Raw genomic sequence first — 72,089 nt, 5'->3', positions numbered from 1 at the left:
GTATTGTAACTCGATGTGATGTGTACTCTGCGTGAATGTACGAGGTATTGTAATTCAATGTGCTGTGTGGTCTGTGTGACTGCATGCGGTATTGTAACTTGATATGCTGTGTGCTCTGTGTGAGTGTACGTGGTATTGTATCTCGATGTGCTGTGTGCGGTGTGTGACTGTACATGGTATTGTAACTCGGTGTCCTCTGTGTGACTGTACATGGTATTGTAACTCGATGTGCTGTGTACTCTGTGTGACTGTACGAGGTATTGTATCACGATGTGCTGTGTGGTCTGTGTGACTGTACGAGTTATTGTAAAGTGATGTGCTGTGTACTCTGTGTGACTGCACGTAGTATTGTAACTCGATGTGCTGTGTGTGACTGTATGTGGTATTGTAACTCGATGTGCTGTGTGGTCTGTGTGGCTGAATGTGGTATTGTAATTCGATGGGCTGTGTGCTCTGTGTGACAGTACGAGGTATTGTGACTCGATGTGCAGTGTGCTCTGTGTGACTGTACGTGGTATTGTAACTCGATGTGCTGTGCGCTCTGTGTGACTGTACGAGGTATTGTAACTCAATGTGCTGTGTGGTATGTGTGACTGTAGGAGGCATTGTAACTCAATGTGCTGTGTGCTCTGTGTGACAGTACATGGTATTGTAACTCGGTGTCCTCTGTGTGACTGTACGAGTTAGTGTAACACGATGTGCTGTGTGGTCTGTGTGACTGTACGAGTTATTGTAACGTGATGTGCTGTGTACTCTGTGTGACTGCACGTGGTATTGTAACTCGATGTGCTGTGTACTCTGTGTGACTGTACGAGGTATTGTAACACCATGTGCTGTGTGGTCTCTGTGACTGTACGAGTTATTGTAACGTGATGTGCTGTGTACTCTGTGTGACTGTATGTGGTATTGTAACTCAATGTGCTGTGTGGTCTGTGTGACTGTACGAGGTATTGTAACTCGACGTGCTGTGTGGTCTGTGTGACTGTAGGAGGCAATGTAACTCGATGTGCTGTATGCGGTGTGTGACTGTACATGGCATTGTAACTCGGTGTCCTCTGTGTGACTGTACATGGTATTGTAACTCGATGTGATGTGTACTCTGCGTGAATGTACGAGGTATTGTAATTCAATGTGCTGTGTGGTCTGTGTGACTGTATGCGGTATTGTAACTTGATATGCTGTGTGCTCTGTGTGAGTGTACGTGGTATTGTATCTCGATGTGCTGTGTGCTCTGTGTGACTGTAGGAGGCAATGTAACTCAATGTGCTGTGTGCGGTGTGTGACTGTACATGGTATTGTAACTCGGTGTCCTCTGTGTGACTGTACATGGTATTGTAACTCGATGTGCTGTGTACTCTGTGTGACTGTACGAGGTATTGTAACACGATGTGCTGTGTGGTCTGTGAGACTGTACGAGTTATTGTAAAGTGATGTGCTGTGTACTCTGTGTGACTGCACGTAGTATTGTAACTCGATGTGCTGTGTGGTCTGTGTGGCTGAATGTGGTATTGTAATTCGATGGGCTGTGTGCTCTGTGTGACTGTACGAGGTATTGTGACTCGATGTGCAGTGTGCTCTGTGTGACTGTACGTGGTATTGTAACTCGATGTGCTGTGCGCTCTGTGTGACTGTACGAGGTATTGTAACTCAATGTGCTGTGTGGTATGTGTGACTGTAGGAGGCATTGTAACTCAATGTGCTGTGTGCTCTGTGGGACAGTACATGGTATTGTAACTCGGTGTCCTCTGTGTGACTGTACGAGTTAGTGTAACACGATGTGCTGTGTGGTCTGTGTGACTGTACGAGTTATTGTAACGTGATGTGCTGTGTACTCTGTGTGACTGCACGTGGTATTGTAACTCGATGTGCTGTGTACTCTGTGTGACTGTACGAGGTATTGTAACACGATGTGCTGTGTGGTCTCTGTGACTGTACGAGTTATTGTAACGTGATGTGCTGTGTACTCTGTGTGACTGTATGTGGTATTGTAACTCGATGTGCTGTGTGTGACTGTATGTGGTATTGTAACTCGATGTGCTGTGTGGTCTGTGTGACTGAACGTGGTATTGTAAGTCGATGTGCTGTGTACTCTGTTTGACTGAACGAGGTATTGAAACTCGATGTGCTGTGTGGTCTGTGTGACTGTATGTGGTCTTGTAACTCGATGTGCTGTGTGCTCTGTGAGACTGTATGTGGTATTGTAACACGATATGCTCTGTGTGAATGTATGTGGTATTGTAACTCGATGTTCTCTGTGTGACTGTATGTGGTATTGTATTTCGATGTGCTGAGTGCTCTGTGTGACTGCACGAGGTATAGTAACTCATGCTGTGTGCTCTGTGTGACTGTAAGTGGTATTGTAACTCGATGTGCTGTGTGCTCTGCGTGATTGTTTGTGGTATTGTAACGTGATGTGATCTGTGTGACGGTAAATGGTATTGTAACTCGACGTGCTGTGTGGTCTGTGTGACTGTAGGAGGCATTGTAACTCGATGTGCTGTGTGCTCTGTGTGACTGTTCGTGGTATTGTAACTCAATGTGCTGTGTGGTCTGTGTGACTGTACGAGGTATTGTAAGTCGATGTGCTGTGTACTCTGTTTGACTGAACGAGGTATTGAAACTCGATGTGCTGTGTGGTCTGTGTGACTGTATGTGGTCTTGTAACTCGATGTGCTGTGTGCTCTGTGAGACTGTATGTGGTATTGTAACACGATATGCTCTGTGTGAATGTATGTGGTATTGTAACTCGATGTGCTCTGTGTGACTGTATGTGGTATTGTATTTCGATGTGCTGAGTGCTCTGTGTGACTGTACGAGGTATAGTAACTCATGCTGTATGCTCTGTGTGACTGTAAGTGGTATTGTAACTCGATGTGCTGTGTGCTCTGCGTGATTGTTTGTGGTATTGTAACGTGATGTGATCTGTGTGACGGTAAATGGTATTGTAACTCGACGTGCTGTGTGGTCTGTGTGACTGTAGGAGGCATTGTAACTCGATGTGCTGTGTGCTCTGTGTGACTGTTCGTAGTATTGTAACACAATGTGCTGTGTGGTCTGTGTGACTGTACGAGGTATTTTAAGTCGATGTGCTGTGTGCTCTGTGTGACTGTAGGAGGCATTGTAACTCGACGTGCTGTGTGGTCTGTGTGACTGTAGGAGGCATTGTGACTCGATGTGCTGTGTGCTCTGTGTGACTGTTCGTAGTATTGTAACTCAATGTGCTGTGTGGTCTGTGTGACTGTACGAGGTATTGTAACTCGACGTGCTGTGTGGTCTGTGTGACTGTAGGAGGCAATGTAACTCGATGTGCTGTATGCGGTGTGTGACTGTACATGGCATTGTAACTCGGTGTCCTCTGTGTGACTGTACATGGTATTGTAACTCGATGTGATGTGTACTCTGCGTGAATGTACGAGGTATTGTAATTCAATGTGCTGTGTGGTCTGTGTGACTGTATGTGGTATTGTAACTTGATATGCTGTGTGCTCTGTGTGAGTGTACGTGGTATTGTAACTCGATGTGCTGTGTGCGGTGTGTGACTGTACATGGTATTGTAACTCGGTGTCCTCTGTGTGACTGTACATGGTATTGTAACTCGATGTGCTGTGTACTCTGTGTGACTGTACGAGGTATTGTATCACGATGTGCTGTGTGGTCTCTGTGACTGTATGGGGTATTGTAACGTGATGTATTCTGTGTGACTGTACGTGGTATTGTAACACGATGTGCTGTGTGGTCTGTGTGACTGTACGAGTTATTGTAACGTGATGTGCTGTGTACTCTGTGTGACTGCACGTAGTATTGTAACTCGATGTGCCGTGTGTGACTGTATGTGGTATTGTAACGTGATGTATTCTGTGTGACTGTACGTGGTATTGTAACACGATGTGCTGTGTGGTCTGTGTGACTGTACGAGTTATTGTAACGTGATGTGCTGTGTACTCTGTGTGACTGCACGTAGTATTGTAACTCGATGTGCCGTGTGTGACTGTATGTGGTATTGTAACTCGATGTGCTGTGTGGTCTGTGTGGCTGAATGTGGTATTGTAATTCGATGGGCTGTGTGCTCTGTGTGACTGAACGAGGTATTGTGACTCGATGTGCAGTGTGCTCTGTGTGACTGTACGTGGTATTGTAACTCGATGTGCTGTGCGCTCTGTGTGACTGTACGAGGTATTGTAACTCAATGTGCTGTGTGGTATGTGTGACTGTAGGAGGCATTGTAACTCAATTTGCTGTGTGCTCTGTGTGACAGTACATGGTATTGTAACTCGCTGTCCTCTGTGTGACTGTACGAGTTAGTGTAACACGATGTGCTGTGTGGTCTGTGTGACTGTACGAGTTATTGTAACGTGATGTGCTGTGTACTCTGTGTGACTGCACGTGGTATTGTAACTCGATGTGCTGTGTACTCTGTGTGACTGTACGAGGTATTGTATCACGATGTGCTGTGTGGTCTGTGTGACTGTACGAGTTATTGTAACGTGATGTGCTGTGTACTCTGTGTGACTGCACGTGGTATTGTAACTCGATGTGCTGTGTGTGACTGTATGTGGTATTGTAACTCGATGTGCTGTGTGGTCTGTGTGGCTGAATGTGGTATTGTAATTCGATGGGCTGTGTGCTCTGTGTGACTGTACGAGGTATTGTGACTCGATGTGCAGTGTGCTCTGTGTGACTGTACGTGGTATTGTAACTCGATGTGCTGTGCGCTCTGTGTGACTGTACGAGGTATTGTAACTCAATGTGCTGTGTGGTATGTGTGGCTGAATGTGGTATTGTAATTCGAGGTGCTGTGTGCTCTGTGTGACTGAACGAGGTATTGTAACTCGATGTGCAGTGTGCTCTGTGTGACTGTAGGAGGCATTGTAACTCGATGTGCTGTGTGCTCTGTGTGACTATACGTTGTATTGTATCTTGATGTGCTGTGTTGTTTGTGTGACTGTAAGAGGTATTGAAATGTGATGTGCTGTGTACTCTGTGTGACTGTATTTGATACTGTAATTCAATGTGCTGTGTACTCTGTATGACTGTACGAGGTATTGTGACTTGATGTGCTCTGTGCTCGGTGTGACTGTACGTGGTGTTGTAACTCGATGTGCTGTGTGGTCTGTGTGACTGTACGAGGTATTGTAACTCAATGTGCTGTGTGGTCTGTGTGACTGTAGGAGGCATTGTAACTCGATGTGCTGTGTGCTCTGTGTGACAGTACATGGTATTGTAACTCGGTGTCCTCTGTGTGACTGTACATGGTATTGTAACTCAATGTGCTGTGTGCTCTGTGTGACTGTACGTGGTATTGTAACTCAATGTGCTGTGTGGTCTGTGTGACTGTACGAGGTATTGTAAGTCGATGTGCTGTGTGCTCTGTGTGACTGTAGGAGGTATTGTAGCTCGGTGAACTCTGTTTGTCTGTATGAGGTACAGTAACAAGATGTGCTGTGTGCTCTGTGTGACTATACGTTGTATTGTATCTTGATGTGCTGTGTTGTTTGTGTGACCATATGAGGTATTGAAATGTGATGTGCTGTGTACTCTGTGTGTGTATTTGATACTGTAATTCGATGTGCTGTGTACTCTATGTGACTGTACGAGGTATTGTGAGTCGATGTGCTGTGTGCTCTGTGTGACTGTACGTGGTATTGTAACTCGATGTGCTGTGTGGTCTGTGTGACTGTACGAGGTATTGTAACTCAATGTTCTGTGTGGTCTGTGTGACTGTAGGAGGCATTGTAACTCGATGTGCTGTGTGCTCTGTGTGACAGTACATGGTATTGTAACCCGGTGTCCTCTGTGTGACTGTACATGGTATTGTAACTCGATGTGCTGTGTACTCTGTGTGACTGTACGAGGTATTGTTACACGATGTGCTGTGTGGTCTCTGTGACTGTACGAGTTATTGTAATGTGATGTGCTGTGCACTCTGTGTGACTGCACGTGTTATTGTAACTCGATGTGCTGTGTGTGACTGTATGTGGTATTGTAACTCGATGTGCTGTGTGGTCTGTGTGGCTGAATGTGGTATTGTAATTCGATGGGCTGTGTGCTCTGTGTGACTGTATGAGGTATTGTGACTCAATGTGCAGTGTGCTCTGTGTGACTGTACGTGGTATTGTAACTCGATGTGCTGTGTGGTCTGTGTGACTGTACGAGGTATTGTAACTCAATGTGCTGTGTGGTCTGTGTGACTGTAGGAGGCATTGTAACTCAATGTGCTGTGTGCTCTGTGTGACAGTACATGGTATTGTAACTCGGTGTCCTCTGTGTGACTGTACGTGGTATTGTAACTCGATGTGCTGTGTACTCTGTGTGACTGTACGAGGTATTGTAACACGATGTGCTGTGTGGTCTCTGTGACTGTACGAGTTATTGTAACGTGATGTGCTGTGTACTCTGTGTGACTGCACGTGGTATTGTAACTCGATGTGCTGTGTGTGACTGTATGTGGTATTGTAACTTGATGTGCTGTGTGGTCTGTGTGACTGAACGTGGTATTGTAAGTCGATGTGCTGTGTACTCTGTTTGACTGAACGAGGTATTGAAACTCGATGTGCTGTGTGGTCTGTGTGACTGTATGTGGTCTTGTAACTCGATGTGCTGTGTGCTCTGTGAGACTGTATGTGGTATTGTAACACGATATGCTCTGTGTGAATGTATGTGGTATTGTAACTCGATGTGCTCTGTGTGACTGTATGTGGTATTGTATTTCGATGTGCTGAGTGCTCTGTGTGACTGTACGAGGTATAGTAACTCATGCTGTGTGCTCTGTGTGACTGTAAGTGGTATTGTAACTCGATGTGCTGTGTGCTCTGCGTGATTGTTTGTGGTATTGTAACGTGATGTGATCTGTGTGACGGTAAATGGTATTGTAACTCGACGTGCTGTGTGGTCTGTGTGACTGTAGGAGGCATTGTAACTCGATGTGCTGTGTGCTCTGTGTGACTGTTCGTGGTATTGTAACTCAATGTGCTGTGTGGTCTGTGTGACTGTACGAGGTATTGTAAGTCGATGTGCTGTGTGCTCTGTGTGAGTGTAGGAGGCATTGTAACTCGATGTGCTGTGTGCTCTGTGTGACTATACGTTGTATTGTATCTTGATTTGCTGTGTTGTTTGTGTGACTGTATGAGGTATTGAAATATGATGTGCTGTGTACTCTGTGTGACTGTATTTGATACTGTAACTCGATGTGCTGTGTGGTCTGTGTGACTGTACGAGGTATTGTAACGTGATGTGCTGTGTACTCTGTGTGACTTTTCTTGGTATTGTTACGTGATGTGCTGCGTGGTCTGTGTGACTGTACGAGGTATTGTAATGTGATGTGCTCAGTGTGACTGTACATGATATTGTAATTCGATGTGCTGTGTGGTCTGTGTGACTCTACGAGGTATTGTAACATGATGTGCTGTGTGTTCTGTGTGACTCTACGTGGTACTGTAACGTGATGTGCTCTGTGTGACTGTACGTGGTACTGTATCGTGATGTGCTGTGTGGTCTGTGTGACTGTACGAGGTATTGTAACGTGATGTGCTCTGTGTGACTGTACGTGGTATTTTAATGTGATGTGCTGTGTGGTCTGTGTGACTGTACTAGGTATTGTAGCGTGATGTGCTCTGTGTGACTGTACGAGGTATTGTAACTCGATGTGCTGTGTGCTCTGTGTGACTATACGAGGTATTGTAACTCGATGTGCTGTGTGCTCTGTGTGACTATACGAGGTATTGTAACTCGATGTGCTGTGTGGTCTGTTTGACTTTACGAGGTATTGTAACGTGATGTGCTGTGTATTCTGTGTGACTTTACGAGGTTCTGTAACTTGATGTGCTGTGTATTCTGTGTGACGGTACTTGGTATTGTAACTCTATGTGCTGTGTGGTCTGTGTCAGTGTACGAAGTATTGTAATATGATGTGCTGTGTAGTCTGTGAGACTGTAGGTGGTATTGTACCTCGATGTGCTGTGTGGTCTGTGTGACAGAATGAGGTGTTGCAACCTGATGTGCTGTGTATTCTGTGTGACTGTACGTGGTATTGTAACACGATGTGTTGTGTACTCTGTGTGACTGTACGAGGTATTGTAACTTGATGTGCTGTGTATTCTGTGTGACTGTATGTGGTATTGTAACTCGATGTGCTGTGTGGTCTGTGTGACTGTATGGGGTATTGTAACGTGATGTATTCTGTGTGACTGTACGTGGTATTGTAACTCGATGTGCTGTGTGGTCTGTGTGGCTGTATGTGGTATTGTAACTCGATGTGCTGTGTACTCTGTGTGACTGTATGTTGTATTGTAACGTGATGTGCTGTGTGCTCTGTGTGAGTGTACGAGGTATTGTAACATGATGTGCTGTGTATTCTGTGTGACTGTACGTTGTATTGTAATGTGATCAGCTCTGTGTGACTGTACGTAGTATTGTAATGTGATGTGCTGTGTGGTCTGTGTGACTGTACGAGTTATTGAAACGTGATGTGCTCTGTGTGACTGTACACGGTATTGTTACTCGATGTGCTGTGTGGCCTGTGTGACTCTATGTGGTATTATAACGTGATGTGCTCTGTGTGACTGTACATGGTATAGTAACTCGATGCGCTGTGTGCTCTGTGTGACTGTACATGGTATTGTAACTCGATGTGCTGTGTACTCTGTGTGAATGTATGAGGTATTGTAACATGATGTGCTGTGTACTCTGTGTGACTGTACGAGGTATTGTAACTCGATGTGCTGTGTGGTCTGTGTGACTGTACGATGTATTGTAACGTGATGTGTTGTGTATTCTGTGTGACTGTATGTGGTATTGTAACTCGATGTGCTGTGTGGTCTGTGTGACTGTATGGGGTATTGTAACGTGATGTATTCTGTGTGACTGTACGTGGTATTGTAACTCGATGTGCTGTGTGGTCTGTGTGTCTGTATGTGGTATTGTAACTCGATGTGCTGTGTGGTCTGTGTGACAGAATGAGGTATTGTAACCTGATGTGCTGTGTACTCTGTGTGACTGTACGAGGTATTGTAACGTGATATGCTGTGTATTCTGTGTGACTGTATGTCGTATTGTAACGTGATGTGCTCTGTGTGACTGTACATGGAATTGTAACTCGATGTGCTGTGTGGTCTGTGTGACTGTAGGAGGCATTGTAACTCGATGTGCTGTGTGCTCTGTGTGACTGTTCGTGGTATTGTAACTCAATGTGCTGTGTGGTCTGTGTGACTGTACGAGGTATTGTAAGTCGATGTGCTGTGTGCTCTGTGTGACTGTAGGAGGCATTGTAACTCGATGTGCTGTGTGCTCTGTGTGACTATACGTTGTATTGTATCTTGATGTGCTGTGTTGTTTGTGTGACTGTATGAGGTATTGAAATGTGATGTGCTGTGTACTCTGTGTGACTGTATTTGAAACTGTAATTCGATGTGCTGTGTACTCTGTATGACTGTACGAGGTATTGTGACTTGATGTGCTCTGTGCTTGGTGTGACTGTACGTGGTGTTGTAACTCGATGTGCTGTGTGGTCTGTGTGACTGTACGAGGTATTGTAACGTGATGTGCTGTGTACTCTGTGTGACTTTTCTTGGTATTGTTACGTGATGTGCTGCGTGGTCTGTGTGACTGTACGAGGTATTGTAATGTGATGTGCTCAGTGTGACTGTACATGATATTGTAATTCGATGTGCTGTGTGGTCTGTGTGACTCTACGAGGTATTGTAACATGATGTGCTGTGTGTTCTGTGTGACTCTACGTGGTACTGTAACGTGATGTGCTCTGTGTGACTGTACGTGGTACTGTATCGTGATGTGCTGTGTGGTCTGTGTGACTGTACGAGGTATTGTAACGTGATGTGCTCTGTGTGACTGTACGTGGTATTTTAATGTGATGTGCTGTGTGGTCTGTGTGACTGTACTAGGTATTGTAGCGTGATGTGCTCTGTGTGACTGTACGAGGTATTGTAACGTGATGTGCTGTGTATTCTGTGTGACTTTACGAGGTTTTGTAACTTGATGTGCTGTGTATTCTGTGTGACGGTACTTGGTATTGTAACTCTATGTGCTGTGTGGTCTGTGTCAGTGTACGAAGTATTGTAATATGATGTGCTGTGTAGTCTGTGAGACTGTAGGTGGTATTGTACCTCGATGTGCTGTGTGGTCTGTGTGACAGAATGAGGTGTTGTAACCTGATGTGTTGTGTATTCTGTGTGACTGTACGTGGTATTGTAACACGATGTGTTGTGTACTCTGTGTGACTGTACGAGGTATTGTAACGTGATGTGCTGTGTATTCTGTGTGACTGTATGTGGTATTGTAACTCGATGTGCTGTGTGGTCTGTGTGACTGTATGGGGTATTGTAACGTGATGTATTCTGTGTGACTGTACGTGGTATTGTAACTCGAAGTGCTGTGTGGTCTGTTTGGCTGTATGTGGTATTGTAACTCGATGTGCTGTGTACTCTGTGTGACTGTATGTTGTATTGTAACGTGATGTGCTGTGTGCTCTGTGTGAGTGTACGAGGTATTGTAACATGATGTGCTGTGTATTCTGTGTGACTGTACGTTGTATTGTAATGTGATCAGCTCTGTGTGACTGTACGTAGTATTGTAATGTGATGTGCTGTGTGGTCTGTGTGACTGTACGAGTTATTGAAACGTGATGTGCTCTGTGTGACTGTACACGGTATTGTTACTCGATGTGCTGTGTGGCCTGTGTGACTCTATGTGGTATTATAACGTGATGTGCTCTGTGTGACTGTACATGGTATAGTAACTCGATGCGCTGTGTGCTCTGTGTGACTGTACATGGTATTGTAACTCGATGTGCTGTGTACTCTGTGTGAATGTATGAGGTATTGTAACATGATGTGCTGTGTACTCTGTGTGACTGTACGAGGTATTGTAACTCGATGTGCTGTGTGGTCTGTGTGACTGTACGATGTATTGTAACGTGATGTGTTGTGTATTCTGTGTGACTGTATGTGGTATTGTAACTCGATGTGCTGTGTGGTCTGTGTGACTGTATGGGGTATTGTAACGTGATGTATTCTGTGTGACTGTACGTGGTATTGTAACTCGATGTGCTGTGTGGTCTGTGTGTCTGTATGTGGTATTGTAACTCGATGTGCTGTGTGGTCTGTGTGACAGAATGAGGTATTGTAACCTGATGTGCTGTGTACTCTGTGTGACTGTACGAGGTATTGTAACGTGATATGCTGTGTATTCTGTGTGACTGTATGTCGTATTGTAACGTGATGTGCTCTGTGTGACTGTACATGGAATTGTAACTCGATGTGCTGTGTGGTCTGTGTGACTGTAGGAGGCATTGTAACTCGATGTGCTGTGTGCTCTGTGTGACTGTTCGTGGTATTGTAACTCAATGTGCTGTGTGGTCTGTGTGACTGTACGAGGTATTGTAAGTCGATGTGCTGTGTGCTCTGTGTGACTGTAGGAGGCATTGTAACTCGATGTGCTGTGTGCTCTGTGTGACTATACGTTGTATTGTATCTTGATGTGCTGTGTTGTTTGTGTGACTGTATGAGGTATTGAAATGTGATGTGCTGTGTACTCTGTGTGACTGTATTTGAAACTGTAATTCGATGTGCTGTGTACTCTGTATGACTGTACGAGGTATTGTGACTTGATGTGCTCTGTGCTTGGTGTGACTGTACGTGGTGTTGTAACTCGATGTGCTGTGTGGTCTGTGTGACTGTACGAGGTATTGTAACGTGATGTGCTGTGTACTCTGTGTGACTTTTCTTGGTATTGTTACGTGATGTGCTGCGTGGTCTGTGTGACTGTACGAGGTATTGTAATGTGATGTGCTCAGTGTGACTGTACATGATATTGTAATTCGATGTGCTGTGTGGTCTGTGTGACTCTACGAGGTATTGTAACATGATGTGCTGTGTGTTCTGTGTGACTCTACGTGGTACTGTAACGTGATGTGCTCTGTGTGACTGTACGTGGTACTGTATCGTGATGTGCTGTGTGGTCTGTGTGACTGTACGAGGTATTGTAACGTGATGTGCTCTGTGTGACTGTACGTGGTATTTTAATGTGATGTGCTGTGTGGTCTGTGTGACTGTACTAGGTATTGTAGCGTGATGTGCTCTGTGTGACTGTACGAGGTATTGTAACTCGATGTGCTGTGTGCTCTGTGTGACTATACGAGGTATTGTAACTCGATGTGCTGTGTGCTCTGTGTGACTATACGAGGTATTGTAACTCGATGTGCTGTGTGGTCTGTTTGACTTTACGAGGTATTGTAACGTGATGTGCTGTGTATTCTGTGTGACTTTACAAGGTTTTGTAACTTGATGTGCTGTGTATTCTGTGTGACGGTACGTGGTATTGTAACTCTATGTGCTGTGTGGTCTTTTTTAGTGTACGAAGTATTGTAATATGATGTGCTGTGTAGTCTGTGAGACTGTAGGTGGTATTGTAACTCGATGTGCTGTGTGGTCTGTGTGACAGAATGAGGTGTTGTAACCTGATGTGTTGTGTATTCTGTGTGACTGTACGTGGTATTGTAACTCGATGTGTTGTGTACTCTGTGTGACTGTACGAGGTATTGTAATGTGATGTGCTGTGTATTCTGTGTGACTGTATGTGGTATTGTAACTCGATGTGCTGTGTGGTCTGTGTGACTGTATGGGGTATTGTAACGCGATGTATTCTGTGTGACTGTACGTGGTATTGTAACTCGATGTGCTATGTGGTCTGTGTGGCTGTATGTGGTATTGTAACTCGATGTGCTGTGTACTCTGTGTGACTGTATGTTGTATTGTAACGTGATGTGCTGTGTGCTCTGTGTGAGTGTACGAGGTATTGTAACATGATGTGCTGTGTATTCTGTGTGACTGTACGTTGTATTGTAATGTGATCAGCTCTGTGTGACTGTACGTAGTATTGTAATGTGATGTGCTGTGTGGTCTGTGTGACTGTACGAGTTATTGTAACGTGATGTGCTGTGTATTCTGTGTGACTGTATGTGGTATTGTAACTCAATGTGCTGTGTGGTCTGTGTGACTGTATGGGGTATTGTAACGTGATGTATTCTGTGTGACTGTACGTGGTATTGTAACTCGATGTGCTGTGTGGTCTGTGTGGCTGTATGTGGTATTGTAACTCGATGTGCTGTGTGGTCTGTGTGACAGAATGAGGTATTGTAACCTGATGTGATGTGTACTCTGTGTGACTGTACGAGGTATTGTAACGTGATGTGCTGTGTATTCTGTGTGACTGTATGTCGTATTGTAACGTGATGTGCTCTGTGTGACTGTACATGGAATTGTAACTCGATGTGCTGTGTGGTCTGTGTGACTGTATGTGGTATTGTAACTCGATGTGCTGTGTGCTCTGTGAGACTGTATGTGGTATTGTAACACGATATGCTCTGTGTGAATGTATGTGGTATTGTAACTCGATGTGCTGTGTGGTCTGTGTGGCTGAATGTGGTATTGTAATTCGATGGGCTGTGTGCTCTGTGTGACTGTACGTGGTATTGTGACTCGATATGCAGTGTGCTCTGTGTGACTGTACGTGGTATTGTAACTCGATGTGCTGTGCGCTCTGTGTGACTGTACGAGGTATTGTGACACGATGTGCTGTGTGGTCTCTGTGACTGTACGAGTTATTGTAACGTGATGTGCTGTGTACTCTGTGTGACTGCACGTGGTATTGTAACTTGATGTGCTGTGTGTGACTGTATGTGGTATTGTAACTCGATGTGCTGTGTGGTCTGTGTGGCTGAATGTGGTATTGTAATTCGATGGGCTGTGTGCTCTGTGTGACTGTACGAGGTATTGTGACTCGATATGCAGTGTGCTCTGTGTGACTGTACGTGGTATTGTAACTCGATGTGCTGTGCGCTCTGTGTGACTGTACGAGGTATTGTAACTCGATGTGCTGTGTGGTCTGTGTGGCTGAATGTGGTATTGTAATTCGAGGTGCTGTGTGCTCTGTGTGACTGCACATGGTATTGTAACTCGATGTGCTGTGTACTCTGTGTGACTGTACGAGGTATTGTAACACGATGTGCTGTGTGGTCTGTGTGACTGTACGAGTTATTGTAACGTAATGTGCTGTGTACTCTGTGTGACTGCACGTGGTATTGTAACTCGATGTGCTGTGTGTGACTGTATGTGGTATTGTAACTTGATGTGCTTTGTGGTCTGTGTGACAGTACGTGGTATTGTAACTCGATGTGCTGTGTACTCTGTTTGACTGAACGAGGTTTTGTAACTCGATGTGCTGTGTGGTCTGTGTGACTGTATGTGGTATTGTAACACGATATGCTCTGTGTGAATGTATGTGGGATTGTAACTCGATGTGCTCTGTGTGACTGTATGTGGTATTGTATTTCGATGTGCTGAGTGCTCTGTGTGACTGTACGAGGTATAGTAACTCATGCTGTGTGCTCTGTGTGACTGTAAGTGGTATTGTAACTCGATGTGCTGTGTGCTCTGCGTGACTGTTTGTGGTATTGTAACGTGATGTGCTCTCTGTGACGGTAAATGGTATTGTAACTCGACGTGATGTGTGGTCTGTGTGACTGTAGGAGGCAATGTAACTCGATGTGCTGTGTGCGGTGTGTGACTGTACATGGCATTGTAACTCAGTGTCCTCTGTGTGACTGTACATGGTATTGTAACTCGATGTGATGTGTACTCTGCGTGACTGTACGAGGTATTGTAATTCAATGTGCTGTGTGGTCTGTGTGACTGTATGTGGTATTGTAACTTGATGTTCTGTGAGCTCTGTGTGAGTGTACGTGGTATTGTAACTCGATGTGCTGTGTGGTCTGTGTGACTGTAGGAGGCATTGTAACTCGATGTGCTGTGTGCTCTGTGTGACTGTTCGTGGTATTGTAACTCAATGTGCTGTGTGGTCTGTGTGACTGTACGAGGTATTGTAAGTCGATGTGCTGTGTGCTCTGTGTGAGTGTAGGAGGCATTGTAACACGATGTGCTGTGTGCTCTGTGTGACTATACGTTGTATTGTATCTTGATGTGCTGTGTTGTTTGTGTGACTGTACGAGGTATTGAAATGTGATGTGCTGTGTACTCTGTGTGACTGTATTTGATACTGTAATTCGATGTGCTGTGTACTCTGTATGACTGTACGAGGTATTGTGACTTGATGTGCTCTGTGCTTGGTGTGACTGTACGTGGTGTTGTAACTCGATGTGCTGTGTGGTCTGTGTGACTGTACGAGGTATTGTAACGTGATGTGCTGCGTGGTCTGTGTGACTGTACGAGGTATTGTAATGTGATGTGCTCAGTGTGACTGTACATGATATTGTAATTCGATGTGCTGTGTGTTCTGTGTGACTCTACGTGGTACTGTAACGTGATGTGCTCTGTGTGACTGTACGTGGTACTGTATCGTGATGTGCTGTGTGGTCTGTGTGACTGTACGAGGTATTGTAACGTGATGTGCTCCGTGTGACTGTACGTGGTATTTTAATGTGATGTGCTGTGTGGTCTGTGTGACTGTACTAGGTATTGTAGCGTGATGTGCTCTGTGTGACTGTACGAGGTATTGTAACTCGATGTGCTGTGTGCTCTGTGTGACTATACGAGGTATTGTAATTCGATGTGCTGTGTGCTCTGTGTGACTATACGAGGTATTGTAACTCGATGTGCTGTGTGGTCTGTTTGACTTTACGAGGTATTGTAACGTGATGTGCTGTGTATTCTGTGTGACTTTACGAGGTTTTGTAACTTGATGTGCTGTGTATTCTGTGTGACGGTACGTGGTATTGTAACTCTATGTGCTGTGTGGTCTGTGTCAGTGTACGAAGTATTGTAATATGATGTGCTGTGTAGTCTGTGAGACTGTAGGTGGTATTGTAACTCGATGTGCTGTGTGGTCTGTGTGACAGAATGAGGTGTTGTAACCTGATGTGTTGTGTATTCTGTGTGACTGTACGTGGTATTGTAACACGATGTGTTGTGTACTCTGTGTGACTGTACGAGGTATTGTAACGTGATGTGCTGTGTATTCTGTGTGACTGTATGTGGTATTGTAACTCGATGTGCTGTGTGGTCTGTGTGACTGTATGGGGTATTGTAACGCGATGTATTCTGTGTGACTGTTCGTGGTATTGTAACTCAATGTGCTGTGTGGTCTGTGTGACTGTACGAGGTATTGTAAGTCGATGTGCTGTGTGCTCTGTGTGACTGTAGGAGGCATTGTAACTCGATGTGCTGTGTGCTCTGTGTGACTATACGTTGTATTGTATCTTGATGTGCTGTGTTGTTTGTGTGACTGTATGAGGTATTGAAATGTGATGTGCTGTGGACTCTGTGTGACTGTATTTGATACTGTAATTCGATGTGCTGTGTACTCTGTATGACTGTACGAGGTATTGTGACTTGATGTGCTCTGTGCTTGGTGTGACTGTACGTGGTGTTGTAACTCGATGTGCTGTGTGGTCTGTGTGACTGTACAAGGTATTGTAACGTGATGTGCTGTGTACTCTGTGTGACTTTTCTTGGTATTGTTACGTGATGTGCTGCGTGGTCTGTGTGACTGTATGAGGTATTGTAATGTGATGTGCTCAGTGTGACTGTACATGATATTGTAATTCGATGTGCTGTGTGGTCTGTGTGACTCTACGAGGTATTGTAACATGATGTGCTGTGTGTTCTGTGTGACTCTACGTGGTACTGTAACATGATGTGCTCTGTGTGACTGTACGTGGTACTGTATCGTGATGTGCTGTGTGGTCTGTGTGACTGTACGAGGTATTGTAACGTGATGTGCTCTGTGTGACTGTACGTGGTATTTTAATGTGATGTGCTGTGTGGTCTGTGTGACTGTACTAGGTATTGTAGCGTGATGTGCTCTGTGTGACTGTACGAGGTATTGTAACTCGATGTGCTGTGTGCTCTGTGTGACTATACGAGGTATTGTAACTCGATGTGCTGTGTGGTCTGTTTGACTTTACGAGGTATTGTAACGTGATGTGCTGTGTATTCTGTGTGACTTTACGAGGTTTTGTAACTTGATGTGCTGTGTATTCTGTGTGACTGTATGTGGTATTGTAACTCGATGTGCTGTGTGGTCTGTGTGACTGTATGGGGTATTGTAACGTGATGTATTCTGTGTGACTGTACGTGGTATTGTAACTCGATGTGCTGTGTGGTCTGTGTGGCTCTATGTGGTATTGTAACTCGATGTGCTGTGTACTCTGTGTGACTGTATGTTGTATTGTAACGTGATGTGCTGTGTGCTCTGTGTGAGTGTACGAGGTATTGTAACATGATGTGCTGTGTATTCTGTGTGACTGTACGTTGTATTGTAATGTGATCAGCTCTGTGTGACTGTACGTAGTATTGTAATGTGATGTGCTGTGTGGTCTGTGTGACTGTACGAGTTATTATAACGTGATGTGCTCTGTGTGACTGTACATGGTATTGTTACTCGATGTGCTGTGTGGCCTCTGTGACTCTATGTGGTATTATAACGTGATGTGCTCTGTGTGACTGTACATGGTATAGTAACTCGATGTGCTGTGTACTCTGTGTGAATGTACGAAGTATTGTAACATGATGTGCTGTGTACTCTGTGTGACTGTACGAGGTATTGTAACTCGATGTGCTGTGTGGTCTGTGTGACTGTACGATGTATTGTAACGTGATGTGCTGTGTATTCTGTGTGACTGTATGTGGTATTGTAACGTGATGTGCTGTGTGCTCTGTGTGACTGTACATGGTATTGTAACTCGATGTGCTCTGTGTGACTGTACATGGTATTGTAACTCGATGTGCTGTGTACTCTGTGTGAATGTACGAGGTATTGTAACATGATGTGCTGTGTACTCTGTGTGACTGTACGAGGTATTGTAACTCGATGTGCTGTGTGGTCTGTGTGACTGTACGATGTATTGTAACGTGATGTGCTGTGTATTCTGTGTGACTGTATGTGGTATTGTAACTCGATGTGCTGTGTGGTCTGTGTGACTGTATGGGGTATTGTAACGTGATGTATTCTGTGTGACTGTACGTGGTATTGTAACTCGATGTGCTGTGTGGTCTGTGTGGCTGTATGTGGTATTGTAACTCGATGTGCTGTGTGGTCTGTGTGACAGAATGAGGTATTGTAACCTGATGTGCTGTGTACTCTGTGTGACTGTACGAGGTATTGTAACGTGATATGCTGTGTATTCTGTGTGACTGTATGTTGTATTGTAACATGATGTGCTCTGTGTGACTGTACATGGAATTGTAACTCGATGTGCTGTGTGTTCTGTGTGACTGTACATGGTATTGTAACTCGATGTGCTGTGTACTCTGTCTGACTGTTCGTGTTATTGTAACTCGATGTGCTGTGTGGTCTGTGTGACTGTACGAGGTATTGTAAGTCGATGTGCTGTTTGCTCTGTGTGAGTGTAGGAGGCATTGTAACTCGATGTGCTGTGTGCTCTGTGTGACTATACGAGGTATTGTAACTCGATGTTCTGTGTGGTCTGTGTGACTGTAGGATGCATTGTAACTCGATGTGCTGTGTGCTCTGTGTGACTGTTCGTGGTATTGTAACTCAATGTGCTGTGTGGTCTGTGTGACTGTACGAGGTATTGTAAGTCGATGTGCTGTGTGCTCTGTGTGACTGTAGGAGGCATTGTAACTCGATGTGCTGTGTGCTCTGTGTGACTATACGTTGTATTGTATCTTGATGTGCTGTGTTGTTTGTGTGACTGTAAGAGGTATTGAAATGTGATGTGCTGTGTACTCTGTGTGACTGTATTTGATACTGTAATTCGATGTGCTGTGTACTCTGTATGACTGTACGAGGTATTGTGACTTGATGTGCTCTGTGCTTGGTGTGACTGTACGTGGTGTTGTAACTCGATGTGCTGTGTGGTCTGTGTGACTGTACGAGGTATTGTAACGTGATGTGTTGTGTACTCTGTGTGACTTTTCTTGGTATTGTTACGTGATGTGCTGCGTGGTCTGTGTGACTGTACGAGGTATTGTAATGTGATGTGCTCAGTGTGACTGTACATGATATTGTAATTCGATGTGCTGTGTGGTCTGTGTGACTCTACGAGGTATTGTAACATGATGTGCTGTGGGTTCTGTGTGACTCTACGTGGTACTGTATTGTGATGTGCTCTGTGTGACTGTACGTGGTACTGTATCGTGATGTGCTGTGTGGTCTGTGTGACTGTACGAGGTATTGTAACGTGATGTGCTCTGTGTGACTGTACGTGGTATTTTAATGTGATGTGCTGTGTGGTCTGTGTGACTGTACTAGGTATTGTAGCGTGATGTGCTCTGTGTGACTGTACGAGGTATTGTAACTCGATGTGCTGTGTGCTCTGTGTGACTATACGAGGTATTGTAACTCGATGTGCTGTGTGCTCTGTGTGACTATACGAGGTATTGTAACTCGATGTGCTGTGTGGTCTGTTTGACTTTACGAGGTATTGTAACGTGATGTGCTGTGTATTCTGTGTGACTTTACGAGGTTTTGTAACTTGATGTGCTGTGTATTCTGTGTGACAGTACGTGGTATTGTAACTCTATGTGCTGTGTGGTCTGTTTTAGTGTACGAAGTATTGTAATATGATGTGCTGTGTAGTCTGTGAGACTGTAGGTGGTATTGTAACTCGATGTGCTGTGTGGTCTGTGTGACAGAATGAGGTGTTGTAACCTGATGTGTTGTGTATTCTGTGTGACTGTACTAGGTATTGTAGCGTGATGTGCTCTGTGTGACTGTACGTGGTATTGTAACTCTATGTGCTGTGTGGTCTGTGTCAGTGTACGAAGTATTGTAATATGATGTGCTGTGTAGTCTGTGAGACTGTAGGTGGTATTGTAACTCGATGTGCTGTGTGGTCTGTGTGACTGTACGAGGTATTGTAACGTGATGTGCTGTGTATTCTGTGTGACTGTATGTGGTATTGTAACTCGATGTGCTGTGTGGTCTGTGTGACTGTATGGGGTATTGTAACGTGATGTATTCTGTGTGACTGTACATGGTATTGTAACTCGATGTGCTGTGTGGTCTGTGTGGCTGTATGTGGTATTGTAACTCGATGTGCTGTGTACTCTGTGTGACTGTATGTTGTATTGTAACGTGATGTGCTGTGTGCTCTGTGTGAGTGTACGAGGTATTGTAACATGATGTGCTGTGTATTCTGTGTGACTGTACGTTGTATTGTAATGTGATCAGCTCTGTGTGACTGTACGTAGTATTGTAATGTGATGTGCTGTGTGGTCTGTGTGACTGTACGTAGTATTGTAATGTGATGTGCTGTGTGCTCTGTGTGACTGTACGTAGTATTGTAATGTGATGTGCTGTGTGGTCTGTGTGACTGTACGAGTTATTATAACGTGATGTGCTCTGTGTGACTGTACATGGTATTGTTACTCGATGTGCTGTGTGGCCTGTGTGACTCTATGTGGTATTATAACGTGATGTGCTCTGTGTGACTGTACATGGTATAGTAACTCGATGTGCTGTGTGCTCTGTGTGACTGTACATGGTATTGTAACTCGATGTGCTGTGTGGTCTGTGTGGCTGTATGTGGTATTGTAACTCGATGTGCTGTGTGGTCTGTGTGACAGAATGAGGTATTGTAACCTGATGTGCTGTGTACTCTGTGTGACTGTACGAGGTATTGTAACGTGATGTTCTGTGTATTCTGTGTGACTGTATGTGGTATTGTAACTTGATGTGCTCTGTGTGACTGTACATGGTATTGTAACTCGATGTGCTGTGTACTCTGTCTGACTGTACTTGGTATTGTAACTCGATGTGCTGTGTGGTCTGTGTGACAGAATGAGGTATTGTAACCTGATGTGCTGTGTACTCTGTGTGACTGTACGAGGTATTGTAACGTGATGTGCTGTGTACTCTGTGTGACTTTTCGTGGTATTGTAACTCATTGTGCTGTGTACTCTGTGTGACTCTACGTGGTACTGTAACGTGTTGTGCTCTGTGTGACTGTACGTGGTACTGTAACGTGATGTGCTGTGTGGTCTGTGTGACTGTACGAGGTATTGTAACGTGATGTGCTCTGTGTGACTGTTCGTGGTATTGTAACGTGATGTGCTGTGTGGTCTGTGTGACTGTACTAGGTATTGTAGCGTGATGTGCTCTGTGTGACTGTACGAGGTATTGTAACATGATCTGCTGTGTACTCTGTGTGACTGTACATGGTATTGTAACTCGATGTGCTGTGTACTCTGTGTGACTCTACTTGGTACTGTAACGTGATGTGCTCTGTGTGACTGTACGTGGTACTGTAACGTGATGTGCTGTGTGGTCTGTGTGACTGTATGAGGTATTGTAACGTGATGTGCTCTGTGTGACTGTACTAGGTATTGTAGCGTGATGTGCTCTGTGTGACTGTACGAGGTATTGTAACGTGATCTGCTGTGTACTCTGTGTGACTGTAAGCAGTATTGTAATATGATGTTTTGTGTATTCTGTATGACTGTATGTGGTATTGTAACGTGATGTGCTCTGTGTGACTGTACATGGTATAGTAACTCGATGTGTTGTGTGCTCTGTGTGACTGTACATGGTATTGTAACTCGATGTGCTGTGTGGTCTGTGTGACAGAACGAGGTATTGTAATGTGATGTGCTCTGTGTGACTGTACGAGGTATTGTAACATGATGTGCTGTGTACTCTGTGTGACTGTACGAGGTATTGTAACTCGATGAGCTGTGTGGTCTGTGTAACTGTACGAGGTATTGTAACTTGATGTGCTCTGTGTGACTGTACATGATATTGGAACTCGATCTGTTGTGTACTCTGTGTGACTGTACGAGGTATTGTATGTGCTGTGTATTCTGTGTTACTGTACGTGGTATTGTAACGTGATGTGCTGTGTGGTCTGTGTGACTGTACGAGGTACTGTAACTTGATGTGCTGTCTAGTCTCTCTGACTGTACGAGGTATTGTTACGTGATGTGCTGTGCACTTTGTGTGACTGTACGTGGTTTTGTAACTCAATCTTCTGTGTACTCTGTGTGACTGTACGAGGTATTGTAACATGATGTGCTGTGTATTCTGTGTGACTGTATGCGGTATTGTAACGTGATGTGCTCTGTGTGACTGTACATGGTATTGTAACTCGATGAGCTGTGTACTCTGTGTGACTGTACAAGGTATTGTAACTCGATGAGCTGTGTGGTCTGTGTGACTGTACGAGGTATTGTAACGTGATGTGCCCTGTGTGACTGTACATGATATTGTAACTCGATGTGCTCTGTGTGACTGTACGCGGCATTGTAACGTGATGTGCTGTGTGGTCTGTGTGACTGTACGAGGTATTGTAACGTGATGTGCTTTGTGTGACTGTACATGGTATTATAACTCGATCTGCTGTGTGGTCTGTGTTACTGTACGAGGTATTGTAACTTGATGTGCTGTGTATTCTGTGTGACTGTATGTGGTATTGTAACATGATGTGCTCTGTGTGACTGTACGTGGTATTGTAGCATTATGTGCTCTGTGTGACTGTACGAGGTATTGTAACATGATGTGCTGTGTACTCTGTGACTGTAAGAAGTATTGTAACGTGATATGCTGTGTGTTCTGTGTGACTGTTCGTGGCATTGTAACTCGATGTGCTCTGTGTGACTGTACGAGGTATTGTAACGTGATGTGGTCTGTGTGAGTGTATGTGGTATTGTAACATGATGTGCTGTGTGGTCTGTGTGACTGTATGAGGTATTGTAATGTGATGTGCTGTGAGGTCTGTGTGACTGTACGAGGTACTGTAACTCAATGCGCTCTGTGTGACTGTACGAGGTATTGTAACGTGATGTGTTCTGTGTGACTGTACATGGTATTGTAACATGATGTGCTGTGTGATCTGTGTGACTGTACGAGGTATTGTAACTCAATGCGCTCTGTGTGACTGTACGAGGTATTGTAACGTGATGTGTTCTGTGTGACTGTACATGGTATTGTAACATGATGTGCTGTGTGGTCTTTGTGACTGTACGAGGTATTGTAATGTGATGTGCTCTGTGTGACTGTACGAGGTATTGTAACGTGATGTGCTCTGTGTGACTGTACGAGGTATTGTAATGTGATGTGCTCTGTGTGACTGTACGAGGTATTGTAACGTGATGTGCTCTGTGTGACTGTACGAGGTATTGTAATGTGATGTGCTCTGTGTGACTGTACGAGGTATTGTAACGTGATGTGTTCTGTGTGACTGTACATGGTATTGTAACATGATGTGCTGTGTGGTCTTTGTGACTGTACGAGGTATTGTAATGTGATGTGCTCTGTGTGACTGTACGAGGTATTGTAATGTGATGTGCTCTGTGTGCTGTTTGTGCCTTTTTGCAGTGCCTTGCACCTTGGCCCCAGAGGAACACTGGTTTGTTCAGCTGTTTACACGTGCATCTTTGATTAACAATTAATCTGCAACTTGAAGTTTGAATGAAATCCCAATGGTTCAAAATCTAGCTCAAATAGTTCAGTTTTTTGTTCTCCATTTAAACTGAAACGTGATTGGAAAAGTTATTATGCAACAATGCAATAATAAAGCAATGACTCTGTAGTCCCGCAGTCTCGGGAGCTGACTTGTGCTGGTGCACTGAATATCCAGATCAGAGAAATTGCCGCTCGAACAGTTCAGCAAGTCCTTGAATACTTTCCCATTCCACAGTTGCTGCCTGACCTGCTGAGTGTTTCCTTTCCAGCAGTTTCCTTTTTTAGCTTCAGAATTACTGGATTTGAAGGCTGTGAAAGGCACCACTGCCCTGAAGTATATGTTTAAAGTGGCCTCTTAAAACTTCGACTGAACCATGATCAAAAGATGCATAAAGCAAAACTAAACTGGGCTGGCATGTAGTGTAGTGGTTAGCACAACGCATTCGAGTACCAGTGATCCGGGTTCAATTTCCATCGGTGTCTGTATGTTCTCACTGTGACCACATGTGTTTCCTTCAGTGCTCTAGTTTCCTCCCACAACTGACCGATGGGTTAATTGATCATTGTAAATTGTCCATGATGAGATAGGGTCAAATCAGGATTGCTGGGTAGTTTAGCTCGAATGGCCAGAAAGACCTAATCCCCACAGTATCTCAATTAAAAAAATAACAGCTGCTAGGTCCTTTGATCTTGAATTTCAAGTCAAGTGAAGTGAAGTTTATTGTCATTTAACTACCTACATGAATATAACGTACAGTGGCAAGCAGAAGTTTGGGCACCCCAGTCAAAAGTTTTGTTACTGTGAATAGCTAAGCGAGTAAAAGATGACCTGATTTCCGAAAGGCAGAAGGTTAAAGATGACATATTTCTTTAATACTTTAAGCAAGATTACTTTTTTTATTTCCATCTTTTATAGTTTTGAAATAACAAAAAAGGAAAAGGGCCCGAAGCAAAAGTTTGGGCACCCTGCATGGTCAGTACTTAGTAACACCCCCTTTGGCAAGTATCACAGCTTGTAAACGCTTTCTGTAGCCAGCTAAGAGTCTTTCAATTCTTGTTTGGGGGATTTTCACCCATTCTTCCTCGCAAAAGGCTTCTAGTTCTGTGAGATTCTTGGGCTGTCTTGCATGCACTGCTCTTTTGAGGTCTATCCACAGATTTTCGATGATGTTTAGGTTGGGGGACTGTGAGGGCCATGGCAAAACCTTCAGCTTGTGCCTCTTGAGGTAGTCCATTGTGGAATTTGACATGTGTTTAGGATCATTATCCTGTTGTAGAAGCCATCCTCTTTTCATCTTCAGCTTTTTTTTTTTACAGACGGCGTGATGTTTGCTTCCAGAATTTACTGGTATTTAATTGAATTCATTCTTCCCTCTACCAGTGAAATGTTCCCCGTGCCACTGGCTGCAACACAAGCCCAAAGCATGATCGATCCACCCCTGTGTTTAGCAGTTGGAGAGGTGTTCTTTTCATGAAATTCTGCACCCTTTTTTCTCCAAACATACCTCTGCTCATTGCGGCCAAAAAGTTCTATTTTAACTTCATCAGTCCACAGGACTTGTATCCAAAATGCATCAGGCTTGTTTGGATGTTCCTGTGCAAACTTCTGATGCTGAATTTTGTGGTGAGGATGCAGGAAAGGTTTTCTTCTGATGACTCTTCCATGGCGGTCATATTTGTGCAGGTGTCACTGCACAGTAGAACAGTGCACCACCACTCCAGAGTCTCTAAGTCTTCCTGAAGGTCTTTTGTAGTCAAACTGGGGTTTTGATTTGCCGTTCTAGCAATCCTATGAGCAGTTCTGTTGGAAAGTTTTCTTGGTCTTCCAGACCTCAACTTGACCTCCGCTGTTCCTGTTAACTGCCGTTTCTTAATTACATTGCGAACTGAGGAAACGGCTACCTGAAAACGCTTTGCAATCTTCTTTTAGCCTTCTCTTGCTTTGTGGGCATAATTTATTTTAATTTTCAGAGTGCTGGGCAGCTGCTTAGAGGAGCCCATGGCTGCTGATTGTTGGGACAAGGTTGGAGGAGTCAGGGTATTTATAAAGCTTTGAAATTTGCATCACCTGGCCTTTCCTAATGATGATTGTGAACAAGCCATAGCCCTAACAAGCTAATTAAGGTCTGAGACCTTGGTAAAGGTTATCTGAGATCTCAAATCTCTTGGGGTGTCCATGGTGCTCCTTTCCTTTTTTTTACTCTAAAATTGTACAAAATAATACACTAATCTTGCTTAAAATGTTGAAAAGAATGTTTCATCTTTAGCTTTATGACTTTTGGAGATCAGTTCATCTTTTACTCGTTTAGCTATTCACAGTAACAGAAATTTTGACCAGGGGTGCCCAAACTTTTGCATGCCACTGTATATAACCATATGACGTATATAGAGGCAAGACAATTCTTCAAACCAGGGTGTAAAACACATAACACATGCTAACTTGTGAAGGTAAGGGTAAAATCTACAGATGAATCACGCATAAATAACAAACTAAAGTGCATTAACATTAAATATTATAAGGTATGGAACAGATTAACCAGTGATGATGCGGCTGGAGGTTCAGAAGCTTAATGGCCTGGGGGAAGAAACTGTTTCTCATCCTGACCGTCCTTGTTTTTATGCATCGTCGTCTCCTGCTTGATGGTAGAAAGTCAAAGAGAATACTGGGTGGACGGGTGGGATTATTAACAATACTAAGGGCCCTGTGTACACAGCGCTCCTGATAAATGTCCCGATGGACGGGTGGGATTATCAATAATACTAAGGGCCCTGTGTACACAGCGCTGCTGATAAATGTCCCGATGGACGGGTGGGATTATTAACAATACTAAGGGCCCTGTGTACACAGCGCTCCTGATAAATGTCCCGATGGACGGGTGGGATTATTAACAATACCAAGGGCCCTGTGTACACAGCGCTCCTGAGAAATGTCCTGATGGACGGGTGGGATTATTAACAATACCAAGGGCCCTGTGTACACAGCGCTCCTGAGAAATGTCCTGATGGACGGGTGGGATTATTAACAATACTAAGGGCCCTGTGTACACAGCGCTCCTGATAAATGTCCCGATGGACGGGTGGGATTATTAACAATACTAAGGGCCCTGTGTACACAGCGCTCCTGAGAAATGTCCCGATGGACTGGTGGAATTATTAACAATACTAAGGGCCCTGTGTACACAGCGCTCCTGATAAATGTCCCGATGGACTGGTGGGATTATTAACAATACTAAGGGCCCTGTGTACACAGCGCTCCTGATAAATGTCCCGATGGACGGGTGGGATTATTAACAATACTAAGGGCCCTGTGTACACAGCGCTCCTGATAAATGTCCCGATGGACGGGTGGGATTATTAACAATACTAAGGGCCCTGTGTACACAACGCTCCTGAGAAATGTCCCGATGGACGGGTGGGATTATTAACAATACTAAGGGCCCTGTGTACACAACGCTCCTGAGAAATGTCCCGATGGACGGGTGGGATTATTAACAATACTAAGGGCCCTGTGTACACAGCGCTCCTGAGAAATGTCCTGATGGACGGGTGGGATTATTAACAATACTAAGGGACCTGTGTACACAGCGCTCCTGATAAATGTCCTGATGGACTGGTGGAATTATTAACAATACTAAGGGCCCTGTGTACACAGCGCTCCTGATAAATGTCCTGATGGACGGGTGGGATTATTAACAATACTAAGGGCCCTGTGTACACAGCGCTCCTGATAAATGTCCCGATGGACGGGTGGGATTATTACCAATACTAAGGGCCCTGTGTACACAGCGCTCCTGAGAAATGTCCCGATGGACGGGTGGGATTATTAACAATACCAAGGGCCCTGTGTACACAGCGCTCCTGATAAATGTCCCGATGGACGGGTGGGATTATTACCAATACTAAGGGCCCTGTGTACACAGCGCTCCTGAGAAATGTCCCGATGGACGGGTGGGATTATTAACAATACCAAGGGCCCTGTGTACACAGCGCTCCTGAGAAATGTTCCGATGGACGGGTGGGATTATTACCAATACCAAGGGCCCTGTGTACACAGCGCTCCTGAGAAATGTCCCGATGGACGGGTGGGATTATTAACAATACTAAAGGCCCTGTGTACACAGTGCTCCTGATAAATGTCCCGATGGACGGGTGGGATTATTAACAATACTAAGGGCCCTGTGTACACAGCGCTTCTGAGAAATGTCCCGATGGACGGGTGGAATTATTAACAATACTAAGGGCCCTGTGTACACAGCGCTTCTGATAAATTTCCCCCAATGGATGGTAGGGAAACCCCTACGATCCTCTCAGCTGTTCTCACATCCTTTAGTAGGGACTTCTGGTCCGATGCTTGACTGCTCCCATATCAGATGGAGATGCAACTTGTCAAGATGCTCTCAATAATGCTCCTGTAAAACGCAGTTAAGATGGGGGGGGGGTGGGCGGTAGCAGCCTTGCTTGCCTCAATCTTTGTAGGAAGTGGAGGTGCTGCGGTGCCTTCTTGTTCAGGGAGGTTATATTAAGTGACCAAGTGAGGTCACCAGTGATGTGAATTCCCAGAACTTGGTGCACTTAACTCTCTCTACGGAGGAGCTGTGTATTCGCAGAAAGGGATGGTGTGTCTGCACCTTCCTGACGTCCACGATGCCCACAATAATTTCCTTCATCTTCTCCACATTCAGGCTTATGTTGTTCTTCTCACACCAATCCACTTCCTCTCTATACTCCGTCTCGTCATCGTCCTTGATAAGGCCAACCTCTGTGATATCATCCGCACACTGGAGAGACGGTTTGAGCTGGATCCTGCGACAGTCGTGCGTCCGCAGTGTGAACAGCAGTGGGCTGAGCACACAGCCTTGGGGAGCGCCAGTGCTCAGCGTAATGGGACGGGATGTTGCTGCTCACACGGACTGACTGTGGCCTTACCGTTAAGAAGACCAGTATCCAATTGCAGAGGGAGGTGTTGAGACTCATTGAGGACAGTTTCCCCACCTGTTGCTGGGGTACGATGGTGTTGAATGCCGAACTGAAGCCTATACACAGCAGTCTGGCCCATGAGACCCCATTTTCCAGGTGGGACTGGACAGAGTGGATTTCCTCTCTAAACTAGTTAACTGTCACCTCCTTTAAAGAACTCTCCTTAAGAACTTATGTTTTCTGCCCTGAAATCTCACAAGAGTGATCTAGTGTCAGATTTTGTTTGATGTTAACCATGTGGTGTTTAACTCATGTCAGTGGTGTTGTATTAACAGAATTTTTGACCACTGTAAATGCTGCAGAAACGGAGTGGAGTAGTCCACTAGATGGCGCCACAGTCATTCATTCTTTGCCTGGTTGCCTGTGACACCGAAGATGGGAGATTTTCAGTGAACTTGCAATGGAAAATGTGTGTCCGCAGTATAACTTATTTTCAATAAAAATTGAAACCTCTTTGAAAATCTTGAACATGATGCACTTTGATCAAAGGTAGTTTTTACCCCAGGCTGACTGTGGGAATGAAGGAGCCCAGAAACGTACACAAGCTAGCTCTGCAGTTTTGGGGTATTCGTCCATAGACACTCCAGTAGAAGCACACCTGAACATTTCTTGTAGACCTGCTTCTGCGCTGCTTAAAGTGAAGGTGTCAAGGAAGCTGAGTGCCCGGTCCCAGTGCTGCAAACCTGCTTTGGGTCATAAAGTCACACAGCATAGAAACACATCCTGCCACCCAACTTGCCAAGATGCCCATCTAAGCTGGTTGTATTTGCCCACATTTGGCCCATTGTTTTTCCTGTCCATGCACCCATCCAACTGTCGTTATTGTGCCTGCCTCAGCCACTTCCTGTGATACCACTCTCTGCCTGAACATGAATCCCACCTCTTGTTACTTTTCTTTGCATAATTTAGTAATTTTGTAATTTAGGGTTACTGTCTGAGGAATATCTGGCAGCTCTTTGGCTGTATTCTCTGGAGTTCAGGAGAATGAGGGGGTTTCTCATAGAAATATTCTGAATGTTAAAAGGCCTGAACAGATTAGAGATGGCAAAGTTATTTCCCATGGTAGGGGAGTCAAGGAAAAGAGGACACGACTTCAGGATTGAAGGATGTCCATTTAGAACAGAGATGCGGAGAAATTACTTTAGTCAGAGAGTGGTAAATCTGTGGGATTTGTTGCCACGAGAGGCTGTGGAGGCAAAGTCATTGGGTGTATTCAAGGCAGAGAAAGATAGGTTCTTGATTAGTTAGGGCATCAGAGGGTATGGGGAGAAGGCAGGGGAGTGGAGATGATTGGTAGAATTGGATCAGCCCATGATTGAATGGCAGAGCAGACTCGATGGGCCAAATGGCCAAATTCTGCTCCTATATCTTATGGTCTCATGGTAAGTTAGTGTCTTTTTGCTGTACTGCTGCTGCACAACAACAAATTTCTTGTCATGTATAAGACAGTGAAAACTCTGATTAAACCTATACCTTATAGCTTTTAGATGCTGCCTGGCCTGCTGTGTTCCACCAGCATTTTGCGTGTGTTGTTTGAATTTCCAGCATCTGCAGATTTCCTCGTGTTTGCCCTTCTAGCTTTTGATTGCCCTCCCCTGGGAAAAAAAATTGTGCATTCACCCTGTCTGTTCCCCTCACAATTTTATGCACATTTCTATCTCCTATTCTCCAAAGAATAAAGCTTGCCCAACCTCTCCCCATAGCTCAGGCAGCATTCTTGTCAATCTTTGCACCCTTACTAACGTCTTTCCTACAACGGAGTGACTTGTCCCTTCATGTAATGAAAATCCTTTTTCCATCTCCTCTCCTGCCCAAGGCTTCATGACGCCAAGTGGAACCACCCCTACCACCTGTCTGTCACGATGTCCCTGTCCTTCAGTTTGCAAAGGCCGGTCTGAATGCTACCCCCTTCCTGCAAACCACTGAACTGCCCAACCCCTCGGATTCATCAACTAAATCCAAACCCCAGTGACCATCAGCCCATGAACCAGAGAGCCATTCCACTCAACCAGTGACCTGCCCAACCCCTCGGACTCATCGACTAAATCCAAACCCCAGTGGCCATCAGCCCATGAACCAGAGAGCCGTTCCACTCAACCACTGACCTGCCCAACCCTTCGGACTCATCAACTAAATCCAAACCCCAGTGACCATCAGCCCATGAACCAGAGAGCCGTTCCACTCAACCACTGACCTGCCCAACCCCTCGGATTCATCGACTAAATCCAAACCCCAGTGGCCATCAGCCCATGAACCAGAGAGCCGTTCCACTCAACCACTGACCTGCCCAACCCCTCGGACTCATCGACTAAATCCAAACCCCAGTGGCCATCAGCCCATGAACCAGAGAGCCGTTCCACTCAGCCACTGACCTGCCCAACCCCTCGGACTCATCGACTAAATCCAAACCCCAGTGGCCATCAGCCCATGAACCAGAGAGCCGTTCCACTCAACCACTGACCTGCCCAACCCCTCGGACTCATCGACTAAATCCAAACCCCAGTGGCCATCAGCCCATGAACCAGAGAGCCGTTCCACTCAACCACTGACCTGCCCAACCCCTCGGACTCATCGACTAAATCCAAACCCCAGTGGCCATCAGCCCATGAACCAGAGAGCCGTTCCACTCAACCACTGACCTGCCCAACCCCTCGGACTCATCAACTAAATCCAAACCCCAGTGGCCATCAGCCCATGAACCAGAGAGCCGTTCCACTCAACCACTGACCTGCCCAACCCCTTGGACTCATCGACTAAATCCAAACCCCAGTGGCCATCAGCCCATGAACCAGAGAGCCGTTCCACTCAACCACTGACCTTCGGCACAGGTGGTCCACTGACTTTCAAGTGACAAGCTCTCTGAACAACATTTAACAGCCAAGCTCATCAAAATGGTTAGCATTCAAACTCTAGGCAAAGGAGCCTTGATTTAATTTTTTGAGTATCTTCTATTGCTCTAACTGTGATCTTGTGTGAGCAGTCTGTGTTGATAGCAACATCTCTGGCTCCAGCGTGCTGAGAATCAGCAGCGTCCCCCACGCCCCCCCGAGCCCAGTCCGCTGCTGTTCACATGGCTGATGCATGACTGTACCGCTAGATCCAGCTCTAACCGCATCATTCAGTTCGCTGATGACGTAACAGTGGTCGGTTCATCAGCAACAATGATGAGATGACATACTGAGAGGCAGATGAGTGGCTTGTGGGCTGGTGTGGACACAGCAACTTGAGTCTCAACGTGGGCAAGACCAAATTGTGAACTTCAGGAAGTTGCAGGCTGACCTCTCCCTATTGCACATCAATGGCCCCTCCCTGGAGAGAGTCTGGAGCACCGAATGCACATCATCTGGTCTCTCAACACCTCCGCAGCTGCACCCCCATTTCCAGGAGAGATTGAGGTGAGCGAGGCTCCCCGTCACCGTTCAAACCTGATTCTACTGAAGCACCAGCAAGAGTCCTGACCGGCTGTATCACCTTCCTGTGTGGGAATTGACTGACTGTAAGATCCTACAATGGATTGTGAGGGCTGCTGAGAGAATCTCCCCCTAACCTCAAACCTGTACCCCCTCCCCACATCCAGAACCTATACCAGAAATGCTGCCTTCACAGAGCCCTCAGCATTGTCAAGGAACCCTCCCATCTGTCCCACCATCTCTTTGACTTCCTACAGTTGAGCAGAAGATACTGCAGTATAAGAACAAGGACTGTTAGGCTGTGTAACAGCTTCATCCCCCCCGGCTATGAACACCCTGCTACCACCCAGTACACATTATTTATGACAGTGCCAGTAGCATTTCACTGTTGCATATTTAGCTGTATGTTGTACATTCACTTAATGTCAACTTGCACTTCTACAGAATATAATTTTTATTTTATGGGTTGTGTGTGATCTATGCACTGGGTTTTGCACCAGTGGCCCCAGAGGAAAGTTGTTTCATTTACTTATATCCGTGTGTACAGTTGAATGACCATAAACTTGAACTTGAACTTGAAGTTCTGTTGCTCTGGATTCAGTACTGTCAAATGATTGCAAATGGCAAGCACCATCATGGTCCTACAATCAGAGACACTCAAGAGACCGCAGATACTAGAACTTGAAGCAGGAAACAACCTGATGCAGGGCTTTAACCCGAAACATTGACAATTCCTTTCCTCCACAGATGCTGAGGTTGCCCAGTAGGTTGTTGTTGAATTACATACTTGACCTCGATATGGAGACAAAAAGAGACAAATAGTAATCAGTGGCAGTGGGCATGAGATCCACCCTTTTAAGTTATTCATCTCATACCCGACCGTTACTAGAACAGCCCGACAAAAGCAACTCTTTGGTTTTGACTCAATGGAACAGTAAATTTCCCAGAAAGAAAAAAAAGTTATGGCAGACTCTGGAAGTCTGATAGAAACTTTCAGCAGGTCAGGCTGTATGCACGGAGAGAGAGGAGAGTTAATGACTTTACAATGAAACTCGGAAAAGTTAAGCACAAGTTTTGAGAGATTGAGAAAAAAGAATGGGGAAGAAGGAATGAAAATGAGAAACAGCATGGAAACAAGCCTTTTAGCCAAATGAATCCATGCTGATGATCAGCCACAGATTTATATTCACCCTTGACTAATCTCGCATTTTATATTCTCATTGTATTCGAGTCCTCCCAGGTTCTACCACTCCCTTACATCATTCCTTTGTTATGTGCTGTGTCGTATGCTGTGGGTGATCATGGTTTTTCCATGACCATGATAGCTCCTGGCAAATTTTCCTACAGAAGTGGTTTGCCATTGCCACCTTCTGGACAGTGTCTTTACAAGACGGGTGACCCCAGCCATTATCGATAGTCATCAGAGATTGTCTGCCTGGTGTCAGTGGTCACATAGCCAGGGCTTGTGATCTCCACCGCCTGCGTCCACAGCTTCACGTGGCTCTGATTGGGGGGGGATAAGCAAGTGTCACCCCTTGCCCAAGGGTGACCTGCAGGCTAGTGGAGGGAAGGAGCACCTTACACCTCCTTTGGTAGAGACTCATCGCCACCTGAACTCACCTATATACTAGGGGCAAATTGCAGTGACTAATCAGTCTTCCAAACCATATGACTTTGGATTGTGGGAGGAAACCCTCACTCTCATAGGGAGAACGTGCAAACTCCACGCGGGTAGCAGCACCCGAGGTAAGGATGGATTCAAGCCTCTGGTGCTGCAATGTGGTCACTTTATCAGCTGTGCCACTGTCTGACAATAGATGCAAGGCGAAAGAAGGTGTAATGGTGTAACAAATAGAAGACAATTCTGAAGAGCCAGAAGAGGTAAATTGAAGAACCAAATTGCAATCTAAAATTGCAAAAAGAATGTTCTACTGATGTTGGAAATCAGAAATGAAGCCGAAAATGCTGTAAGTGCTCACTGTCTGAAATAGCTTCGTCCACGCTCTGTAGTGTGCCTTTCTGAAAGGTAAGGTGTTGATCCTTGACGTTATGCTGCCCTTCACGGTTACAGAGTAGGAATGGTGAAAGATAAAAATAATTAAGTTAAATTGAACAACCAGGAAAAGAATTTAACTGGGGTGTTGTTTCTATTGCCTCCTGGTAGTTCTTGCCGGAAAATATGCCTGGCTGAAGGCTGGATAAGTAACGGATTAGAAACGAGGCATGCAATCTCTACTTTTGTTGAAAATCCGAGCATTCACACTCCCTAATCTGACATCCAGTCAGCTTAAACCTTGGAGAGTTTACAGAACTCGCAGAGTCAATGGCTATCCTTGAGAGAGAAACATATCCTCAAGTCCAAAGCTACATTTATACACACTTTGAATAAAAATTTGCTGTAACGTACAACATGATACAGTGCTGGGGCTGTTGACCGAGACTTCATCAGTCACCTTAAAACTAAAGTACGTGCTTACCCAGGTTATGGGCACCCGACTTACAGACACCCATACATACAAAAAAGCTCCATAATATTATTCAATTCAAAAGTCAAACATGCATACATACATACACTTGTTCCTATGAGTGTCAGAGCTAGTTTCCCCTCTCTCTCCTCTTTCTTATCAGTCTTACGTGGTTTTGATGCTATCTGATACAATATGGTGGGGATATGGTTACCATATTGAGTGATTTTTGTATATTTTTTGACTTAAGGAGAAAATTGTCTGTAGGAAGGGAGTCTGTTCATTCCCTGGGACAACTTGCATCATTCTCCACTCTGTAGCAGTGCCTCGAAGAAGAGAATATACAAAGAGTTTATGAAACATACCTTTGAGATGAAACATTCACACAATATAGAGAGCTTTAAAAAGAAACAAGAAAAAGGGAAAAGTGGCAGGAAAGTTGAGAGCCAGAAAGAAAGCACTTTCAGCAGTGAATGGTGATCCTTTTAGGAATGATTAGGTTGTCTCTCCCTAATGAGAGATTCTGCAGAGGGACAGGTTCACAAGGCGCAGCTGTGTAACGTCATACATCAGAGAAGGTCAGGCTGTACTCATCCTTGACCCCTGCTGCTCTCCAGCTTCTGTTGTAAATAGCCCTCATAACTGTCCGATAAGCATTGGATTGTAATCCATCATTTAACTTCATTATCTGTCTTTTTGTTTGTGCTTCTTCATTGTAAACATCCCGTATCCAGACTAAAGCAATATGACTCTTGCTGTGCTACCTCACCGTTGCTCCTGTTTATTTACGTAGTGACTGCTAGATTCCACAATCCTGTCCTTGATGACATCGCTTTGTGCTGTCTTGTCCTGTTTTTCCTTCAGCTTCTATCTGGACATTTCTATCTAAACACATGACTACCTATCAAAGCTGAAAGAAGCACTGGACTCTGTCCAGCCCTCATTAGTGCACACCTTCCGAACAAAAACTCAGTCAAGCTTGCAGTGAACTCCAATGTACAAACCTGCCCACAGATCTGTGCTAATTTGCTGAATGCATAAAGATATAGAGACAGAAAATGAAAGATCATTCAGCCGAGTCTTCATTGTTGTTCCAAAGCTGCGATTATACTTTCATCACAAAACCAAGAAAGTTGTCCTTTTTGGGACAGGAGTCTCCTTTTGATGTCATTGTCTTTCTTTATCATTGTAACCTGTTCCTCATCCTGAGGCCCCATTCATGGCTGGACAAAATGGAGAGCACAGTTAGAAGTTTAACACTGTGACCTGTTCCTCATCCTGAGGCCCCATTCATGGCTGGACAAAATGGAGAGCACAGTTAGAAGTTTAACACTTGTGACATGTTGTCAGGGTCCGGTCCGGAACTGCGTTCCGGGTTTTGATCCGGTCCGGGTGCTCTGGACTCCGGGTCCTGCAGTTGTCCCTCCCATCACCTGTGATCTAGTTAGGACCCTCCTGGTTCAAGGAGGCACACCTGTAACTCATTGAGCTGCAGGTGTTTATAAGGGGCCCTGGGACTGGGACCAGGTGGGTGGTTGTTTTGTTCTGTTTCTCTGCTGACTCTGAATTTGTCTCTGCATTCTGTTACCCCGCCAGGGCTCAGACCTATTCTTCATCATGGTTCTCTGCCCGTACCAGTACTGCCAGGTTGGTCCGCTCCCCCACCTTTCTTCCCATGCGCTGGTCCCGCTTCTCTGCTCAGTTTTGTTTTTCGCGCGGTTGCGCTGTCTGCCGGCCATTTCCGAATTTCCCGTTGTCATGGCTGTTGTGTTGGTCAACCTGGACCTATGCCAGTTCCTACCCCTTGCCCCTGTCAGGCATATCTGGCTGACCTGCCTCGGCCCGGCAGTGGTTCTGCCTGTTCCTATCCCTTGCCTCCGTCGGGTGGATCCAGCTGACCCACCGTGGCCCGGCGGGGGTTCTGCCTGTTCCTATCCCTTGCCTCCGTCGGGTGGATCCAGCCGACCCACCGTGGCCTGGCGGGGGTTCTGCCTGTTCCTATCCCTTGCCTCCGTCGGGTGGATCCAGCCGACCCACCGTGGCCCGGCGGGGGTTCTGCCTGTTCCTATCCCTTGCCTCCGTCGGGTGGATCCAGCCGACCCACCGTGGCCTGGCGGGGGTTCTGCTCCCTCCTTCTCTTCTGCCTAAACCCTGCGATAGTGCCCCGCACCTGCCTAGGGGTCCGCGTCATGCCCAGGCCTCCGGTGTTTCTGCCTGGGAGGCGACCCTACCCGGGATACATGCGACCTGCCCAGGGAGGGCTCTCCGCTAGCCTATCGTCACCTAGATCTGTCTGCCTGCCTGCCTGAACCCCGGGAGCCTGCCTACCTGACTGGAACTTCAGGAACCCGCTCCGCTCTGCCTGTACGGGGAGGCAATACGGGGAGAAAAAATGAGGTACGAACGCAAGCTAGCCAGGAATATAAAGGAGGATAGCAAAAGCTTTTTTAGGTATGTGAAGAGAAAGAAGATAGTTAAGAACAATGTTGGGTCCTTGAAGAATGAATTGGGTGAAATTGTTATGGGAAACAGAGAAATGGCAGAAGAATTTAATAAGTACTTTAGATCTGTCTTCACTAAGGAAGACAGAAGCAATCTCCCAGGTGTATGGATGGGCCAAGGACATAGGGTAACAGAGGAAATGAAACAGATTGACATTAGGAAGGAAATGGTGATGAGTAGACTGATGGGACTGAAGGCTGACAAATCCCCAGGTCCGGATGGTCTGCATCCTAGGGTACTAAAGGAGGTGGCCCTGGAAATTGCGGATGCATTGATAATCATTTTCCAATGTTCCTTGGATTCAGGATCAGTTCCTGAGGATTGGAGAATGGCCAATGTTATCCCATTTTTTAAGAAAGGAGGGAGGGAGAAAACAGAGAACTATCGACCTGTCAGCCTAACATCAGTAGTGGGGAAGATGCTAGAGTCCATTATTAAAGATGAAATAGTGGCATATCTAGATAGCAGTGATAGGATTGGGCCGAGCCAGCATGGATTTACCAAGGGTAAATCATGCTTGACTAATCTATTGGAGGTTTTCAAGGATGTAACCAGGAAGTTAGACAAGGGAGATCCAGTGGATGTAGTGTACCTCGATTTTCAGAAGGCATTTGATAAGGTCCCACATAGGAGATTGGTGGGTAAAATCAAAGCTCATGGCATTGTGGGGAAGACATTGACATGGATAGAAAACTGGTTGGCAGATAGAAAGCAAAGGGTAGCGGTGAATGGGTGTTTCTCGGAATGGCAGGTGGTGACTAGTGGGGTGCCACAGGGCTCGGTATTGGGACCACAGCTGTTTACGATTTACATCAACGATTTAGATGAAGGCAATGAGAATAACATCAGCAAGTTTGCTGATGATACTGAGCTGGGTGGCAGTGTGACATGTGATGAGGATGTTAGGAGAATTCAGGGTGACTTGTATAGGCTGGGTGAGTGGGCAGATACTTGGCAGATGACGTTTAATGTGAATAAGTGTGAGGTTATCCACTTTGGGAGTAAGAACAGGAAGGCAGATTATTATCTGAACGGTGTAGAGTTAGGTAAGGGAGAAATACAAAGAGATCTAGGAGTCCTTGTTCATCAGTCACTGAAGGTGAATGAGCAAGTGCAGCAGGCAGTGAAGAAGGCTAATGGAATGTTGGCCTTTATTACAAAGGGAATTGCGTACAAGAGCAAGAAAATCCTCTTGCATTTGTACAGGGCCCTGGTGAGACCACACCTGGAGTAATGTGTACAGTTTTGGTCTCCAGTGTTAAGGAAGGACATCCTGGCTGTAGAGGAAGTGCAGCGTAGATTCACAAGGTTAATTCCTGGGATGTCAGGACTGTCTGACGCAGAGAGGTTAGAGAGACTGGGCTTGTACACACTGGAATTAAGGAGATTGAGAGGGGATCTGATTGCAACATATAAGATTATTAAGGGATTGGACAAGATAGAGGCAGGAAATATGTTCCAGATACTGGAAGAGTCCAGTACCAGAGGGCATGGTTTGAGAATAAGGGGTAGGTCATTTAGGACAGATTTAAGGAAAAACTTCTTCTCCCAGAGAGTTGTGGGGGTCTGGAATGCACTGCCTCGGAAGGCAGTGGAGGCCAATTCTCTGGATGCTTTCAAGAAGGAGCTAGATAGGTATCTTGTGGATAGGGGAATCAAGGGATATGGGGACAAGGCAGGAACCGGGTATTGATAGTAGATGATCAGCCATGATCTCAAAATGGCGGAGCAGGCTCGAAGGGCCGAATGGTCTATTTCTGCACCTATTGTCTATTGTCTATTGCCTGCTGGAACTCGGGGACCTGCCCGCCTGAACCCCGGGAGCCTGTCTACCTGAACTTGAACTTCGGGAGTCCGCTCCGCTCTGCCTGCCTGCCTGAACCCTGAACCCCGGGGTCCTGTCTGTCTGCCTGAACCCTGAACCCCGGGGACCTGTCTGTCTGCCAGCCTGCCTGAACCCCGGGGACCTGTCTGTCTGCCAGCCTGCCTGAACTCCGGGAGCCTGCCTACCTGATTTTGAACTTCGGGAGCCGCTCCACTCCGCCTGCCTGAACTCTATCTGCCTGAACCCCAGCTACCCTTAAGTGCCATGGCATCCCCATCCTGTCCTCCACCTAGTACTTCAGCACCTGCATCCTGTGTTTGGGTCCATCCGGCCCGTCCTGACACATGTTCCTCATCCTGAGGCCCCATTCATGGCTGGACAAAATGGAGAGCACAGTTAGAAGTTTAACACTGTGACCTGTTCCTCATCCTGAGGCCCCATTCATGGCCGGACAAAATGGAGAGCACAGTTAGAAGTTTCTTTGGTAGCTACGAAGCAACAAACAAGGCACCGGTGGAACTCAGAATGCCAGGCACATCGAATGAAACCAAAGAATTGTGCACATTTTGTGCTGATACCCTGCATCAGGACTGAGTGCAGATGGGAGATAGTCAGTAAAAGGAAGAGAAAGGGAAGTGGTGAGACAGGAGTCCAAGGGATCTTCTTTGTATTCCCACAAAAAAACTGTGTTTGATTTCTTACTGAAAGTCCAGAGTATTTGCCAAAGGACTGCTGTACAGTTGCTAATAACCATGTACATTTGCATTAAGTTTCAAAGGTTTACCATTGGCACCGGAGTCACTTGCCCGAAAGCTTTATGGCTGGTGGAAGTTGTCTGGGAGAAGCTTAAACCGTCGCAGCAATTCACTCCTCTGACGTTACCAGGCATTGAGCGACGCATCAGTTTACCCAGACAAGTGAGGCTGTAGGGTCATGTAATGGGCTGAGAGAGGACAGATATTGTTCGTGATAATTTACAAACACCCTCACTGAATTGTTGTGTTCACTTTAAGAGTCGGTGTCTGATGTAATGACGTCAGTGTAAGGTGACTGCTTTTGGTTTGTTTGTGATGGAAGTAAAAGGCTGTGGCTTTTGTTCAGCAAATAAAACTACTCTCGTATGTTTTATTCACAAAATCCTACAAGGCTCTCCATAAGCTCATAAGACCAAAACATATAGGAGCAGAATTAGGCCATTTGGCCCATTGAATCTACTCCATCATTTCATCATGACTGATCCAATATTCCTCTCAGTCCTAATCTCCTGCCTTCTCCCCATATCCCTTCATGCCCTGACCAGTTAAGAATCTATCAACCTCTGCCTTAAATATATGTAAAGACTTGGCCTCCACAGTTGCCAATCACAACAAATTCCACAGACTCACCACTCTCTGGCTAAAGAAATTCCTCCTCATCTCCATTCTAAAAGGACACCCCTCTATTCTGTCCTCTGGTCTTAAATTCTCCCACCATAGGAAACATTATCTCCACATCTACTCTATCAAGGCCTTTCATTATTCAATAGGTTTCAATGAGGTCACCCTAATTCTTCTGAGTTCCAGTGAATACAGGTCCAGAGCTATCAAACACTCTTCATATAACAAGCCATTCAATCCTGGAATCATTTTCATTAATCTCCTTTTAACACTCTTGAGCTTCAGCACATCCTTTCTAAGACAAGGTGCCCAAAACTGCTCACAATACTCCATGAGGCCTCATTGGTGCTTTATAGAGTATCAGCATTACATCCTTGCTTTTATATTCTAGACCTTTTGAAATGAATGCTAACGTTGCATTTGCCTTCCTCACCACAGACTCAACCTGCAAATTAACCTTTAGGGAATCCTGCACAAGGACTCCCTAGTCAATTTGAACCTCAGTTTTTTATATTTTCTCTCCAATTTGAAAATAGTCAACCTTTTCATTTCTTCTACCAAAGTGCTTGAGCATTCACTTCCTGACACTGTATTTTATCTGCCATTTCTTTGCCCATTCTCCCAATCTGTCTAAGTCCTTCTGTAGCTTTTCTACTTCCTCAAAACTACCTGCCCCTCCATCTATCTTCATATCATTTGCAAAATTTGCAAATCTTTGACATATAACATAAAAATAATTGGTCCAACACAGACACCTGTGGAAAACCACATGCCACCAGCATCCAGCCAGAAAAGGTTCCCTTTATTCCCACTCTTTGCCTCCTGCTAACCAGCCACTGCTTTATCTATGCTAGAATCTTTTTTGTAATACCATGGACTCGTAGCTTGTTAAGTAGCCTCATGTGTGGCACCTTGTCAAAGGCCTTCTGAAAATCCAAGTACACAACATCTGCCGATTCTCCTTTGCCTACTCTGCTTATTATTTCTTCAAAGAGTTCCAACAGATTTGTCAGGCAAGATTTTTCCTTGAGGAAACCATGATGACTACGGCCTACTTTATCATGTGCCTCCAATGAGACCTCATCCTTAATAATTGACTCCAACACATTCCCAACCACTGAGGTCAGACTAACTGCCCTATAATCTTCTGCTTTCCTTGCTTCTTAAAGAGTGGAGTGACATTTGCAATTTTCCAGAGTTCCGGAACCATTCCAGAATCTAGTGATTCTTGAAAGATCATTACTAATTCCTCCACAATCTCTTCAGCCACAATCCACAGTCTGGATTGGCCTCTGATCAAAGCTCTTTAGATGAAGTTTAAAAGTCAAATTCTAATGATATACACAAGACAATCTGCAGATGCTGGAAATCCAAAGCAACACACACAAAATACTGGAGAAACTAGGCAGGTCAGACAGCATCTATGGACATGAATAAACAGTTGACGTTTTGGGCTGAGACCCTTCTTTAGGACTGCTAAAAGGTCGATATTTCAGGCCAAGACCTTTCTTCAGGATTGCTATATATGTTGGACAGTTTATACTTGGTTTCACTCAGACCAATTGACACGAGAAGCTGGAGTACCAATCACCCTAACAGCACAAAAAGACCTTAACTCCACTCATTTGAAAGAGATTAGGCTACACAACGGAGCTCACTTGCCAAACACCCAGCTTTTGCCATCAAAAAGGACATGAGCAGCAAGTTCATGGAAACACCACCATCTGTAGGTTTTCCACTTGAATCAGTTCCGACCAATTTCACTCCTGAATGTAGAGGGGAAGATTATGTTTGGCATTCTAGCAGAAAGAATATCTTCATTTGTGATAGAGAATGGATTGGTAAATACATCTGTGCAGAAGGCAGGAATACCAGGCTTCCCGGGATGCCTTGAACATACTAGCATGATATGACATACCATCCAGGAATCAAAAAGGTTGAGAAGAAATCTGGCTGTAGTTCAGCTTGATCTGTGTGTTGGAGACAGACAGATGGTACACAGAGGAGCTGAGAGATATCAAGAGGGTTCAAGAGACAGGAGAACAGATCAGCAGAGGTCTGATGTCTGTCGACAAGTGTGGCTTGCCTGACAAGTTGAAGTTGTGGTGTTTGCAGTACATACTGATGCCACGGATAATGTGGCCACTAACTGTCTATGAAGTGGCAATGTCCCCTGTTGAGGCAATGGAAAGGAAGATCAACAAGTACGTGAAGAAGTGGCTTGGAGTACCGAGCAGCCTCACCAATATTGCATTCCACAGTAGCCAGACAAAGCTTATCATCCCAGTGCAATCCCTTGTTGAAGAGGTCAAGGTAGCCAAGGTAAGATCACTCTTGATGCTTCGAGACTCAAAAGACCCTGTCATCAAGAACACCCAGCCGGATGTGAGATCAGGCAGGAAATGGTCAACCCAGGCAGCAGTTGATGAGGCAGAGTCTAGACTGAAGCACAAGGAGACGGTTGGGGCTACCCAGCTAGGCTGCCAGGGACTTGGATGGACAACCCACAAGTGATGGTCATCTCCTTCAGGTAAGGAGCATCGTGAGCTTGTAATGCATGAAATACGAGAGGTAGAAGATGAGAAGAGGTTAGCTAAAGCAGCTGGCCCATCCAAACAAGGGGCTTGGACCTGATGGGAAAGTGTTGAACAACGACATCTATCTTGGAATGTCCTGTGGCAGATGGAACTGCTCCGCATTTCTTTTCTATATAGAGCAGTGTATAACCTGCTCCCAACACCTGCCAACCTCAGCACCTGGTATGAAGATAAGACAGACAGGTGTGCTGCTTGTGGCGAGAAGGGAACACTTCAGCATATTTTGAGTGCATGCAGAGTTAATCTTTCCAGCGGCATGTACACATGGAGACATAACAACGTTGTAACAAGTGGTTGAGCAGAGAGTACTGCAGCACAACTTATCTCATGCCCCATGCTGCACAGAACATCACATAACATTTGTGAAAGAAGGCTCCAAGTCAAGGGTGTACAGCGCAGGCCCACGATCAAGCATACTTTCTTCAGCCAATGATTGGTGTGTCAAAGCCGACCTGGATTGGAAAGGCGGTTTCCTGGAGCAAATAGCTTTCACCACATTGCATCCAGATATAATCGCATGGTCTGACACCAGTAGAGAAGTGGTTATTGGTGAACTCACAGTCCCCTGGGAAGACGACATCGATGAAGCCCATGAGTGCAAGTTAACCAAGTATGCAGAATTAAGATCAGAGTGCAGAGACAGAGGGTGGAAGGTCTCATGCTATCCATTCGAAGTAGGTTGCCGTGGCTTTATTGCGTTCACTTTCCAGAAGTGGCTGAGTGACCTTGGCTTCACTAGAAGAGAGATCCAGTCAACCAGCAGGGCTGTAGCTGAGGCAGCAGAGGCAGGATCATCATGGGTGTGGACTAAGTACGTCCAGAGGGGCAGATAGTTGGACAGTGTATCCATCTTTTGTAAACTCTTCAGTAGCTGCATAGATACCTGAAGAGTAGACTATCTGTTGGATGGAAGCGACCAACAACTCTGATAGAGGCAGATGCCAAGTTGTTAAGCTCACCAGGGGGAGGTGGTGCTTTAGCACTGCTGGCCCATCACCTCGAGGGAGTCTTGATCATAAGCGGGCCGAAACTCCTGAGGACAGGTGGCAGATCAACTGATGATCACACTGATGATAGCACAGGACAGTTAACATCTTAGTTCACGTGTATTTTCAATTCTTTGGCAAAGGATCACCACGTCAAATGCAATAAAAATGTGATTGAGTTTGATGTTAGTTTTGTGAAAGAAAACAACAAGCTTCAAAGGAATAAGATGCCAATGTTTCAGGCTGGGATCATTCATAACGAGTCTTGATGAAGGGGCTTAGCCCAAAACTTTGATTGCTTGGTCATTTTCATAGATGCAGACTGACCTGTTGAGTTCCTCCAGCATTTTGTATGTGTTATTCTGGATTTCTTGTATTTGTAACAAACTTCAAATCATAGTTTTAAATCTTTGAAGAGATTAATTAAAACAGAAAGTAAGCAAAATGGACAAAGACAAATTGACTATGGAGCAAAATAATGTAGAAATTCCAAAGCTGGAAAAGAACTAAAGAACAAAAGCAGGGATATGAAGGAAGAGAAAAACAAGTGAGGTCCGTTGGGACCTTTTGGCAGGCTTGAGATCATCTGGTTAATTAGGCAATTGGCAAGGCCAATAAAATTTTAGTGTTCAGCGCAGTGGCGATTGTGGTTACAGCCATTATTGGATGGATAGGGTTAGAGTGGGGAGCATGAGGCTTCATTGAGGAGGTTTCTGTCAGGTTTCTCTTTCTTTGTCTGTTAGTGCCTCACTAGAGTAGTGAGAGCATATCCAAGGTCAGTAGTGTGCTCCTCATGCAAAATGTGGGAGGTCTGGGAGACCTCATATCTCCCTGATTGCTACATCTGCAAGAAGTGCATCTGAGTGCACCTCCTAACAAACCAGGTTACGGAACAGGAGCTGCACCTCGATGACCTTCAGCTCACGGGGGAGAACGAGGACGTGATAGATAGGAGCTACAGGGAGGTGGTCACATCAAAGTTGCAGGAGCCAGGTAGCTGGGTGACTGTCAGGAGAGGAGAAAGGAATAGGTAGACATTGCAGAAACCCCTGTGGCTGTACCCCTCAATAACAAGTATACTAGATTAGATACTTCTGGGTGGGGTGGGGTCAACCTATCAGGGGAACATTGTCTGTGACCAGAAGGGAACCAGAAGGGAATAGAGACCAGGTCTCTGTGTCTGTGGCTCAGAAGGGAAGGGGAGTTTAAAGAAGAGTGGTGGTGATAGGGGATTTTATAGTTAGGGGAACACACAGGGTATTTTGTGCAAGTGATAGAGACTCCCAAATAGTCTGTTACCTTCCAGGTGCCAGTGTCAGGGATATCTCAGATTGGCTCAACAGCATACTTAGGGGGCAGAGTGAGCTGACAGAAGTTGATGTACATATTGATACCAATATATAGGTAGGAAAGGGGATGAGATTCTGAAGAGGGAATATAGCAAGCTAGGTAGAAAGCTGAAAAGCAGGATCTCAACAGAGAACATCTCTGGATTGCTGCCTGTAAGTGCCATATGTCAGTGAAGGTAAGAATAGGTTGATATGGCAGACAAATGTGTGGCTGAGGGATTTGTGGATCATTAGGCTCTCTTCTGAGGAAGTTATGAGCTGTACAAGAGAGACGGGTTACACCTGAACTCAAGGAGGACTAATATCTTTGCGGGCATATTTGCTGGAGTTGTTGAGGAGGATTTAAACTAGTTTGGCAAGGGGATGGGAGCCAGAGTGATGGGACAGTTATAGGGGTATGTGAGGAAGGGTAGGCAGCGGAACGAACATAATTGTAATCAGTTAGATGGGTTGAAATGTGTATTTTAAAGTGAGGAATATCAGGAACAAGGATGATGAACTTAGAACATAGGTCAGGACATGGCACAATGACATTGTGGCCATTACGGAGACAAGGGCAGGAATGGGTGCAGGATAGTCCAGGGTTTAGATGTTTCAAAGGGGACAAGGACAGGGAGGTAAAAGAGATGATGGTGTGGCATTACTATTTAGAGATGGTATTATAGCAGCAGGAAGAGAGGCGGTCTCAGGATTACATCCTTACTCTTAAATTCTACTCCTCTCGGAATGAATGTTAACACTGCATTTGCCTTCCTTACCACCAACTCAACCTGCAAGTTAACCTTTAAGGAATCCTGCATGAGGACTCCCAAGTTCCTGTTCTCCCCATGTAGAAAATAGTCTATGCCTTTATTCCTTCTACCAAAGTGTGTGACCATACACTACCCTTCACTATATTCCACCTGCCATTTCTTTGCCAATCTCCCAATCTGTCTAAGTCCTTCTGCAGACTCCCTACTTCCATAACACTACCTGTCCCTCCATCTATCATCGTATCATCTGCAAACTCAGCCACTAAGTCATCAATTCTGTCATCCAAACTATTTGCATATAGCATGAAAAGAAACAGTCCCAAACACTGACCCCTGTAGAACACCACTAGTCACTGGAAGCCAACAGAAAAAGCCCCCTTTATTCCCACCCTTTGCCTCCTGCCAGTCAACCAAACTTCTATCCATGCTAGTAGCTTTCCTGTAATTCCATGGTCTCTTACTGTGTTCGACAGCCTCATGTGTGGCACCTTGTAAAAGGCCTTCTGAAAATCCAAGTAAACAACATCCACTGACTCTCTCTTGTCTATCTTCTCTGTTACTTTTTCAAAGAATTCAAACAAATTTGTCAGGCAAGTTTTCCCCTTACAGAAACCAAGCTGACTTTGGCCTATTTTATCATGTGGCTCCAAGTACCTGGTAACTTCATCCTTAATAATGGACTCCAACATCTTCCAAACTACTGAAATCAGGCTAACTGCCCTAAAATCTCCTTTCTTTTGCTTCTCTCTCTTCTTTTCAACTTTGGCCAGCTCCTCTCTCATGTCTCTGTATTTCCCTTTACTCCACTGTAATACTGATACATCTGTCTTTTATCGTCTCATCCTCAGACTGAAAGGTGAATTATATCATATTATGTTCACTGTCTCCTAAGGGTTCCTTTACCTTAAGCTCCCTAATCAAATCTGGTTCATTACTCAACACTCAATCCACAATTGCCTTTCCCCTAGCTGCTCTAAAAAGCTTTCTCATAGGCATTCTACAAGATTCCTCTCTTGGGATCCAGCACTTACCCAATTTTCCCAATCTACTTGCATAGTGAAATCCCCCATTACTACCATAACATTGCCCTTTTTATATGCCTTTTCAATCTCCTGTTACAATTTGTTATCTTACAACCTGGCTACTGTTTGGCAGCCTATATATAACTCCCATTATTGTCTACTGAGGTAGTGTGGGTGGAATTAAGAAACAGGAAGGGAACAATCACTCTATTGGGGGTATCCTGTAGATCTCTCAATAGTAGCAAGCACACTAAGAATCAGACTGGAAGATAGATTTTGGAAGATACATTGTCATGGGCAACTTCACATCATCAGTGCAAATGGTCCAGATCAGGTGAAGTTTGTTAAGTGTGTGCAGGAAAAACCCACTAGAAGAGAGACCATTCTGAATTTTGTTCTAGCTAATGACCCTGGTCAGGTGACAGATCTCTCCATGGGTCAACATTTCAGAGACAGTGACATTTACCATAACCTCGGACAGGGATAGGATCAGATGGATTGGGAAGGTATTTAATGGTTAGCAGATTATGATGCTACTAAAGCAGGGACTTGGGGATGGATGGATGTGCTCAATGAAATGCACAAAGGAAATGTGGGGGTTGTTTAGGGAATACTGCTTGGGGTTCTGGATAAGTTTGTTCTATGAGGCAGTGCTATCATGTTTGCTGTTGTGTGCTGGGCCAGCAGGCTGAGGGTAGCAGACACCAACAGAATCAACAAACTCATTCGTAACGTCAGTGATGTTGTGGGGTTGGAACTGGACTCTCTGACGGTGGTGTCTGAAAAGAGGATGCTGTCCAAGCTGCATGCCATCTTGGACAATGTCTCCCATCCACTCCATAATGTACTGGTTAGGCACAGGAGTACATTCAGCCAGAGACTCATTCCACCGAGATGCAACACTGAGCGTCATAGGAAGTCATTCCTGCCTGTGGCCATCAAACTTTACAACTCCTCCCTCGGAGTGTCAGACACCCTGAGCCAATAGGCTGGTCCTGGACTTATTTCCACTTGGCATAATTTACCTGTTATTATTTAATTATTTATGGTTTTATATTGCTATATTTCTACACCATTCTTGGTTGGTGTGACTGTAATGAAACCCAATTTCCCTCGGGATCAATGAAGTATGTCTGTCTGTCTGTGAAATGATGGCAGGGTGAAGAAACCATGGTTGACAAGAGACATAGAACATCTAGTCAAGAAGAAGAAAGAAGCTTACTTAAGAGTTAGGAAGTTAGGATCACACTCAAAGTTACAAGGTAGCTATGAAAGAGCTTAAGAATAGATTTAGAAGAGCTAGAAGTGGATATGAGAAAGCCTTGGCAAGTAAAATGAAGGAAAACCCCGAGGTGCTCTACATGTATGTGAAGAACCAAAGGATATCTAGAGTCAGGGAAGGACTGACCATGGATAAAAGAGGAAGTATATGTCTGGAGACAAAGGAGGTAGGGGAGGACCTTAATGAATCCTTTACTTCGGTATTCACCAGTGAAGAGGACCTTGATAACTGTGAGGTCAGCATAGAACAGACTGATACGCTGGAACACGTTATTGTTAAGAAAGGGGATGAGGTGGAACTTCTGAAAAAGATTATTACAGATAAGTTTGTAATGCTGGAAAGGATATACTCCATTACTAGAGGAATTGAGGGAAGAGATTGCCGTGCCTTTCTTGATGATCTTTGCACCTTCACTGGCCACAGGAGTATGCCTGATGATTGGAGAGTGCCAAATGTTATTGAAGAAAAGCGTAGGGATAATCCTGGGAATTATAGACCAGAGACTCTTACTTCAATGGTGGGCAAAGTATTGGAGAGAATTCTTAGAGACTAGATATACTAGCATTTGAAGAAGCAAAATCTGACTAGGAAAAGTCTGTATGGCTTTGTGAGTGGCAGGTTGCTTGAATTCTTTGTGGACAGTGGATGTGGTGATATGGATTTTAGTAAGGCACTTGACAAGGTTCCTCATGGTTGGCTCATTCAGAAAGTCAGGAAGCATGGGATCCAGGGGAAATGCAGGATCTGGATTGAAACTGCTGGATGCAGAATTGACTAGCTTACAAAAGGTAGAGAATGTTAGTAGGTGGAACATATTCTGCCTGGCAGTCAGTGACTGGTAATTTTCTGCCGGAATCCCTTCTGAGAGTTCAGCTCTTTGTAATTTTTGTAAATGACTTGGATGAGAAAGTGGAGGGGTGAGTAAGTGAAGTTTGCAGAAGACATGAAAATTGGTGGAGTTGTGGGTTATGGATGTTGTAGGTTACAACAGGACGTTGATAGGTTGCAGGTCTAGGTTGAGAATTGGCAGATGAAATTCAATAGAGAGAGTGAAGTGATTCACTTTGAAGGGTTAAACCTGAAGGCAGAATATCGGGTCAATGGCAGGACTTAACAGTGTGGAGGAACCGAGTTCACATCCATAAGAGCCGTCAAAGTTGCCGCACAGGTTGTAGGCTGGTTAAGAGGTGTATGGTGCATTGGGCTTCATTAATTAGGGGACTGAGTTCAAGAGCTGTGAGGTAATGTTGCAGCTTGAATAAGACCCTGGTTAGACTGCACTTGGAATATCGTGTTCAGTTCTGGTCGCCTCATTACGTGAAGGATGTGGAAACTTTAGAAAAGATGCAGAGGGGATTTACCAGGATGCTACATGGATTAGAGAGCATGTCTTATGAGGATAGGTTGTACAAGTTAGGGCTTTTCTCTTTGTGTGAAGGAGGATGAGAGGTGACATGATAGAGATGTACTAGATGATAAGAGGCAGAGATCAAGTGGACAGCCAGAGACTTTTTCCCAGAGCAGAAATGTCAAATACAAGGGGCCATAGCTTTAAGGTGTTTGGAGGAAGGTATAGGAGAAGATGTCAGAGGTAGGTTGCTTACACAGAGAGTGGAACATTCTGCCAAGGGAGCTGGTAGAGGCAGATACATTAGGGACATTTAGGAGACTCTTCGGCACATGGATGAATAAAACTAGAGGGCGACGTGGAAGGAAGGGTTAGGTTAATCTCGGAGTAGGTTAAAGTGTCAAAACAACATTGTGGGCGAAGGGCCTGTCCCCTGTTTGTTTCTATGTTCTATAAGGTAAGGAACAAAAATCGACTACAGTAAAGGGAAAAAATTCTTGCAGGCGGTATCATAAGCAACACTGAGAAATATTTATTAATAAGTGATATATTGACAGTATAATCAATGCACAGAAAATGCTGGAGGAACTCTGCAGGGCAGGCAGCATCTATGGAAAACAGTACTCTTGTGTGTGTTGCTTGGATTTCCAGCATCTGCAGATTTCCTTTTATTTGTGTATTGAGAGAATAAAGATGGTTATGTAACATGGAGTCCTCAAAGACAGATATGGTGGTTTAATGATTGTCAGGGTACTTTTCTGTGGTTTTCCAGCTATGCATGTTAATTCCCACTCTGACCTGAGATTAATATTTGGATGGAAGCCATTTCAATTTATTTAAAGAAGGACTGGGGTCTTAATATCCCAAGCTTTATGTTAGCAAGGCAAAGTGAGCACAGTGCTCAGTCTTCCAGCAAACCAGAATTAAACCCAGGTCTATAAAGTATGCAGAACACTGATGGCACCAATATATTGACAGAAACTGATGTATAGACAGACATTGATATATAGACGCTGATGTATAGACAGACACTGATGTATAGATATATATAGGTGGCAGGGTGGAGTTAAGTCTCTATCAAAGGAGGTATAAAACACTCCTTTCCTCTGTTGGCCTGCAGGTCACCCTGGGGCAAGGTGTAGTACCAGCTTAGCCCATTGATCAGGGTCACATGAAGCCATGGGAGCAGGTGGTGGATGGTCGTATGAGCAGCCGGTGCAGATCACAAGTCCTGGTTATGCGACACTGACACCAGACAATCTCTGAAGAGTATTGATAATGGGGTCTCCCATCTTGTACGACACTGCCAGGAGAAGGCAGTGGCAAATCATTTCTGAAGAAAAATTTGCCAAGAACAATTATGGCCATAGAAAGACCATGATAGCCCACATCATACGACATGGCACATGATGAAAGAATGCTAGACAAACAGCTTCTAGCAATATTGGATTTTCTTGAAAACTATTGACACATTAAATGAAGCCACATATGTCCCAATGATTTAAGGAGGAGTTCATGGCAAAAATAAAAATAAATAGCTGATAAGAAAGGTGGATTTACCCAAAAAAATAAATGTCCATAAATAAGGTTGGGAAATGATTCATGTGACGCTTAGGTTCCCTTCAGAAACTTGAACTCTCCATAAATTACATCACTCCTTACATGAACTGACTGTGAGCAGCTATGAGTAAACCTCTCTCATGGTCGATATATGCATTTGGAAAGTCTGCTCGAGTCTTTTATTCCTACGTTGCCACATTCCTTCCCATATCTCACTCACAAGGACAACCAATTCAGGAACAATGGCCATTAATAACACCAACTCATCTTTGCAGACTGCTTTGGTAATGCAGATCAGTGCCAGAATTTTGTGGCCCATTTCATCACGACTATCTAGTACGGAAACCCATTCCATTCAGCCATACGATATGTGGCATTATGAATATGGGTGCTCTGATTTGTGTGAGCATTCATCTGTTAAAGTCCATGCAGTGACTGGCCACATCAACAGCCAAGACTCAGGGCCGAGGAGTGGGAAGTACTTTGAACTACGTCACTGAGTGGATTTGGCTGCCAAGTGTGTATCCAGTGGACTTTGGAGTTACATAGAAAACCTACCCCACGATACAGGCACTTCGGCCCCCAAAGCTGGATACTAAGTAAATTTATTATCAAACTTACCATATACTACCTTGAGATTCATTTTCTTGGAGGCATTTACAGGAAAAAAGAAATGCAAAGGAATTTGCATAAAACATATATAAACAGACAAAGACTGACTGCACCCAATGTGCAAAAGAAGACAAACTGTGCAAATAAAATTAATCCTGAGAACATGAGTTGTCAGTGGATCTGTAGGCTGTGGAACCAGTTCAGAGCTGAGGTGAGTGAGGCTTTTCCCGCTGGTTCAGGAGCCTGATGGTTGTAGGGTAATAACTGGTCCTGAACTTCGTGGCATTGGACCTAAGGCTTCTGTAGCTCCTGCTCGATGAGAAACTGGCATGGTGTGCTATCAATGATTTAATGGAATGTCCACCCACAATCTCTCTGCTTTTTCCATCAGTAATCAAATAGGGAAGGGGCACCCAAACTTTTTAATGTCATGGACCCCTGTCATTAACCAAGGAGTCTGTGGACCTCAGTTGGGAACTATACTAGTTCTAACAAGTGAGAGTGTTGTAGCTTGTGCCCAGGATCTATGTTCACTACATTTTCATCTACCTCCTGATTATTTTACTTGAATGACTGAATTAAAGATTTTTAATCAGCAAATGGCACCAAATAGCATGTCATAGTGAGACTAATGATGACAAAGTGTTGAGCTAGCAAAATTATTGCCTTCCAGCTTAGCTTACTGCCCATATACTAAGATGCAGTGATCACTGGTGCTCTCATAATTACTTTGAATGATTATTCATAAAGTTGGTGCCGGGACATCAGATGTTTTAATGGGTGATCACAATCAGCTCTTGCCTGGAAGGTCTGGCTGTTAACAGCAGGATCTTGCATTGGGAGTGGCTGGGAATAGGATTTCACTTTTTGTTCCACAATTGCATGGTAATGTCCCTGGGACCACCCAGTCAATGGACTGCATATCCACTGTGATCCAGATCACACAACTGACATTAAAACACATAGATCATGTGCCAACATTGGTGAGCAACCCCTGCAATTTAGTGGTCATCTTCCTGTTGGCAAAAGTTCCCCAAGTAGTCAACACCCCCATTTGGACAGCAATGCAACTTGTTCCCTGGGGGCAGTAGCTAGAAATCTGATTGGGATGTCTTGTGACTCCGCAAAGATACAACTATGTGAATGGCTTCCGATTGTGTACCATAGAAGCTGAGACCTGATCCGTCAGTAAAGTAGATGTGTAACTGCACGCTACCTTCTCTTCCAGGACAGATGTTAAATGATGCTTGTTCTGCACGAACTGTGTAACATAGAACATCGTACAGCACAGGAACAAGCCCTCTGAGTCATAGAGTACTAGAGATAGGGGCAGGCCCTTTGGCCCATCTAATCCTTGCTGAACTGCTGTTCTGCTTAGTGACTTTGGCCTGTACCTGGACTGTAGCCCTCCAAACCCCTCCCATCCATGTACTTATCCAAACTTCTCTTAAAAGTTGCAATGGAACTTGAAGACATCAGTTCTGCTGGCAGCTCATTTAACGTTTGCACCACCCTCTGAGTGAAGAAGCTCCCCCTCAAGTTTTCTTTAAATATTTCACCTTTCACCCTCAAACTATGAACTATAGTTTTCGTCCCATGCAACCTCAGTTGAAAAAAGCCTGCCTGCATTATCCCTAACTAAGGCTCTCATAATTTTGTGTATAATCCATCAAATCTCTCCCCATTCTCCTATTCTCCAGGGAATAAAGCCCTAACCTGTTTAATTTCCCCCTATTACACAGCTACTCCGTTCCTGGCAACATGCTTGTAAATGTTCTCTGCACTGTTTCAGTCTTCTTGACCTCTTTCCTGCACAAAAACATTTTAAATCTGGCTTCACCTACATCTTATACAACTTCAACATAACATCCAAATTCCTGTATTCCATACCTTGACTTATGAAGACCAATGTACCCAAAGCTCTCTTTATGACTGTGTCCACTGGTGATATCTCTCTTGGCGAATTATGGATCTGTTTTCCCAGATCCCTCTGTTTTACTGCACTCCTTGGTGCCCTGCCATTCACTGTTTAAGTCTTACCCTGCTTTGTGCATCTAAAAAGCAACACTTCATACTTGTCTACATTAAACACCATCTTCCATTCTTCAGCTCATTTTTCTAGCAGGTCCAGATTCCACTGCAAGCTCTGATGGCCTTCTTTGCTCTCCTCTACATCCCCAATCTTGCAAACATGCTGATCCAGTTAAGCACATGATCATATTGATAATCGATTATAAGTGACAGACAATGGACCCTGTGGCTCATCGCTAGTCACAGGCCTGCAGTCAGAGAGGCAATCATTTACTACCACTCTCTGGCCTCTCCCACAAAGCCAATGCTAAATCCAGTTTACTACCTCATCTTGAATACCAAGTGACTCAACTTCCTGACCAGCCTCCCATGCAGGATTTTTGCCCAGGATGTTTTGTCAGACTAATTAAACTAGTCCTTTCTAGTGTTTAGCTAAACTAATCCTTTCCTCCTACACAATGTCTATACTTCTCTATTCTCTGGACTTTCATGTACCTATCCCAGAGCTTCTTAATGCCTCCTTTGTATTGGCCTCCATGCACCTCTGGAAGTGCATTCCATTATACCCACTGCTCTGCAAAAAACTTGTCCTGCATGTCTTTTAGAACCTGTTCCCTCTCATCTTAAATGCATTTCCTCAAATATTACATTTTTTTCAATCTTGGGTAAAAGGCAACAGCTGTGTACTCTATCTATGCCTCTCAGAATCTTATAAACTTTTATTATGTCTCTTCTCAGCCTCTGCTTCTCCAGAGAAAACAGGTCTTTCCAATATCTCCTTTAAGCACATGCCCTTAAATTCAGGCAGCATCCCAGTAAATGTCTTTGGCAACCTCTCCAAAGTCTTCCTGTAATGGGGTGATCAGAACTGAGTGCAGTACTCCAGATGTAGGATCTTACAATGCTGCAATATACCTCCCTGACTCTCGAACACTATGCCATACATACATGTTCTTTGCCACCCTATCAACCTGTGTCGCCACTTTCAGGGAGCCATGGACTTGGTCGCAAGGATCCCTTTGTACACCAGCACTGTTAAAGGTCTTGCCATTCACTGTGTACTGTCCCTTTTCAGCTGATCTCCAAAAGTGCAAAACCTTGCAGCAACACACACAGGAGGGCAACATTGCAGATGTGCTCCTGCATCATCCTTTGCAACCTAAGTGAGCCAGACAATGCACTGGATGTTTAGTCATGCAGGTGCATCAGCCTATGTTTGATCCTCTACTTGTAGCCCTCCTGTGGGTCAGTACACGTGTGCATCCTCACCTTCCCAGGGCACTAACTTCCTTTCGGTTCTGGCCTGGCTAAACCTCACCAGCTGCATGTGTCTCACCACATGCAGCTCTAATCCTGCCACTGCTGCCAGGTTCCTAGCTGACACTCTGCAGCATAAGATGCAATGTGTTTATCTTTCTGCTCCTCCTCAGGTCTTCTTTCTGGTTGAAACGGGAGGTGAGTGGATGTGGGGTCCCTCCAGAGTGTCCTTAGTGATACCACAGGGCAGCAAATATTTTCAAAAGTGTTGCTTCCTCAGAAATTGTTCATGGTTATGATAGGCTGCATGAAGCTGAACACAAATACAATTTCAGGCCACTTGTATCATGTAAGAATTTGGAGAAACAAGAAATTAACTTCTATTGAATATAATGCATAATGGTGCTGATGCTTTGCAAAAATCCAATGAAGCTAAAAATGTTTTGTTGATAATTTTCATTTGTATTCAGTACTGAGACTTCTTGCTTATGTATCCAACAGTAATCAGCCAGCACTGATGGATTCCAGTTGCCCTGATACCGTTTCTCCATGACCATAATATCCTAGTGAAACATTTCACCGTGCTCGTCACTAACAGCACCAAGATTTGCAGGGAAGAAGTCTAAATGGGAATGCAGAAAATGAATCTTTAGTGACATGTTGCACTTCGTGGTTTTGTATGCTTGAAACATGTTGAAGCAATTACCATTTATTAATATGGGAAAAATTTGTGAGCGTTCCCAGACACAAAACATAACCTACAAAATCATGCCAAATAACACATAAAACCTAAAATAATAGTAACATATAGTAAAAGCAGGAATGATATGATAAATACACAGCCTATATAAAGTAGAAATACTTTTCTGCTATCATTGCAGAATCTAGCGTAGCAAAAATCTCACTACATAGCATATAATCTCACTATATAGCGTATTTCTCACTATGTATCGTATAATCTCACTACGTAGCGTATAATCTCACTATATAGTGTATAATCTCACTATATAGCGTATAATCTCACTACGTAGCGTATAATCTCACTACGTAGCGCTACTGGTGTAGCAGAAGCACTCTCTCCAGTAACCTTTAAGCTCGCATATATGTCAAACTCAAGGCCCGCAGGCCAAATCCGGCCCGCGGTGGAATTATCTTTGGCCCGCGAGATAATATCTAATTACTATTAAAGCTGGCCCCAGTAATCGAAGCGTCTATGGCATATGATATGGCTAATGCTGAGTTTATTCAGGTACCAGGTTTTCAGGGTTTTTAGTGTTTATTCGGCAGTCTTCTTCATAAGAAACGGAATTTGTAAAGTGAAACACTTTGTAGTTATAGCAGAGACTGAGACACATGAGAGCAGGCTGAAAAAACAGAGGCAACGAAAGCTGCGTTCGCACGCGTCCGACTGATCCGGCCCGCATGAAGCTGCATTTTGCTCAATCCGGCCTGTGACCTAAAATGAGTTTGACACCCCTGTACATACCAAATAACACATAAAATTACATGGCCTATATAAAGTAAAAATAAGTACAGTGCAGTATCACCTATTGGAATCAGAAAGGCAGCAAGCACACTGATAATGGTGTGTTAGGCTGAGTCATCACAACACTTTCATCACCATCATCAAGTGCTTTCTGTTTCAGATTAAAAAGACTGACTGATTTCTCCTTAAGTATAAGATAACTTAATGGAACACCACGCTTTATACACCCATCAATCCACTCAAGCAATAGTCTTTCCTTTTTATCCATTATTGGATGCCGACTAAAAGAGACCACTTTGCTACGAGCAGAACCAACAGTAACATCGGCAGCTTTCAAGATTCTTTCTCTCTCTGTTAAAACAGTGTGAATGGTGGACGCAGGCAAGTTCAACGCATGGGCAATGTCCTGACTTCATTCACCACGATCAAAATGCTTAATTATGTCTAGTTTTACACTAAGTGTAACACCTTTATGAGCTCTTTTAGGCTTTTCCGATACATTAAAGCTCATCTAGCTAACAGATGCACAAAATAAATCGAGATAATGTAAAGCACAGATGCTCACAGGCACGTGTTTAAGCAATGGTGGCTAGAATGCAGATCTGGGGGAGGAGCTTGGCTGCTCGGGGTGTGCCCTGCCTTTTTTGTAACAGTGAAAACACCTTCTGTTAGTGAAAACAGGTAACTAATGTAGGTCTTTTGTAACAGCGAGGTGTCATTAAGCGAACGTTTGAAAAACGGGGGCCACCTGTACTACAATTTCTTCAAATTGCCTGTCATTGATGACCTGTTTGATTTGTGGACCAACAAAAATGGCTTCTTTAATCTTGGCTTCGGTTATTATAGGAAATCACTGCCAAATATTGAAATCCTTCACCTTCCTTGTTCATCGCTTTCACAAAATTTTTCCTAAGTCCCAGTTTTATACGGAGAGGAGCTGGTTTATGTGTCACAGTCTTCAGCAACTGCTAATGGAGTGACAAATCCCTTTTTAACGTATTGAGATTCTTCAGCACGGCTGTTCCATTCACAAATGAATTAATGATACTTAGTGCATCCAGACTTCGTTCCTAGTAACAGCACTGCTCGTTTCAGAACACCATAGATGTTCCAGTTGTAGTTGCTCTACTGTATGTAGACTTCCAACTATTGGTAGTTTTCATTTATGTGTATGGCATAGTCAATTGGTATTGAAGGGTGGACATTGCTGATTGGTATTGAAGGGTGGACATTGCTGATTGGTATTGAAGGATGGACATTGCTGACTGGTGTTGAAGGGTGGACATCGCTGATTGGTGTTGAAGGGTGGACATCGCTGATTGGTGTTGAAGGGTGGACATTGCTGATTGGTGTTGAAGGGTGGACATCACTGATTGGTATTGAAGGGTGGACGTCGCTGATTGGTGTTGAAGGGTGGACATTGCTGATTGGTATTGAAAGGTGGACATCACTGATTGGTATTGAAGGGTGGACGTCGCTGATTGGTGTTGAAGGGTGGACGTCACTAATTGGTGTTGAAGGGTGGACGTTGCTGATTGGTGTTGAAGGGTGGACATCGCTGATTGGTGTTGAAGGGTGGACATTGCTGATTGGTGTTGAAGGGTGGACGTCGCTGATTGGTGTTGAAGGGTGGACGTTGCTGATTGGTGTTGAAGGGTGGACATCGCTGATTGGTGTTGAAGGGTGGACATTGCTGATTGGTGTTGAAGGGTGGACATCACTGATTGGTATTGAAGGGTGGACGTCGCTGATTGGTGTTGAAGGGTGGACATTGCTGATTGGTATTGAAAGGTGGACATCACTGATTGGTATTGAAGGGTGGACGTCGCTGATTGGTGTTGAAGGGTGGACGTCGCTGATTGGTGTTGAAGGGTGGACGTTGCTGATTGGTGTTGAAGGGTGGACGTCGCTGATTGGTGTTGAAGGGTGGACGTCGCTGATTGGTGTTGAAGGGTGGACGTCGCTGATTGGTATTGAAAGGTGGACGTCGCTGATTGGTGTTGAAGGGTGGACGTCGCTGATTGGTGTTGAAGATTCAGGGCTACCTATCTTGTAGGAACAACATGGCCCGAGTTTTCTAATGTCCTCAGGGCAAGAATCTTCACCTCAAGTTTGGCAGCATCCTAAGGTGGCTTCCTGTTGGTTGGAAGGCAAAGAGAAAATTTCCAGTCACAATTATATGGATATTCTTTCTGTGATCTGTGTGTCCAGTTGCTTTTCTGTATGTGTGTGCATGTGAGTGTTCACATCAATGTGTTGTTAGCATGAGGGTCAGAATGTGTACATAGGTGCTTGGCTGTCTGAGAGTTGGTCGCCTGTGTGACTGTATGAAAATAAATGGGAGAATTAGGATTATGAAAGAGCAGCTGTAACATTGTCAGAGTACATGATTTGTACATGTCAATTGTCATCTAGGTAGAAAGCTGAATATCAGGACCACTAGGGTAGTAATCTCCAGATTGCTGCCTGTACCACATGCCAATGAGGGTAAGAATAGAATGATTTGCCATATGAATGTGTGCCTGAGGAATTGGTGCAGGGGCACAGGGTTTCAGGTTTGTGGACCTGTAATAAGCTCTCTGAGCCTGTGTGGGGAGCTGGGCTGCGAAGATTTTAGAGCACCTGGATGGAGTTGTTGTTTAATGAGAGCTGTTAACCTCTTAAATTTCCTTACGCTTTTCTTGAGAAAATTGCTCTTTGTAATGTGGTCTCCTGGTACATTTTGTTTAAAAAGCTGATTTTGATAGGCTCGGGAATTCCATGTTACATGTATTATTTAAGTGGACGCCCGATTAGCACTATTCACGGGGTCCTAGTTTTGAAAATATTACACCTTGTGGTGTCTGTTCTGTTGAATTCTTACAAATAAACCCTGGTTGCTGTCTGTACATAGGAGTCCATCTTTCCTCTACACTTAGCTTCTAACTTTGCCAACACACATTGTTTCAGGATCATTGGGATCTCTTTTGGGCAAGTTCTGAACTTGAGGAGCACCAATATCCTTACAGGCAAATTTGCTAGAGCAGTTGGGGAAGGTTGGAACTGGCTTGGCAGGGGGATAGGAACCCAAGTGATAGGCGAGAGATTGCGGCAGTTGGTGTACAAGTAGATGCAGTCTGTGGAGAGAATGTGAGGAAGGATAGGCAGTTGATTGGGCAAAATTGAAGTCAATGGAATGGGTTGAAGTTTGTCCATTTTAGTACAAGTATCAGAAACAAAGGAGATGTACTTAGAGCATGCATCAGGATATGGAACTATGACATTGTGGCTATTAATGAGACTTGGCTGTTACAAGGGCAGGACTGGCTGCAGGATGTTCTGGGGTTTAGATGCTTCAAAAGGGACATAAAGGAAGGTAAAGAGGTGGGGATTGGCATTGATAATCAGTGATAATAGTTGCAGGAAGGGAGGACGTCATGGAGAGATTGTCTACTGAGTCAATGTGGGTGGAAGTAAGAAACAGGTAGGGAGCAATCACTCCGTTGGGAGTATTTCGTAGACACCCCAATAACAACAGAGACACTGAGGAATAGATCGCGAGGCAGAGTTTGGAAAGGTGCAGACTTAACAGGGTTGTTGTTGTCATGGGTGACTTTCAACTTCCCTAATATTGATTGGCACCTCCTTAGAACAAATGGTTTGGAGGGTGTGGAATTTGTTAGGTGTGTCCAGGAGGAATTCCTGACTCGATCTATACAGGCTGAACAGAAAGAGGCCATATTGGATTTGGTACTTGGTAATGAGCCAGGTCAGGTGTCAGATCTCTCAGTGGGAGAACATTTCAGAGACAGTGACCACAACTCCCTGACCTTTACTATAGCTTTGGATAGGGATAGGTGCAGATGGTATGGGACAGTGTTTAATTGGAGGAGGTGGAATTATAAATAATGCGATTAGATAGGAACTAGGGAGCATATATTGGTACTCTGGGAAATGCACAACAGAAATACAGAGGCTGTTTACAGAACACTTGCTGGGGGTTCTGGAGAGGGTCGTCCCATTGAGGCAGGGAAAGGATGGTAGGGTGAAGGAACAGTGGTTGACAAAAGATGTGGAACATCTAATCAAGAGGAAGAGAGAAGCTTACTTAAGGTTTAGGAAGCCAGGATCAGACAGGGTTCTAGAGAGTTACAAGGTAGCCCAGGAAGGAGCTGAAGAATGGACTTAGGGGAGGGTATGAGAAGGCCTTGGTGAGTAGGATTAAGGAAAAACCCAAGGCATTCTACACAGAGGTGAAGAACAGGAGAGTGGTCAGAGTGAGGGTAGGACCAATTAGAGACAGAAAGGGAAAAACATGCCTGGAGTTGGAGGAGGTAGGGGAGGCCCTTCATGTGTACTTTACTTCAGTATTTGGTGAGAGAGACCTTGACGATCGTAAGGACAGCATAAGACAGGCTGATATGCTAGAATATGTTAATGTTATGAAAGAGTATACAGTGGAAATTTGAATAAACCAGGATATATAATTCCCTGCGACCAGATGGAAATGCCCCAGGTTACCACAGGAAGTGAGGGAGGAGATTTCTGGGCCTCTGGCAATGATCTTTGCAGCCTCACTGGCCACAGGAATAGTCTCAGAAGATTGGAGGGTGGCAAACGTTATTCCTTTGTCGAAGAAAGGGAATAATACGGAGAATTATAGACCACTGAGTCTTACATCAGCATGGGCAAATTTTTGGAGAGGATTCTTAGAGACAGGATTTACAAGTATTTGGAGAAGCAAAGTCTGATTAGGGGCAGTCAGCACGGCTTTGTGAGGGGTAGGTAATCTCTCATGAGCTTGATTGAATTCTTTGATGATGTGACAAAGTAGAGCAGTGAATGTGACATCTATGGATTTTGTTATGGTATTTGACAAGGTTCCCCACAGTAAGCTCACTCAGAAAGTCAGGAATCATGGGATCCACGGAAACTTGGCTGTGTGGATACAGAATTGGCTTGCCCGTAGAAGGGAGAGGGTGGTGGTACCAATGGTGTTCTGCAAGGATCTATTCTGGGATCCCCGTTTTCATAATTTTCATTAATGTCTTGGATGAGGAAGTGAAAAGGTGTAGCTGGCACGAGTCCTGGTGAAGTTGTGGATGGTGTAAAAGATTGTCATAGGTTGCAACAGGACATTGACAGGATGCAGATCTGGGCTGAGAAGTGGCAGATGCAGCACAGCCTGGAAAAGTGGGAAGTGATTCATCTTGGAAGGTTGAATTTGAAGGCAGAATGCAGTGTTAATGGCAGGATTCCTATCGGTGTGGAAGATCAGAACGATTTTGGGGTCCATGCAGGTTAAGAAGATGTATGTTGTATTGGCCTTTATGAGTTAGGGGATTGAGTTCAAGGACGGTGAAATAATGTTTCAGCTTCTATAAACCCTGGTTAGACCACATTGTGTTTGGGTTCTGGTCACCTCATTATAGGAATGATGTGGAAGCTTTTGAGAGGATACAGAGAGGATTTTCCAGGACACTGTAGTGAATAGAAGGAATGTTTTATGAAGATAGGCTGAGTGAGTTTGGGGTTTTCTCTTTGGAGCTAAGGTGGATAAGAGGTAATTTGGTAGAGGTGTATAAGATGATAAGAGTCATAGGTTGAGTGGATAGTCAAAGACTTTTCCCAGGATGAAAATGACTAAAAGGAGGTGGCATGATTTTAAGGTGATTGAAGGAAAGTGTAGGGAGGGCATCAGGGGCAAGTGGTGGGTGCGTGGAACACATTGCCACAGGTGGTAATTGAAGCAGCTACGTTAAGGGCATTTAGAAACTCTTAGATAGGCAGGTGGATGATCAAAAAATGGAGGGAATAGGAGGGAAGGTTAGATTGATCTTAGAGTAGGTTACAAAGTTAGCACAATATCATGGTCCGAAGAGTTTGTACTGTGCTATGTTCTATGTTGTCTGAAAGACTTTGGTGCTGCAGCTTAAGATCATCCCGTGTTATGAGCACAATCTTGGGATGGGCAGACCTTGTACTGTAATTTTACTGTTACTAACAGACTGGAGTAGTAAACGTGGCTTCCTGTACAGAGCGGCAACACTCACTGCTGAATTGTCAGTCCTGTTTGAACACGTTCAACCGTGCCCCATGACAAACGGCGAAGAACAGGAACAAAAGATGCCTTCTGGGGTACCTGCTGCTTACTGTGTTTTTTTTCTCTCTCTGGACTTGTGGAACAACAGGGTTTTATGAAACTGCACTGAATCTCACAGATTTAATCTCCAGGAACTGCATTATCTTCCAGTTAGCCATAAATGTAATTTTATCATCTTTAAATATTATGAATCAGTCATGGACTGAACATGAACAGAGGATGGAACGTGTTTATGTTGGAAGGAACATTCCCGAACGGAACCTCAAATCCACTGGAACATAGAACAGCACAGCACAGGAACTCACAATGTTGTGCCGAAACAATTAAATTAGTAATCAAACAACCAAATAAACTATCCTCTTCTGCTGACACGATGTCCATATCCAAAGCCTCGACATTCCTCCTATAGTGGGGTGACAAGAACTGTATGCAATACTCCAGATGCAGCCTAACTAGATTTGTGTTTATTTATTTACTTAGAGGCCCATCTGGCCCCCCCCAGCAACCCCCAATTTAATCCTAGCTAACACAGAACAGTTTACAATGACATATTAACCTACCAACTAGTACGTCTTTGGAAATGTGGGAGGAAACTGGAGCACCCGGAGGGAACCCACATGGTCACGAGGAGAATGTACAAACTCCTTACAGGCAGCAGTGGGAGTTTTATAAAGCTGTACCATAACTTTCTGACCTTTGAACTCAGTGCTTTGACTAATAATGGCAAGTATGCCATATGCCTTCTTAACCACCCTATGTAACCACTTTCAGGGAGCAATAACCTCAGACCCCAAGATCTCTCTGTTCTTTAACAGTGTACTGCCTCTTTACAATTGAACTTCCAAGAGGCAACACTTCACATCTGGCTGGGTTAAACTCCATTTGCCATTTTTCTGTCCATATCTGCTAATGATCTACATTGCGCTGTATTCTTTGCCAGTGTTCTACACTATCCTCAACTCCACCAATCTTTGTATCATCTGCAAACTTACTAACCCACCCATCTACATTTCCATCCATGTCCTCTATATACATCACAGACAGCTGAGGTTCCAGTACAGATCCCTGTGGAAAACTGCTATTAACAGACCTTTAGCTAGAGTAAGTCCATTCAACCACCACCCTCTATCTTCTAGCAAGCCAGTTTTTAACCCAAACAACTAATTCACCATGGATCCCTTGTGACTTAATCTTCCTGATGAGCACCCATGAGGGACTTTGTCATGCAGGCAACATCCACAGCCCTACCTCCATCAATCACCCTTGTCACCTCTTCAAAAAACTCAGTTATTGTGATGTTAAGATGTACAAGTTGATGAAAACCTTATTATAGCCAAAACAGGAGACAAGTAATTGAAGATCAACCTTTGAAAAGTTGGTTTAAGTAGCTGAGTGCCATTCCCAGCCCCAATGGTCCAATGGTATAAGTTTAACAACCAGAAACAGAAACCAGTTGATGTCATAGTGGCTTTGTACACAAGTATGAGGCAGATTGGTGAACACTGAGAGTGTGGAAAAAGTTTGGAGATGTTGTGAGATCATTCAGTTTATGGAATTTGGGATGTAAACAGTCTGAGGGGGCTGCTCGGTGAAAGGAGAGTCCATTTCAAACAGCTATTCAGCATTGTCTGGTCAAATGGGAAGAGCCCTTAAGTATGTGGGCTATGCAACGTCTTCAAGTTATTGATGATTGAGCAATTAACTAGCTGGACACTTGCGGCCAGTTTTGTGCTAATGGGATGTAATCTGGTCCCCACAGCTTTTACAGTTGCTTCTTTCACCAGCATCACGTGGAATCAATCAAGCTGGATGAAGATGTTAGAGAGAGGAAGGAGAGAGAACAGTTGAGTAAAGATTACTGCTTTGAGCTGGTTTTCTGATGATTTACTAGATGTGATCTTGCTCCTTGATCTTTGCTAATGGTTTGCTGGGTCCCTGGGCTTGAATGATTAAACCTCTGTTTACAGTTTAAAGCCCCTAATTCTTGGATTGTGCTAAACCCTAATGGTTTATGATGTAAATCCCAGGAGACTGGAGACTGAGGGCTGACAGATTCCAAATTTTCAAAATAATTGTCTGAATAATCTTTAGTACTTTGAATATCTTATGCATTCACGGTTAAACACTGGATTCACAATTACGGATCATCTCTAGATTATGAAAGCTTGCTAGCTTATGGACAGCCAGTGCATAAGAATGAATGTTTGGGAGACCGGTGGGATGGACAGGGATGGATTTGCCAGCTGCCCTGGGCTGAAGGCATCTTCTATCAGGTGGGAATGGGCAATTCCACATGCTTTTCCTTCCACCCCACACCTGAGCTGCAACAATCGGGGTCTGGCAGCCACCCTTCCTTTGTCCACTTGCTCTCCTGTTGCAGCTGCTCTGTGATAGCACGGTGGGTTATGAAGCTTTCTCAGGTTGGAGTCTTGTAGCCTGGGGATGATCTGTATGCAATTACATGTCAAAGAAAGGTAATTTTCATTTAAAAACTGAGAGCTTACTGTGATTTTTCTTGCTCAACTGCCATCTTTCTTACATGTTATTGCACAGAGAGAGGTATGCATTGTTGCATCCAACAACTCGGGAATTCAAAGAAACAAAGACTGTAGATGCTTGCAAGCTGAAAATCCTGCAATTTACTGATGTCAGGAAGCATCTGTGGAGAAATAAACTGTTAAAGTTTGAGGTGCAATACCCTGCAGCAGAACTGGAAATGAGAGAAAAAAGCAAGGTAGCAGGCAGCAGAGAAGGAGGACAGAGAGAATATCTCTCATCAGGCAGCAGAGAAGGAGGACAGAGAGAATATCTCTGATCAGGCAGCAGAGAAGGAGGACAGAGAGAATATCTCTCATCAGGCAGCAGAGAAGGAGGACAGAGAGAATATCTCTGATCAGGCAGCAGAGAAGGAGGACAGAGAGAATATCTCTGATCAGGCAGCAGCGAAGGAGGACAGAGAGAATATCTCTGATCAGGCAGCAGAGAAGGAGGACAGAGAGAATATCTCTGATCAGGCAGCAGCGAAGGAGGACAGAGAGAATATCTCTCATCAGGCAGCAGCGAAGGAGGACAGAGAGAATATCTCTGATCAGGCAGCAGAGAAGGAGGACAGAGAGAATATCTCTCATCAGGCAGCAGCGAAGGAGGACAGAGAGAATATCTCTCATCAGGCAGCAGCGAAGGAGGACAGAGAGAATATCTCTCATCAGGCAGCAGAGAAGGAGGACAGAGAGAATATCTCTGATCAGGCAGCAGAGAAGGAGGACAGAGAGAATATCTCTGATCAGGCAGCAGCGAAGGAGGACAGAGAGAATATCTCTCATCAGGCAGCAGCGAAGGAGGACAGAGAGAATATCTCTCATCAGGCAGCAGAGAAGGAGGACAGAGAGAATATCTCTGATCAGGCAGCAGAGAAGGAGGACAGAGAGAATATCTCTGATCAGGCAGCAGCGAAGGAGGACAGAGAGAATATCTCTCATCAGGCAGCAGCGAAGGAGGACAGAGAGAATATCTCTCATCAGGCAGCAGAGAAGGAGGACAGAGAGAATATCTCTGATCAGGCAGCAGAGAAGGAGGACAGAGAGAATATCTCTCATCAGGCAGCAGAGAAGGAGGACAGAGAGAATATCTCTCATCAGGCAGCAGAGAAGGAGGACAGAGAGAATATCTCTCATCAGGCAGCAGAGAAGGAGGACAGAGAGAATATCTCTCATCAGGCAGCAGAGAAGGAGGACAGAGAGAATATCTCTCATCAGGTAGCAGAGAAGGAGGACAGAGAGAATATCTCTGATCAGGCAGCAGAGAAGGAGGACAGAGAGAATATCTCTCATCAGGCAGCAGAGAAGGAGGACAGAGAGAATATCTCTCATCAGGCAGCAGCGAAGGAGGACAGAGAGAATATCTCTGATCAGGCAGCAGCGAAGGAGGACAGAGAGAATATCTCTGATCAGGCAGCAGAGAAGGAGGACAGAGAGAATATCTCTGATCAGGCAGCAGAGAAGGAGGACAGAGAGAATATCTCTGATCAGGCAGCAGCGAAGGAGGACAGAGAGAATATCTCTGATCAGGCAGCAGAGAAGGAGGACAGAGAGAATATCTCTGATCAGGCAGCAGAGAAGGAGGACAGAGAGAATATCTCTGATCAGGCAGCAGAGAAGGAGGACAGAGAGAATATCTCTCATCAGGCAGCAGAGAAGGAAGACAGAGAGAATATCTCTGATCAGGCAGCAGAGAAGGAGGACAGAGAGAATATCTCTGATCAGGCATGATCACATGAAGTAGCAGTTAAGATCATTTTAAACTTCTTTACTTGGATGATGTGTTGCAATGCAGGACAACAGGACAGCTATACAAAAATGATGTTAGGCAGAAATAGCTATTTCTGATATGGCCAGAGTGAAATATTGTGACCAGACAGAGGTGAGGTGTTATTCTTCTAGTCTGATTTGAGCTTCGTTGTAGCAGAACAAGGAAGCCATACTTAGAAAGGTCAGGCTAGGAGTATCTTTGGCAGAAAAGCCCAAGGATGAAACAGTCAGAAACAAGTCTACAGGTGAAACCTGATTCCACATCATCTCAAGTCAAGTCAAGTCAAGTCACTTTTATTGTCATTTCGACCATAACTGCTATGTACAGTGCATAGTAAAAATGAGACAACGTTTTTCAGGACCATGGTGTTACATGACACAGTACAAAAACTAGACTGAGCTATGTAGAAAACAACACAGAGAAAAAAAACAACTATTCTAGACTACAGACCTACCCAGGACTGTGTAAAGTGCACAAAACAGTGCAGGCATTACAATAAATAATAAACAGGACAATAGAGCAGTAAGGTGTCAGGCCAGGCTCTGGGTATTGAGGAGTCTGATAGCTTGGGGGAAAAAACTGTTACATAGTCTGGTTGTGAGAGCCCAAATGCTTTGGTGCCTTTTCCCAGACGGCAGGAGGGAGAAGAGTTTGTATGAGGGTCTAAAGAAGATTTGTGTGAACAGACCCCAGAACACAGCCTCTGATGATAGAAATCCAACCTGGCAGCTCCTCTCTATTCTGCACGGTACTAGCTCTAGCTCAGAATCTTCACCACCATCCCAACACCCCCATGGCTCCTACGTTGTCACCTGGGGATACTTATCCAACCGCTAATCTGCTGCTCAAAATCCCCACTGGGCTTATCATCATCAGCGATCACTGGTAGTCGATATGAATCTTCCCCTGGTGGTTGACCTGGTCACTTGTGGGTCTTGAGATGACTGAAGAGGCCGATCTGTGATCCACAAGTCCGATTGCAGTGTTGGTAGGTGTAAGTCATTGAGGTGATGGTTGATGTTGCTGGCTGGGCCTTTCCTGGTCTCTCCTTATGTTGAAGCCATTTAGTCTCAGCTCTACACTGGAGGTATTCTTCGAGCTGTGCGGTTCCCTCATAGACAGCCCTTCCTCAGCTTCCCCTATCCTGCGCAAATTTCTCCCATCCGTTCATGTTGATGTGGCACTTCCTCAGGTGGGTCTTGATATTGTCCTTGAACCGCTTTTTCTGCCTTGCAGGAGTGTGCTTTGCATCCTTGACCATTGTTTAGGGAGGTGGGTGTCAGGCACATGGATGATGTGGCTGACCCATCGCAATTGGTTTTGAGTTACAGTCATTGCTATGGAGTTAATATTCGGATGCTGGAGTTAGTACACCTGTTCTTCTAGCTAACTCTCAGAATATTTTGGAGGCATCTTTGATGGTAACTTTCTAGGGATGTTATGTGCCTGTTGTATTGCTGTCCATAATTCCACTCCACATAGCAAGGAGGCAAAGACCATAGATTTATAGACCAGGAGCTTAATGTTGGTCTTGATATCCCAATCTTCAAAACCTCTCTTTCTCATCCTAGCAAAAGCTCCACTCAAACAGGCTATTTTGCTATTTATTTCAAGGTCAATATTGGCTCTTGAAGGAAGAAGGCTGCCAAGATATGGGAAATGATCAGTGTACTCCAGCCAGATGTTGTCAACTTGGATGGTTGGCGGTTTAGGAGCTTGATCTGGAGCAGGTTGGTGCAGGACTTGGGTTTTCTTCATGTTTAGATCAAGTCCCAGGAGCTTATATGCTCTGGCACTGTTACTGGACCACCCTCAGCCCTTCTTCTACCCCACAGACTGGATCAGGACCCAGAATGATCTGATTATCCTCCTGCACGCCACAGAGGTGAGGCTCTCAAAGGATAAGTTCTTTCACATTACACGTAATATTCAGCAAGACATAAGTCCCTGAGACTTCTCCATTACCAAAAACATTTCTTTACCCACCAGACATTACCTCATGAATGGAAAAGCAAAGGAAAAAATGCAGAGATTAGATATCCTTCCTTGCTCCTGGTACATTTCCTGCCTTTTATAGAGGTGACGGACTGAGACAATAACTGTGCTTCTCCTTCCACAGATGTTGCCTGACCTTGCCAACTGACTAAGTGAGATTGTGTGACTCAGCTTACCATCAAAATTTGTTTCCAGCTATATTTTATGCTTCAGGCCTCACCACCGAGGACTGAGCCAACTTCTTTCAGTAAGAACCCACTTGGAACTGCACACCTTTCTCCTGGGTCAGCAGTGTCTGTGATGTAACCTGGGCTCATCAGGTGTGTCTCATCCTTCAACATCAGGCATCCTTGCCCAGGTGACCCAGCCAGGGTTGATCAGGTCCTGGCTAGAATTGGTCCACGAGTCACACCTCTTGATCTAGCCACCTGGAGGCATGCCCAGTAGCCACTGGGACAGTCCTGATCGCTCTTTCCTTCGAAGCCCCCATAATACCAAGGAGAGAGTAGGTTCGGCAGAGTGAGCAGCCAGCAAATCCTCTACTCCCCACCTCTAAAGGCTCACATTGTGCCCTCCACTCTTGTTTCTGGCACTGCTTTACTAGCTCCTGGTATGTGGCTTTCTTACATTCAAACATCTCTTCAATCCAGTCTTCCCAAGGTACTGTCAGTTCTACCGTGACCACCTACTTCGAGGTTTTTGTCAGAATGACCATGTCAGGCTTCAGTGATGATGATATGATGAAGTTAGGGGAATTTAATTGCTTGCCAAGATTGACTTCTTGTTGCCAGTTAGACATCGTGGTGAGTAAGCCCGGTGGTGAGGCAGGAAACTCTTGCAGCAAACTGGACTGAGAAAGATGGCACAGGCATGAAACTGGCTCACAGGCAGGAAGCGAAGACTAGTGGTGATTTGCTGTTGTGAATGCGTGCAAGCAGTGTGCCTCAGAGGTTGGTACTACCAACGCTTCTTTTCTTCTTACAGTATTTGCTTGTAATGGGCATGATTTCAAAGTCTGTACATAGCATAAGACTTAGAGCAATGAGGATAGGTAACATACAGTACGCTCAGTGACCTCCTAATAAGCTACGCCAGTACACCTGCTCATTAGTGCAAATATCTAATCAGCCAATCATGTGGCAGTAACTCAATGTATAAAAGCATACAGACTTGGTCAAGAGTTTCAGTTGTTCAGACCAAACATCAGAATGGGGAAGAAATGGGATCTAAGTAACTTTGACCGTAGAATAATTGTTGGCGCCAGATGGGATGGCTTGAGTATCTCAGAAACTGCTGATCTCCTGGATCACGCGGAGTTTACAGAGGATGGCGAGAAAAATAAAACAGACATCCAGTGAGCATCAGCTCTATGGTGAAAATGCCTTGTTAATGAGAGAGGTTAGTGAAGATTGGCCAGACTGGAAGCTGACAGGAAGGTGACAGTAACTCAAATAACCATATGTTACCACAGTGGTGTGCAGAAGAACATCTCTGAATGCAGAACACGCCAAACCTTGAAGTGGATGGGTTACGACAGCAGACAACCACGAACATACACTCAGTGTATAGAAGGTGCCCAATAAAGTGGCGACTAGATGTAATCGAAAGGGATAAACTCCAAAAGAGGGTGCTGGAATAGTGTGAGTGAAAAGTTTCTGCGAACAAATGGCTGAAACTGAGAACACTGGGAAAGTGATCAGAGCCACATATGGAATTCCATGCTTTGTGACTGAAGGGCAGAACCATTACAAAACATGTCTGCAGTGAATGAGCCTATCAATTTTTTTATATGTGAGGGGCCTGAGTGTTGCTATCAAGCCAGCATTTATTGCCCATCCCTTACTGCCCTTGTGAAGGGGTGGGGGGGAGGAAGTAATATTTTTTTGAAGATCGCAGGTCTCCTGATGAAAGTACTCCCACAATGCTGTTGAGTGGGGAGTTGGTGATGATGAAAGACTGGCAGTATTGTTTCAAATGAAGATGGTGTGCATCTTAAGAGTGGAACCTACGGGTACCAACCAGGAGTATGACTTAACTTGTGCTAGAGTGCCACCTGAGGTGAAATTGAGTAATATTAGCTCTTCTGAAGTTTGAGAGATGACTTCTAGGTAGATGCTGAGGTAATGGAGAGTCCTGAACTCAAAGGCAAAGCCACAATAATAATTGGTTAATAATAATAATAATAATAATAATAATAATAATAATAATAATAATAATAATAAGTTATTAAGGACTGAATTAGGAGTTTAAAGAGATTTGGTATGTCAATAAATACACTCAAAAACTTCTATAGATGTACCGTGGAGAGCATTCTGACAGGCTGTATCACTGTCTGGTATGGAGGAGCTACTGCACAGGACCAAAAGAAGCTGCAGAGGGTTGTAAATCTAGTCAGCACCATCTTGGATAATAGCCTACAAAGTACCCAGGACATCTTCAAGGAGCGGTGTTCAGAAAGGCAGCGTCCATTACTAAGGACCTCCAGCACCCAAGGCATGCCCTTTTCTCACTGTTACCTCATTGTAGGAGGTACAGAAGCCTGAAGGCACACACTCAGCGATTCAGGAACAACTTCTTCCCCTCTGTCACCTGATTCCTAAATGGACGTTGGACCCTTGAGCACTATATTAGTTTTTAAATATATATTATTTGGATTTTTTGCATGATTTTTAATATATTCAATATACATATGCTGTAATTGTTTACTTATTTATTTTTTATTATTACCTTATTTTTTTCTTCTATATTATGTATTAGTCCGGTTGGTGATGCAGTGACATCAGCGCTGGACTCCGGAGCAAAGGTTCCCAAGTCGAACCCAGGCATGCTTTCCATCGAGCTCACAACTGGGCCTCAAAAAAAAAAACAACTGCGCTGTGAGAAGGACGTTGGGGCCACTCACAGAATCTTTCCTCCAAGACAACCACTTGAAAAGTGGTCGCCGAGGCTCTGGCAGAGTATGGCACACAAAAAATATTATGTATTGCATTGAACTGCTGCTGCTAAATTAACAGATTTCACGACACATGCCAGTGATAATAAACCTGATTCTGATTCAGATTCAGATTCTGAGATGAGGAGATAGTCTCATCTGATCATGTCATTGCATTATTCAGGAACCATTTTCCTGATAACAAAATGTTGCAGAATGCTTTACTTTGGGTGCAAAGCTCTAATCTCTTTGACCAGCGACAGAGGTGAGGTGTAAATCTTTGAAATGCTCTACTGTAGAGTACAGTTGACATTGAGTTGTTCATTCAAGATTGGAATTCATAGTTTTTTGGACTGACATAATCAACAAACATGGGCATGGGACAAGAGCACGGATTTAAGTTCCATGATCTTAATGAATGGTGGATGAGACCCAAAGGACCATTTTTTGATACTTAGATTTCTTACGAAATTTTGGAAGATCCTAGATCCTGCACACTTTCAATGCTTACAAATGTGATCTAAATATGTTTATTTTGGAAAAC

This window comes from Hemitrygon akajei, chromosome 8 (genome assembly GCF_048418815.1).
Source record: "Hemitrygon akajei chromosome 8, sHemAka1.3, whole genome shotgun sequence".
Lineage (NCBI taxonomy): Eukaryota > Metazoa > Chordata > Chondrichthyes > Myliobatiformes > Dasyatidae > Hemitrygon > Hemitrygon akajei.
Note: the sequence above shows the minus strand (reverse complement) of the source record.